The sequence below is a fragment of the Rosa rugosa genome, chromosome 5 (assembly GCF_958449725.1).
Source record: "Rosa rugosa chromosome 5, drRosRugo1.1, whole genome shotgun sequence".
Classification (NCBI taxonomy): Eukaryota; Viridiplantae; Streptophyta; class Magnoliopsida; order Rosales; family Rosaceae; genus Rosa; species Rosa rugosa.
In genome coordinates, this window is record NC_084824.1 from 33,010,328 (window position 1) to 33,082,416 (window position 72,089).

The 72,089-nt window shown below is 39.7% G+C and overlaps 3 protein-coding genes and 1 long non-coding RNA gene across 9 annotated transcripts; 2 read left to right on the forward strand and 2 right to left on the reverse strand.

Annotated features, from left to right (window-relative positions):
- Positions 1–7,647: 7,647 nt before the first annotated feature.
- LOC133709276 (uncharacterized) lies at positions 7,648–15,536 on the forward strand. Of its 3 annotated transcripts, XM_062134955.1 has the most exons (13): positions 7,651–7,795; positions 7,837–7,924; positions 8,027–8,103; positions 8,363–8,438; positions 8,523–8,595; positions 8,723–8,774; positions 9,161–9,222; positions 10,449–10,512; positions 11,365–11,422; positions 11,538–11,624; positions 12,727–12,820; positions 13,787–13,889; positions 15,009–15,536. In XM_062134955.1, the coding sequence occupies exons 2-12, from the start codon at positions 7,848–7,850 to the stop codon at positions 13,877–13,879; spliced, it is 813 nt and encodes a 270-aa protein (XP_061990939.1). In that variant the 5' UTR covers positions 7,651–7,795; positions 7,837–7,847; the 3' UTR covers positions 13,880–13,889; positions 15,009–15,536. The 3 variants fall into 3 exon arrangements, with proteins under 3 accessions (XP_061990940.1, XP_061990938.1, XP_061990939.1); XM_062134956.1 differs by having other exon boundaries at positions 7,648–7,924; positions 14,949–15,536; XM_062134954.1 differs by having other exon boundaries at positions 7,649–7,924.
- Positions 15,537–15,919: 383 nt separating this feature from the next.
- On the reverse strand, positions 15,920–22,016 carry LOC133709275 (ABC transporter C family member 3-like). Its single transcript, XM_062134953.1, has 10 exons — positions 19,521–22,016; positions 19,263–19,349; positions 18,538–19,164; positions 18,229–18,393; positions 17,611–17,905; positions 17,280–17,497; positions 16,878–17,183; positions 16,690–16,753; positions 16,344–16,583; positions 15,920–16,253 (listed from the first exon to the last, which is right to left on the reverse strand). The coding sequence occupies exons 1-10, from the start codon at positions 21,918–21,920 to the stop codon at positions 16,144–16,146; spliced, it is 4,512 nt and encodes a 1,503-aa protein (XP_061990937.1). The 5' UTR covers positions 21,921–22,016; the 3' UTR covers positions 15,920–16,143.
- Positions 22,017–25,109: 3,093 nt separating this feature from the next.
- LOC133710465 (uncharacterized) lies at positions 25,110–28,646 on the reverse strand. 4 transcript variants are annotated; one of them, XR_009846702.1, is made up of 5 exons: positions 27,829–28,640; positions 27,521–27,625; positions 26,270–26,501; positions 25,445–25,489; positions 25,110–25,296 (listed from the first exon to the last, which is right to left on the reverse strand). It is a non-coding gene; the product is annotated as an uncharacterized LOC133710465 (long non-coding RNA). The 4 variants fall into 4 exon arrangements; XR_009846701.1 differs by having other exon boundaries at positions 26,270–27,638; positions 27,829–28,646; XR_009846700.1 differs by having other exon boundaries at positions 25,445–25,484; positions 26,270–27,625; positions 27,829–28,643.
- Positions 28,647–36,506: 7,860 nt separating this feature from the next.
- On the forward strand, positions 36,507–48,235 carry LOC133711555 (uncharacterized). The gene is made up of 5 exons (XM_062137660.1): positions 36,507–36,638; positions 45,909–46,442; positions 46,525–46,629; positions 46,697–47,914; positions 48,062–48,235. The coding sequence occupies exons 1-5, from the start codon at positions 36,507–36,509 to the stop codon at positions 48,233–48,235; spliced, it is 2,163 nt and encodes a 720-aa protein (XP_061993644.1).
- The last annotated feature ends 23,854 nt before the right edge of the window (positions 48,236–72,089 follow it).

Below are 72,089 nucleotides of genomic sequence, written 5' to 3' on the forward strand. Positions count from 1 at the left end.
CAAAGCCATTCCTCAGTACAAAGAGGAAGACCAAAAAGAATTCAGAAAGGATATTGAAGATCTCCTGAACAAGAGATTAATCCAACCTTCCACTAGCCCGCATCATGCTCCAGCATTCTACGTGAGAAATCATGCAGAAACCCTTAGAGGAAAAGCTAGAATGGTTATTGACTACAGAGATGTCAATAAGAAGACTGTCAAAGACGGCTATCAAATTGCTCAAGTACGAGTATTGATCAACCAGCTCAGAGGAGCTAAGGTCTTTTCAAAATTCGATGCAAAGTCGGGTTTTTGGCAGGTCAAGATGCATCCTGAGAGTATACCTCTCACTGCATTTGGAACACCACAAGGACATTACGAATGGTTAGTAATGCCTTTTGGTCTCAAGCAAGCTCCTTCAATCTTCCAAAGAAAGATGGACAACATCTTCAAGCATGTCGCGGAGTTTTGCGTCGTCTACATAGATGACATTCTGGTCTTCTCCAAAAACAGAGAAGAACACATGAGACACCTCCATGAGGTTGTAAAGCTGATAGTTCAGCATGGAATTATCCTAGGTGAAAAGAAAATCTTCTTTATCCTTGATGAAGTTGATTTCCTAGGAATAAATATCAAGAATGGAGTGATAAAACTCCAACCTCATATCCTTGAGAAAATCTGGAAATTCCCAGATAAACTACCTGATGCCAAAAGTCTAGAGAGATTTCTTGGTGTCATAAATTATGGGAGAGATTTCATCCCCAAGATCTCAGGGTTAACAGCAATGTTATCGCCTAAAACGAGTTCCAAAAGAAAATGGAACTTCACAGAAGATGATGAAAAAACTGTGAAGCAGATAAAAAATCTCTGCAAAAACCTCCCTCCTCTTCAACAACCAGAAGAGAATGATGAGATTATCCTCCAAACAGATGCAAGTGATAATTACTGGTCCGGTGTAGTTCTGGCGAAAGCACCTGGAACTAACATTGAGAAGATCTGTAAATTTTGTAGTGGCAAGTTCAGCCCTGCAGAACTAAATTATCCCACAGGGGAAAAGGAAATTTTAGCTGTCAAGAAAACTATTTTAAATTCTCCAGCTTTCCTTGGAAAACCCTTTACTGTCCGCACCGATTGTGCTAGAGTAAAGAATTTCAAAAATTTCAAACTTGATAAAGCTGCTGATAGAGGAAGACTAGCTAACTGGCAATTATTCCTTAACCAATATGATTATGTTGTTGAATTAATTGCAGGAAACAAGAACTATCTTCCAGACGCCTTAACAAGAGAATTAGCCATGTTCAGCAAAAGGAACGATGACAACGACGAAGGTCGCAATCCCAGAAGCAGAAGAGCTGGAAAAGAACATGAAACCAATGAGGATCCCAAAGAAAACATCCTCAAGAGATTCCTGCTAAGTCCAAAAGGCTTAGCCACAACTGATCAATCCCAGGGTAAAGGATTGACTAGCCCGTCTCAAACGGCAGACGGTAAAGGCTCATCAAGACCGTTGACGGCTGTTGCTTTGCCAAAAAGCAAACCTACTCCAACTGGAGTAATAAATGTTTTTAATTATGAACTTAGAACTTTCGATACTCCTGTGTTCAGAACTGGCAGGAGATTAGCTTACCACCAGAAGGCAATTCTGGATAATCTTTTATTTGCCTTCCAGGAAAGAAGCAGTGGTCTAATGTTTCCAGCCCTTTTTGCATTAGCTGAAGAACTATACGAGAATGCTAGACCACAATTCGAAGAGCTACAGCAGAGTGCTGTCAAGAAAGAAAAAATTAACTTCCTTGAAAGTCCAGAAAGTGCTAGGGTCCCTATCATGGCACTCACTGAAGCAGACTGGCATAAATTCCACAACCTAATAGGAAGGCACAATTCAGAAGACCTAGTTCCTCCAACCCTCTTCATCATCGCGGGACCATATGTTGGACGATACCTGGTAAATGTTCAGAGTGAACATCCACAAGAACACAAGCTTTGGCTTGTTGAAAATGGTTTTGTCCATAATCTGTGGACCAAAACTAATGATGATCTAAAAGGTTTGCCACCCATCATCGTCAATACAGTCAAGAATGTTAGAAAAACAGACTGTGAGCTTCGTCTGAAGTTTAGATCCACCCCTCCAGAATGGATCCGGCAAGCAAACGGTGAGGTTGAATATATTGCTCCATATCACTATGTGAGAATTATTCCAAGACAATATCTGCAACCTGCCTGTGTTGGGTATAATGGCCAACCAAACTCTAGCATCCCGTGGATGAAGGCCATGACCTTGGAATACATAAAGAAGATCATCTCTGAAGACCTCAGCAATACCTTCCTGGCAGCAGGAGAGAAGATTATTATCACTGCCTACGATCATCCTGACGTCGTCAGCAGTGACCTATTCCTATCTCTCACCCGAAAAGAGATAGACTCAACAATGGCATGCATGCAGTGGATGGATAAACTTGAAAACGACAACCACTACAAGATGTATGTCGACACGGACGTAGAAGACAATGCTACAACAGTTAGAATGGCCCAAACAGACAATCACTCGTTTGTCTTTGGCCACCACTCAGAGACTGATGACAACATGTAGCAGCTGGTGAAAGAAAAAGGCATCAAAAACAAAATAAAAAAAGCAACTGTTCCCTTTTCAAAAGAAACTTTTGCTTTTCAGAAAAGAAGAAGGTGAAAAACATTTCACCCAGATGCTTTTGCTTTTCCCTGTCCGACCTCCATCATCAGGAGCACTCAGAAAAGCAGAAGATCACGGAGTTTTCCTGTACATTTATGAATTTTGAATTCTAGTTTGAGTTCCGCTCTCTATATAAAGAGCTTTAGTTTCATTTGTAAGGCATTCGAAACTTGAGACAGAGTTATATTCTCTCAAACAAGAAAGCCATAGTAACAGTTTGCTCGTCTTTCCTATCATTGTTTGAAGGGTGCTTTCATTACAAGTAAGTAACTGTAATCATTCTTATGGATAGCTAAACAGCTTCTTAGCTGTTTACCTGAGAATGAGGCTCTGAATTTCTGTATTCATGTTAAATAAATAAGTTCTATATGAAGCCCAATATGTAGTCTGAAAATATATGTTTAAGTTTCTGAATACTGCAATTTTTTCTGTTTATTAGTTTCAAGCTAAGATCGACTATTCATGAAGCCTAGAACAGCAGTGATTCCGCCCTGAAAGTAACCGTTTAGACAGGATGTCGTTAGGTGAAATATGGCATGTTGAAGGCTAGCTCTATTCTTCTGAATTTTACATTAAGGCTTGATAATTATGTGAACAGATAAAAGTAGAAAAAGGTTGAAAAAGAAAGAGGGACACGTGTAGGATACTTAGAGGAGCATCCAAAACCTGGTCAGGAGGTGCTAACCACACCTGGTCAGCCAAGTACTATCCATTTCAGAATTCCACCTCTCGAGCCTCGAGGCAGAACTGAGAGAGAGTACTTGTTTCATAAAAATCTCGTCTAATAATCCTTTCTCAAAATCCCTTCAAATTTAAGTCCCTCCTGTTGTAGAGAAACTGAAATTGAGAGGAATTTGCTGTGTATTCTCATCGATAATAGGGGCCTCTTTATATAGAGGATTACAATGCATAGAATCTCAATCATACAAGGAAAGTAATTCTACATTGATTAGGATTCTAGATCCTTCTAATTAAATCCTATTACCACTAGGTCAAGTAACCTAGAGTTTGGGCTAAACACAAATTAGGTTTTCCTTCAACACCTCCCTATTTTTTTTGCCAAACGAGGGATTTTTAAAACGGAATTTTTAATCCCATCTAAAGGTCATCTCCCTCCTCAAAATACCTCACCCAAACACTGCCTTAAGGGACTGTGAGGGACAAGTGAATCTGACGGCTGAAAATAAATGCACAGTGTTAAGTTGTATGTTATAATTTCTGCTTTTATATTTAATATATGTGGTTTAGATGCATTTGTCACTCACAGTCCCTTAAAACTGCCCCGAGTAAATATGTGATTATCTGTATCCCAAAACAAAGGTTGATTATTCTAAAAAAAAAAAAAAAAAAAGTGATTCTTGTGGTTAGAGTTTGGATCCATCAACTTATGGTAATCGACCTGATTCGCACTCAATCTTAAGAAAAATATACAATTTCACAATGGACCATTCATTTCGCTACATAACACCTAATTGTTTAATGAAAAATAATTAGCCCCTCACTCATCTGTTATCTCTACTTTATGAATGTTGATTCTAGCCTCCTCTCTTCTAGTTCTTTTCCAGTTCTATGCTCGATGGCCTTGCTATTATTTATGCTTCTTTTTTTTTTTAATTACATCAATAACTCATAATTATAACAATTAGTTTTTTGTTAGTTCGACTCACTCACAACCCCTCACTTACGGAAAAAAAAAAATATGGGTTAATTACATATAAGTGCATCTTTAAATTTTTTTTAGCCATAAGGCAACCAACTAGTTTTTTCTCTCATAAGGTCACTAGATTAAAAAGGGTGTTATATTTTGGATATTAAAAACCAATATATTTACATAAATGCCACTAGAGTACAAAATCAACAGTCATTCTCTCTCTCCTCTCCGGCGAGGTCTTCGGTCAACTCCGGCGGGTCTCCGGCCAACTTCTGGTCAACTCCGGCGACCACAAAGCTACTGTAGCTAGCAACAAAAGGTATTCTGATGAGATTTCCGGTAACCTCCGGCGAGGTCACAGAAGTTACTATCACTAGCAACAAAAGCTACTATCACTAGCAACAAAAGCTACTCTGGTGAGATTTTCGGCAACCTCTGGCAAGATAACAAAAGTTATTATCACCAACAACAAAAGCTACTCCTTACCAAAAAAACCTATGCTCCCCAAAACAAAAAGCTACTATCTCCACCAACAAAAGCTACTGTCACCAATACCAAAAGCTACTCTCACCAGCAACAAATGCTACTTTCACCAACATTAGAAAACTACTCTCACCAACAGCAAAAACTGCTTTCACCAACACCAAAAGCTACTCTCACCAACACCAACGAGCTAATCTCACTAACATTAGAGAGTTACTCTTGTATAAAAAACTACTCTCACCATCAACAAAACCTACACTCACCAACGCAAAAAAACTATTATCACCACCACAAAAAACTACTTTCACCACTGACAAAAGCTACTCTCACAAACGTCAAAAACTACTATCATCACCACAAAAAGCTACAATCATCACCACCAAAAGTTACTCTCACCAACAACAAAATATACTCTCATCAACATAAAAAACTCTTCTCACCAACAACAAAACGCTACTTTCACCAAAACCGATAGCTACTCTCGCCAACATTGAAAACCGCTTCACTTGCTCTCTTTCTGAAATGATGCAAGTGTAAGACAAATATTTCCAGAATTCAACCACAAAAACAAAAATACAAACCAGAATAAAACACCATCAGAAACATAGATACCATAACATCAAAATTGAACAATGAGGCATATAAAATTAAGATACAATTTCATTTCCTTCTTAACAGAAACTTCAGCAATTCTCATTCTGTCCTACAATTATGATCTAATCCAATTAGAAAACCACAATGGATCTACAACATTATATAGGCAACAAGCAATAATCATTTGATCGAATAGAGATCAAACTGAAACAATTTTAATCACAGGAACTAATCTGATGATTTGTTAATACGAGATCAAGGATAACAATGCCAGAATTCACCAAATCAAATTACAGAGTAAGAGAACGGAGACCGTAGGTTCCAGGCTTCTGTTCGTCGAACATCATCATCCGGATCCACGACCTCAGCTCACTGAAGCTTCTCGGCTGCGGTGGCACGATGCTTTGGACTCGCTTGTGTTTGACCGCGTTCGTCCACGACTATGAAACCTCAACTTCGTTGTCTCCGACAGCTGCTTTCTTCACCGCCGGAGAGATCTGAGTTGGACTCCAGATCGGAGGCTATGGTCGCCAGAATTGGGGCGAGGGGGGAGGGGTGGTCGTGTCGGTGGTCGCCGGAATTGGAGGCGGAGACCAAAGACATGAAAATCTGTGGTCGAGGAGAGAGAGGAGAGAGAGAGAGATAGATAAAGAGAGAGAGAGAGATGTAAGGCCGTAAGGCTGATGGAATTAATTGGGTTTCTTAAGAGGGTAAAATTGTCAGGAATGAATTAATTAGTGGAAGCAAGTGGTCTTATTTGTACAAGAAAAATTAAGTGGCCTTATCACTAATTAAAGTTTCAAAAGATCACTTGTGTGTAATTTTCTAAAACAATATCACTAAACTATTAAACTACCAGATTTGCTCACCTAAGGGATAGTTTTAAGGGACTGTGAGAGACAAATGCATCTCAACCACATGTATTAAATATAGATGCAGAGATTATAACAACTTAAAACTGTGTTAAACAATCATGTTCTTTATGTATAATGTGCTATGTGCTTAATAATTTGGAATTGCTTCGTTTGCAATTGTTTGACTTTATGTGAATCAATGTGTTTTATGTGTAAAATGGCTCTGCTAGGGTTGTTCTCCAGCCGCCCTTGGCCTCTCCTCCATCACAGATGGACGTCTATTTCGATCTCCTTTTCATCGGACTCATTAAGCGTGATTGCTGCTATCTCCTTCAAAAGGCCAAGGCCAAGGCTAGGCTTTTCACTCACCATGACCTCGTTCTCTCAATCCCAATCTGCTTGTGGAGTCCCGATGCTATGTGTTTCGCTGGGGAATGCAGATCGATCTATGTCGTGTTGGACCAAGACGTCAAGGAAAGGTAGATGTTCTTACCCAAATCGAGCCCGCCTGAAATCGTCGCTGACGACCAAAGATTTGGGCTCGATGGAGACTGTGTAGGTGAGAGGCTCCGCTTGGGCGCTGTCGGCGGTGAAGCAAGAAGAGGCAAGCCTGCGATCTGTAGCTCTGGTGACAAGTGGCTGTGCTTATCGCTAGACGGGTACGGCGGCGATGACGCTATCGGCGCCGGAGTTGCTGGTTTGGTAGATCAGATTCCTTATATCCAACCTTTTTCGTTAATCTGGTTCCTACCAGATTCAACATTCCATGGCGTGGGGTGGGGAGTCCTAATGGTGCAACTAGCCCTGTGGTTGCACTTGAAGCTTTTCGATATGGTGGTCTTCGCAGCGTCCGGTGGCGATGCAGTCCGTGGCATGGGGCTGCTAGGTCATGACTGCACGACGCTAGGATTGGCTGGGCCTTTTGGGCTTGCTTACTTTTTTTGGGGCTGGGATGAGATCTTTGGGCCTTATCTTGGGCCTCATGAGGAGTGGATTCTATGGCCGGGTCTCATTTAAGTTTTTCTGTACTTAGCCTATTTACTTGTCTTTGGTAACATAGTTTATAGGCTTTCTTGAATAAGTGAGCATGGGTACAGTCAACTGATCGGGTCTAATCTATGTATCGTTGTGGTTTACCACAAACTCTTTATCTACCCATAGTCGGTAGAGGGAGGATATGTAATGGTCATTTCTGGCTTGAGTATTATTAATATATCGACATGATATTCTTTACAAAAAAAAAAAAAACGTGCATTTATTTTCAGCCGTCAGATTCACTTGTCCCTCACAGTCCGTTAAAAACTGTCCCCTTAGGTTAGGTGAGCGCCTCACTAAACTACGTGTTGGGCTCTACGCTTCCATTTCGAAATGGTAGAGATGAAGCAAAAAATATTAGAAGATACGAGTTTTTATCGTCGGGAAAAAACAAACGAGGCCTAGGAGATTTTACAAACAAAACGAAAGCTGTTGTCCAACTTCCAAGCACTTGGCGACTCAAACCCGACAGGCGAACCTGAATTCCCTAGAACAGCCATAATTCTTTGTTGGGGATTGCAACTACAAATTCTGTTCAACATAACATATGATGGAATGATCGATGAGAATGTCCATATCCCAATTAAGCCTATACTGTTTGTTTCTGCACGTCTTCATCCTTGGGATCTCGGCTATCAGGTGATCATCATCTTTTCCCTCCTTGTCTTGTGTTTGTTAATGGGTTCGAATCTTGGGCATCCCACATCTTGGACTTGGACGATTCCCTCTTTGAATTTGCAGGAAGGATGTGGGCTTTCTTCAGAAGCAGTTTTGCAGAAATACAGTCCAAGGAAGATACTTACTGTCTGATGATAATGGTCAGCACCCTCCCTCACTAAGCTTCTGCTTCTGTTGTTTCTTTTCCTGCTCTTTGTTTTCCATGTCAGATCTTTTGACACACAATTCCCCTTATTTGGTTTCCCAAACTCGTGACACTAAAACTATTATTTCTTCGTTGTGGTTGCATAATGAGGAATGGAGTACCAATAATTTGATTAATGAGAAGTTCCTCTAGTTGTTACTTCAGTGTCAGTCTTCATTCCCTTGGAAACATAACTTGTACATTTTGCATTGTAGGCCATGTCTGTGACGCGCTGTCAGTAAATCCTCAGTCTCGCTGCTGCCCTGAAAAAGGAGACAAGTTCTCTTGTCAGTGAGTTTTTTAACTTTGTATGCTCAACTTTTTATCTTACAATTTAGAAAACTTATAACATTTGTGCCCCGCTTTTGTTTGCAGTGGTTGCAACGTTGTCTCAGAGTGCTGTAATTCTTATGAGTATTGCGTTTCGTGTTGTCTAGATCCTTCAAGGGTAACTCTTGAACTGTTTGAATTTTTTTTTTCCTTCAATTTTATTTTTAACATTTAATTTGTTTTGTTCTGCTCTCTTTTTTACTCTTCTAATCTGCAAGTTTTTGGGATTTTTTTTTTGTGTGCAGATAGTAAAGGAACAAGTACTGGAAGTGAAGATTGCCAAGCCAGCTTCTGCAGGTAAAGAAATAAATTTTAGTTAACGGTTCTGTATCCCTTACCATAGAGGAGTAGTCTTCTGCATTTACTTCTATATGTGATGTGGGACTGTGGGAGTAGTGCTCAATTCAAAAATTCATAAAATCTAGATTTTAGTTGACCTGGCTCGAAGACTCTGACCACTTGTATGTATTGGTAAGTGGGGGCTCAACTGCTTTTTGGCAAGTAAATTAGAGGTCCTGATTTGACCATTTGTTTCCTTTATGCATTGAATGGAATGAGTTTTGGTGAAACCCTTAGTTCTGCCCTGTATAGAAGCAATTGAGAATTCCATTGAACTCTTAGACTATATATATAGTATATGTATTTTTTTTTCAGATAATGCATTCAAAATGTTCTTTTGTCAGGGAAATATTCCAGTGTTTTTGATTTCTGTGCTGGAAGGTGCCGGCATAATTCTGAGAGTGTGGTAAGTAATACATTAATAATGCAAGCGTATAATCGTTATTTATCGTTTGGATATGGTTTTTGCTTTCGGTTTTCTCAATTCATGGAATAATTGTTTTTTATTTTTTTAATAATTATCCTGATAAAAATTTCACAAATCATTTATTCAAATTTTTTAGGAGTAATCTAGTTATTAGTTAGTTTTGACTTCTGAGTAAACTGCAGTCATTTCTCAAGTACTTAGAGTCATGGCCTTGGATGTTAGTTTAAGTTCTGGTCTTTTAGTTAAATACTTGAAACTTATATGATAAAGATGTTGATATGCACAAAAATAATGAATAAGCTAGGTTATGCATGAAATGTTGATCATAGGGATATTGTCAGAGAAAGTTGCTAAAGATATGATTGTGCTTCTCTGATGCATTAAATAGATGTCAATATCATAGCTGAGCATTTTCTGGTGGTCTGCTGGCTTTATAGAGCTATTTGTACGTCTTTCTTACTAATTTAATTTTTTGGAATTTAGTTGATCAATGGAAAGTCTGATTCTCTTATCCATTTCAGATATATTCTTTCTGAACAGTTATATTTAGTCACAATGCAGGAAATTCAGTGCTTTAATGTAATTTGTGACCAATCACTTCTCTTAAACTTCAGGAGCTTAATGCTTTATTCGTTTATGCTGTCATATTCAGAAAAGATAGGGAGAACCACATCATTATGTGCAAGGTCGTATGGGGAGAGTGTTGCTCATGTTTTCTGCATTGTGAAGTTGGTTAGGGAGGTTGGGTGAATTGGGTAAGATCAACAGGGAGGATTTCTGTGTTAAGCAAAGTTTCTCTAGGGTTGCGGTGTGTCAGCTATATGTTGGAGATCTGGATGGAAAGACGAAGAGGGGGCTTTTGAAGATTATAGTGGTGAGAGTGATGGAAGAGCGTTGGGAGAGAGTTAGGTTTCGGGCATCTTTATGGCCCTTTGTTCCTGTGGAATTCAAAGACTACTCTCTGTCTTTTATTGTTTTAGAGTGAAAGCATTTGTAGTTTAGGGAGTTCTGCATTGATTAGGCTGGTTTGGCGGCAGTTGTCCTTTTTGTTTCTTGTTCTCTCTGCATTTTAGTACAATGAATTTTTCCATATTTGCGTAGTTGAGTTTGAATTGTCTGTGGAAGAAGGGTCACAATCTTATTGCGATATGCCTGATACTATTTCTTATGCTGTGATACTGTTTAAATAAGCTTGAACCTTTCAGGTTCACGAAAATGCTTACCGTAGTGATTTCCATCACTGTTTTTCTCTGCCTTCAAATTCTTCAGGTAAGATCCAGCTTAGAATTAGATAGTATTGGTAATTTGCATCGTAGATACATATGAAACTATAGTTTGATGAGGACCAGCTCATGTTGGAAAGCTTATGGCTTCTTTTCTTTTAGTTTATAATAATCTTTGTATATAATTCTTGTCTCTACCCATTTCTACTATAGCAGGAATTTAATTCTTTTGTTTTCTTTTATCTGCTAGAGATGATAAGCTCATGCTTGAAATTATGATATTGCTTGTACAGTTCCCATCTAAAATTTTTAGATGTTTTGGATATGCTTAATTTTCCTCCTCACTGCAATAGTAGAGAAATTTGTTCTTAATTTGGTGATGGATACGTGTCGGTGTCCAACACCGGACTTATCGCCAATCTGAAGTGTCAGTGCTTCAGAGCTGAGAACTTAGTAGATCTGTTATCACTGGTATCCAATTTGCCCATGGGGTATTGAACAACTTTTTAGTAAAATGCCTCTGTACTACTATATGTCTGTCTTTCCAGCATTAATCTCTAGCTTCTTTTTTTTTATTTTTTTGTGTGTTATGAGAGATCGTATATAATATGGCAGAGTGATTATGCTAATGTTAGTGCCATATGAAATTTTAAGAACAAATACATGTATAGACTGACACTACTTAGGTAGAAGGCCTCTTATTTTAATCTGGACTTGAAGTATTGGACCATCATTGTTGCTATGCATGGTGTTTCTTTTTCACCCCTCTTGCTAAGCTTCTCATTTCAATTTCATTGATGATTTGATTAAATGAATACCTATCTTTCTGACTGGGTGCTGTATACAGACAGCTAGTTTAAATGCTTTAACTTTGTTCTTTCTAAACATATCCCAACAGCTGCGAATTATACGTTTTTAGAAGCCAGACTGAATGGCATTAATGTTCTTGTTGGAAGGTGAGATTCAAAATTATATCTATATTTTTTTATCTCTATTTAAGTATGAACTTATCCATGCAAAAGTTTTCAAACTGTGCTGACTCGCAAGAGTTTCTTATGGTGTATCTGACAGGCAAGGTGAATCCTGCGACTTGGTTTGCAAGTCAAAGGGACAGTCATGTGTTCCAAATAAGCTTTTGGTACTTAATCAGTGTGACATGTAAGTTGAGCATCCATTAGTTTTTCTTTCATATACCTTTTATTCAATATTCTTGTATTTTGCTACTGGCATTGTGGCTTGTCGAGCCTGCCTCGAGATTTGCGGGCCGTGTGCAAAACCAGAAACTCTCTTATGTACAAGAGCATATCATGCCTGTTTCAGAATATGGAAATGCTTTATCTGTATTAAAAATTGGGTACTATGACTCTTGGAGTATGTAAAGACGTTTGTGGGGAAGAGTCCAAACCTTTTTGTCTTTTTGAGTTGGGTTTTGTTAGATACTTCTTCTTAGAGAAAGAAAAAGAAAGAAAAAGGGGGTTTTGTCAGATATTTTAATCATTACATTTATTATTCCTCAGTACTATTTGTTAGTACTTTACTTCATTTTATTGAACTAGGCTGCTATATATATATATTTTTTTAATAGTCAAGCACTCATGAGTTCAAATTTTGCCAAATCTCAATAATTAAATTCCAAGAATTTTGAGTTTCTTTTTTGATGGGAGCAAATCAGCATCAATTACTGTTTCAAAACTCCTGTCAATAGTTCAGTTACATGTGTCCTCTTTGAAGCGCATGTGTAAAGTTTCCCACAATGTACTTTCTACTTGATGCCCTTGGTTTTTACCATGTAGCCCACTTGTGCATTCCTCTTGAGTACTAGTCTGTCAGCCCTACAAGTGATAACACTACTACCTGATTTATGATAACTCAATTCAATAACCAGTTGAGCCCAATCTGTGCTGCTGCAAACTGCAAATTCTGCACCTAGTCATGGCTAGTGTTGTCTGTTGCATCATTTTTGGTTCCATTCCACCGAATTGTTGCATAAATTCAGTTAGAAGCCGCTGAAAATGATGCAAAATTTCAGTGATTTGTTGCAGATCCTTGTTGGAATCAAACCAAACCTGTCCACATTTTTGGTGCTGGCAGTGTTTGTATTTCTGATGTTTATTTCCATGTGACCACGCTTAGACAAATTTGATTTTAGATGGGACACCTTCTTCTGATGAAAATCCATTTTTAAGGAAATGAGTTACTTGTTCAATATATGCAGTTGATAGTATCATTGTTTTGTTCTTTTTGATAATCTTTTGAGCAGTATCCAGAGATATATGAGCTGCAAGGGAACTTGCCTGGCCAGTATTGGATCAGATCAACCTGCCGAAGTTGTCGATGACGCTCCTGAACATTTGGTATGCTTGACTTATGGCATTAAAGTCTATAAAGCGGGATTGTTTTTCATCATATAATTTAAATTAGCATTTTATCCTACTATTAATAATCAAACAAAGACCCTGCCTTTAGACAATTTGCTTTCTTTATGCAAGGGAAGTCACTCACATCATCACTACTGCATCTGCATTTTTGGGCTAATATTTACATGTCAGTTTAGTAGTTTATATAGGCAATGTTACCAAATGCATCTCTTGCACTACAATTATTCTGTACTAGTGTTTGGGCACCCTATGCATAGGATCTTACTCAATACCTGTAGTTTGATGGTGGTATCCTATACGTTCTGAGTTCTTCCTCTCTATACCACTATAATTCAATGGTTATCTAACTCTTCGTTGTTCTTGCATACGTATGCACCTACTTAGCTGCCAAATAGGGTTTGTGCACATCAAAGGCCTAAAGTATTATGAATGCAAGTCAATAACCTATCATTTTAACTGAGAGATGATAGTTTTAACCCTTAATTTAAATATGAAATTGTTGATCACCATATGACATGTCCATTGTATCATGATTTGCTGATGAATAATTTGTGTTCTTTGGACATTTACTGCCATAAAGTATATGACATGCTAGCTGCTCTTGGGCTCCTATGTGTCCCGTACCTACTTGTTAATAGTTCAGTATCTGTCTGACATTGATGGTTTTGTTTATTTAATAACTTTGTGGTGAGGCCATACTTGCCTATTTTGCGAGATCCTAAATATTTAGTATAGTCCCATTCACTGCTGTATGGCTTTGCTAGAGTCTTTTTTCTGATCATTTAACTCGAGATACAATTAGATCTAGGGCCATCATATGATGGAAGTTGGGATTTACTTTTGTTCAGAAAAGCAAGCAATAAGCCAAATTGATCTAGGGCCATTCTTGCTCTCTCTGAATTTATATGACCCTGACAGCATTGTATCTCTTTTGACTTTCAGAATCCTGGAGCATGCTTGTATACCCAAACACAATCCATGCTTTCTTGTTATGGTTCACATCAGCATACAAGGAGGCTTTGCCCTTGTGCATAGATCATTATCAGTAAGTTGGAATTCTATTTATGTATGTATAATCTTAAGTCAGTTGGGCGTTCAAATTACATGAATCCTCATAATTTTCCATACCAGATGTACATAAATTGAGGGAGTTCTGCAGGGTCTAAAGCACCCGCAGATTTCATCGGAGTTATTTAGAATTAATATTTTGTTTTGAAACGACTGCTTTTTCTTTCTTAATTCTTCTAAAGTATTCTTCAAACACTAAAAACTGGCAATCAAAGATTACTTTTTGCAAAAATGGATTTTTTTTGGAGTAATATCTTTGTGTGCCAGCAGCTGCGGTAATACGGAGGGTGCAAAACTACGATCTTTGGCTCTGGAACTGAATCATTTCCTTGTATCCGAAAAAAATTTATTTGCTGAGAAGGAAATAAAGATATAAAATTCCTACCAAAATAACTGGAAGTCTGATAACTATAAAACAAACTTTTTACTGGAGGAGGCACTATTCGAGAACAATTAGCCGATCTATTCTGGACGTTCCTAAAATGGGTACTATCGGGTTGGGTGAATTCAATATTTCAATAAGCATTCAATGCGGGTCAAAGCATATGGTTACCTGGTTGGTTAAATGCTATATGGCATGCTCAATTATCTCTTAACCTAGCTATGTTAGGAGCTTTAACCATTCACCATATGTAGCTGCGCCAATAAATCCGTGAGAAATTATTTGTAAAATGGCCCCATTGAGCCCGCCTGAGTCTTTCTGAATAAATGTGCAAATCAGTTTTGTTTTCTGCTTTTGCCAGTTTATTCAAAGATATCTTTTGAATTTGACAGTTGCCCCCAGTTTGCCTTACATGGAGACTATAAGATATGAAACTCTTTCCATTACCATTTCCTTTTCTTGGTTATATTCTGTCCAAGACCCCACATTGTCTACACATAACTGCAGTGTAGCAGATCATTCTTGTTGTTGGTTACACTAGGATGCTCTTATCTATTTGTATGGTGTTTATCTTTTATTTTCTGTATGGGATCATTGATTAATTTGTTTCCAACTAATTCTCTTAACTTCAATGAAATATATTCTTTGTTTCAGAGAACATACAGGAAAAGCAAAGCAGGTATCCAGCCTTGCTAACTCTTAATATGTTTGCAGGAATTTCCACCGATGTCCCAGGCATGAGCTATGATGATGTATCTTTGTTGCCTCATTTCTCCAAATTGGCATTCCGTTGTGTGGTTTGATGCATTATATGTACTGCAATTGCTAGATTATTGCTCATTGTAAGTTCTGCTGTCATGGCATCAGAGGATGAGGGCATTTCAGCATGTCATTCTGTTCCGACATGGCTTCAAGCTCTCCGTCATGGATCGCATTCGTGCATGTTCTATGGAAATGTTAATTTGTGGCCCTGATAAAAGTTAGTTGAACATTGTGTGGATAAAGCGGTCATTGGGAAACAATTTCACTGCTAGATTGAAATCCACTTTAACCGATTATGAAACTTCTGTTCAGACCATAGTTGAGGCTAGAATGGGTGAATCAGGCGATACTAGGAAGTTAATTATGCATTGCATAATCAAAATGCATAGGCTGCTTAGTTATTTCTCATCAAGTATTAAAGATTTTGTGTGGACACCTATGTTAACAATTACATATATTAAAGAGAAGATTTGAGGGAAATACTCCTAGTCCCCTGCGTCTAATCCCAGCAACAATAAAGCTCTGGTGAAGCACAATCTCAGCCATCATATTTTATGTGTCAGGAGCTTCAGGATTGCATACTGATCTGCAAACAATCGGTTAGATGTGGAGCTCTCACTAAAAACAATTTTTTTACTTTTTGTTTGTTTTGTTTTAGTTTAATCAAACACATAATTTATTCTCAATTTGATGCGCTCGACTTAATCCTCAGTTAAGTGTTGTATATGCATGCCTCTTGTCCTGCTGGTAGCAATCAAATGAGAATAGTTTTTAATCTATTTATGGGAGGAATTTTTCAGCTTAATGAAGTATGCCATAAGCTCTTCCAGTGAACCATAGTAGATAACCTGAATGCCGGTGAGTTGCAACCAGAAATTTAGACTCCATTACTTTAACCATTAAACATTACAACTCTATGATCATCAATTTCTTGAATGTAATAAAGCATCAAACATAGCCCCTAAAATACACTACAACTGTAACTTTTGTGGCTGTGGTACTGTAACTTCTGCAGCCGTGGTTAAGCACGAGCCTGATTAAGATCATAGTCACCACTAATTTTCGTGATCATCAATTGTCAGTCAAACTACTCAAAAGTGGAATTCGATCTCATTGTGTACTCTGCTACGAGTTGGGCAAAAGATGATGACTTGTTTTCTAGCAATCTTGCAGGAGAATCACATTCCTCAATCAGCCCTGAAACAAAATCAAGGATACATTTCACATAAAAAGTGAGTCAATGGTAATACTAGGAAGGTGAAAGGATTGATTATTGGCAATACTAACCATGACTTAGAAGTAGAACCATGTCACTGTCAAGAACAGAAGTTATTCGATGCGCAATAGTAATGACAGTACAGTCTGAAAAGTGATGCCGAAGGGTCTGCTGAATCAAATTATCTGTAGCAGTATCAACCGATGCAGTTGCTTCATCAAGCACCAGGACTTTACTTTTCTTGAGGAGCACACGGCCCAGGCAAACCAGCTGCCTCTGACCCATACTCCAGTTCTCTCCATTTTCACTAACTGCAGCAACCATATGAACATGAATAAAAGCATTTCTATCATATAAGTTTCGGAATTGAATGCATCATATATTGCCTCTATGTTGGACTAGAGCCATAGAACTAACCTGCAGAATCAAGCTTCCCTTGCTTCTTCCTAACTTCATCTCCTAGTTGGCATTTATCCAGGGCCTAAAACAATTAACAAATATTTTACATACTAGTGCAACGAGGTACCAATTTAGAGCTGCAAATCTGACAATGAACAATATTTAAAAAGAAGCTTCCTATCATCCTCAGGGTAAAATGAACTAACCTCCCAAATTTGTTCATCTGTATACTCTTCAAGTGGGTCCAGATTGCTTCTTACAGTTCCTTCAAACATGGTTGGGTCCTGAGGGATAATGCTTAGCCTAGACCGCAGATCATGCAATCCAATAGAAGAGATATCGATGCCATCTATCAAAATCTGGCCAGCAGCAGGATCAACAATTCGGAAAAGAGTTTGTATGAGAGTTGACTTCCCACTGCCAGTTCTCCCCACAATCCCAGTTTTCATTCCTCCAGGGAAGGAACATGTGAGACCCCGCAACACAAGTGGCATGTGTGGAGCATACCGCACCTAGGTACATGAACATGGCATAAGATTCAGACATGAACGACTCTATATTTATTTCAAAAATATGGCCTGAATCTAATAAACAAGAACATTAAGTACCTGAAGATCATGCATATCAACTTTTCCTTGCGATGGCCAGGAATGATCAGGTCTTTTAGAATCTATTACCAGAGGAGGTTCACTTGGTATACTAGTAGTATACTGTAGTATTCTCTCCACAGATATTATCTTGTTCTCCATATTGCAAAGATTCCATATAACCCAAGCTTGTAACATGTTTAGGTTAAGTCCATATGTGACGGCTAAGCCCGCAATGCCTACATGGTAAAAGGACCCAAAACAAATAAGAAGTGGAGGGAGAATGACTAGATGTTTATAGTGTTGTATTTCAAACTGAAAATGGATAAGATTCCAGATGGGTATCACTTGCCTGGATCTATCACTCCTTCTGGAACAGAGATCAAGAAAATTAAACAGAATGCAAATGTAATGGATGACAACACATCCAAGCGAAAGCATAGCCATTCCATTGCACCAGCTGTGTAGAACTTTGGCCGACCATATCCATCCATCAGTTTCATGTTGGTATCTCGGAATCTAGATTCTTGATCGAAGCTCCTAATAGTAGTTGACCCTGAAATTGTTTCTGCAAAATGTTGTATCACAGGAGCTTTGCATACTCCAACCAATCTTGCTAGTTCTCGTGCTGAAGGTATGTAATATTGCTGCAGGAATATAAGTTTGTGAGGGTTTGTTTTCACAAATAATACTATATCTTGCAGGTTGTTGCAGTTAAACTGGATTTCGATGGATGAAAATTGAAAACCCTTTTCAGTCACTTTAGTAGCTCTTATGGACTTAAGGCGGGCCTGAACTGAGAATAAGTGAGCATGTACAAGCCATGAACAATGATAATGCAAACGCATAGCAAAACAGATTGTGACAAGCCAGAATTAGTGACATTATTTGTTTCAAAATAGATTTCATGTGACATATGGATCAGCAAACACATAAAATAACAGAATTCTGACAAAGTCAGAAGGATTACCTGATACCAAACACAGGCTGTAATCACAGGTATAAATATGATGAAAACCTGCCATGCCACCTGAGACATCACTGCAATAATTCCTAAAAGCTGTATCATTGAGAAGGCAAAGGCCCCAATTTGATTTGAAATGTTCATGTCCACTGTATTTTGGTCTGTAGAAGCCTGCAAGAAAATTATAACAGTCAGTATGCTACATCAGAAGGGCATGAAATTGGGGTTCAAAAAAAAAAAAATAGACTACATAAAGTTCATTAGATCCTCTTTTCATCACCCGATCAAGCAATATATTAAATATGTTTTGCTTACTCTGTTTAAGATTCGTCCACTTGGAGTGGCATCGAAGAATGACATGGGAGCACGGAATATGCACAAGTGCATTTTATTGAAGAGTATAGTGGCTGTCTTGTACCCAGCTGTTGCAAGAAGCAGAGATCTGAAAAGGATACAAAAAGAACTTCCAACAGCCAAAGCCACATAGACAATTATAAGCGTAGAGCTTGTAACAGTTGGTTTCATGTCTGCTGACACAGGAGTTGCCCAAGCCATCCAGTAATTGCTTCCAATTTGAAGGAGTTGAAAGAGAATCTGTGCAAGTAATATAAAAGGCACGAGAGCTCCTCCATATGCTGTGGTAATGTATTTCCAGTACACTGAAAACCCAACCTTACCTTTCTCTCTCTCTTCTTCTTGAACAAGCTGCCCTTTTGGCACGCCTAAATCATCTATTTTACTATCTTGAACATCTCTGTTGTCTACTTTTTGGACAGCCCCAGTAGTACTAGCCGAATTGTTTTTTTCAACTGGTCCTACCCCAACAGAATCAAGCGCAGACAAAGCTTCATTGTGTGCTCCCACAAGATCCATAAAATCAGTTCCTGAGTTAAGAATGTCATTGAACTTTCCAGCTTGAGTGATCTTTCCGTCTTTCATGACCTAATAACAAGGAATAAGTTTGAGTAGACAGAAACCAAACAGAGGAAAACACATCTTATCAGTTGAAATCATAAGAAAAACACTACAAAATTTCTCACCAAGACAATATCAGCAGCAGGTAAGAACTCCACTTGATGAGTGACATAGATTACTGTTTTGGAACTCAAGAGGCCCATCAAGCATTCCTGCAATGCAAGTAGGAAGTGAAGTTTTTATTATGAAGTTTCAACTTGTCCAAATTTTGAAAAGAAGCAATTAAATTGAGTTGCATAAGTCAGTAGTTCAATGGAGTGAATAATTTTGAAGGCTCAATTTAGATTGAAATGTAGTGGCACCAGAATAGAGAAATGAAATACCTTGAAAAGGTGAGATCCTGTATGAGCATCAACAGCACTAAAAGGATCATCAAACAGATAGATATCAGCATCTTGGTACAAAGCTCGTGCAATTTGTATTCTTTGCTTCTGACCTCCACTTAAATTGATTCCCCTTTCCCCTATAACCGTCTGATCACCAAATGATAGAATTTCCAGGTCCTTCTTCAACGAACATGCTTCAAGAACCCCCTCGTACCTTTCTCTGTCCATCTCTTTACCAAACAATATGTTTTGTTCTATCTTACCACTTTGTATCCATGGTGACTGAGAAACATAGGCCTTTGTCCCACACAACTTGAGAGTCCCAGATATCTTGGGAACTTCTCCCAGAATACAAGAAAGTAAGCTTGATTTGCCTGAGCCAACAGTACCACAAACAGCAACCTTCATTCCATGGATAACTTTGAGATTTATATCCTTCAATGTAGGGTTAGGCGAAGATAATTCCCAAGAGAAATTTGCATCCAATATTTCAATTGCAGTATCAGAACTACCTCTAGGAAGGTTCTCTATAACATCAGGCTTCAACTCATCAAGAGAAAGGAACGATGCAATTCTATCAAGGGATACCTTTGTCTGTGCTATCATTGAAATTGTGTCTGGAAGACTGTAGATGGGCTCTTGAAGAATTCTGAACGTTGCAAGCGCAGATAAGATCTTCCCAGATTCCAGTGGGATCCCCAAAAGCATGCAAGCAAGAAAAGTGACCACAGACACAAATGTGGGGGCACCCCAGAAGACAAATGTGGTCATGGCCGAAGTATAAACAAACTTTCGTAACCATCCTGTCTCAGTCTTCCTGAGGTCAATAATCTTAGACAGAAACTTCATCTCCCATGCCTGCAGCTTGAGAATCCGCATGTTCCTTAAAATCTCCGATGTTGCCTTCATCCTTCTGTCCTTTGACTCCATCAACTTGTCCTGAAACTTCTCTTGCAATTTCCCCAAAGGAACATTTGCCAGCATAACAACTATTGTTGCAACTAAAGTTGCAATTACAGCAAGGCCAAGATTTTTATACAAAATTAAGAGGGCTAAAGCAACTTGTAGAACGACCATCCATGGGTCATGCATGTACCAAGTGAAGTCACCAACCCTCTCAGCATCAACAGTCATAAAATTGATAATCTCACCACTAGTGTGGCACTGCTTGGACTGGCAAGACAGGGTCAAACCCTTATTATAGATCACGGTAACCAGTACAGCTCTTATTCTTACTCCTATCTGCTGCGCCCTAAAGAACCAGTGCCTCTGAGAGAGGCACTCCACGAGCTTCGCCACCAAAAAGGCAGAAACTAAAGCATAGCCCTCATATTCGAACTCACGTCGCCCATAAAGGTATTGCACAAATGTGTCGATTAGATATGGGCCAACATAAGAAGCCATTGTGTAAAGAAGCACAAAGAAAGCTGTCAAAAGAATCTCTCTCCAGGCCGAGAAGATTAATGCCTTCACCAGATGAAGCGTGGTCACTCTGCTAAGAGCACCACGCTCCGACTCGAGCTTATTTCTAAAAACTGGAAAGGACCCAACTACACTATCACCCTTGTCTAGTTCAGGAACATCTTCAAGGTCTAATGTTTTCTTATTACCCACCGCGATTAAAGGACTCATCCAAGAAAAGGTGAGGATGCTGAAAATCCCAGCATTTGAAAAAGGGGTTTCCACAGTTGCATCCCCTTTGGACTTATTTGAGTCTGCAGTGTTACCTACACTAGAATCTCTACTACCATTCAAAAGGGGTTCCTCAAGAAGGGTATCTCTACCCTCTTTCGACCCAATAAACCCCACAAATATAAAGAACAGAGCAAAGACAAGGAAGGCAGCATCAGAAACTAGAGATTGAACGGGTAAGGCAACGTGTTTTTGGTAAAGAACAATGTCTATGACAAGGCTATAGCAAGATAAAGAAAAGTAAAAACCCCACCAAAGTCTGAGTAAGAATGGAAACTTTGGTTCATCACAACTAGAGAAGTGGGTATGCAAGTAAACAAAAACTGCACCCCAACAAAGTGTTCTAATTGCTAAATCAAAAAGGGTCACTAGCTTTTCTTCAGACCAGACATGTTTATACCAGGAGAAGTAGTTGAATAAACAAAAGCCAACACTAACAGCAGAAACAGCAAGACAACATATTAGAGTGTGCCTGTAGTACAGAGTTGTCCTATTCCTAGACCCCTCCTCTTTTGGGGCCCCTCCCACATCACCCACCTTGAATTTCTTCCACAACCAAGAGACAAGCAACACAAATAACAGAAGGAGATGTAATGATCCAGAAAACCCACGAATGAAAATGGGTTTAAGAAGGAAATCGGTACCTGGAGACATGAAGGACGAGTGGTGTGAGAGTAGGCGCATTGAGGAATGAAAAAGCTCCATGGTTTATGGAGCTTTTTCTCCCAGAATTTCAGAAGGGGGCGTAGGCTGCGTTTTGTATTAGAAAGGAGTGACTGGTGGTGCCTTATTTATAAGTGAAGTGAGAGATGACTCCAAGAGCTGGGTTTTGGCTAATGAAAGGAAAGTCAAAATTGGCCTCTGTTTGCTAGTTTAGTTTTCCTTGGGGGTCGGATAACGTGGTGCGCAAGACTCACATGACGGAGGAAGCTATGACATTACGTATGGCGTCATTCCGGGAAAACTCCTCAAGTCATACAACTTGGTTCTGTGGTTTTTGACCAAAAGAAAAAGAGAGATTTTATCTACCCGTCTCATTTTTCTAAATGCACACCCCACTTTTTTTGTAAAATTTATAATTCCTATTTTCTCCCTCTTTCTAACAAAAAAAAAAAAAAAACTACGTCTCTGCTGCAAGTGAAGATTGATACCTGCAGTTTTAAGTACTAGGCATAATTAGCAATAACGTCCTACGAGTTACACTCAAAATGTTTTAGCTCATTTTCTTTCAGATTGGATTCATCGACTACAATTGATTTGTTGATGACAAAACATGATGATATCTTTCATTTCATCATAATTACCTAAACTAAGGAAGAACTTGATAGTATTACGAAGACTACTAGATATCGTATATTCGATATGTATGAAGAATTAAACAAAACTAAAGAAGATTTGTTTAATTCTTCATACATATCGAATATACGATATCTAGTAGTCTTCGTAATACTATCAAGTTCTTCCTCCCACAATCAGTTTACCAAAGAAAGAGAGAAGAAGAAATTAAGGGGCAATTGTTGTTGTTGCAGATGGGAAGATAAAAGGATTGCAATTCGACTTTGAAAGTTGGAGAGAGAGAAAGAGGAAGAGAGAACCAAGGGTAATTAAGGAAAAAATGGAGAAAAAATTGCAAAAAAAAAAAAATTAAGAGTTGTGTATTAAACAAATAAGAATGTGCAAATAAAATTTCTCAAAGAAAAAAAAAACTAAGTATTCTTTAGCTAGTGTTAAATATGTATTTGTTGAACGAATTCTCTATGTATTTATATTATAGATAACAAATTAAATCAATTTTTTAAATTAATAAAAATAAAATAAAACATCAAAATATTAACGTCGTGGCACTTAAGAGTGTGAAACAATTGTTAAATTGGAGAAAATATTAACGTGCTCTCCAAAATAACTAAAGAATAAAGATAAAAGGTCTCATAAAGATGCTCTTATGAATAATGTTAACAAGAATGCAATTTATCAGAAATTACCAACAATTTTCCTTAAAAAGAAAAAGGAGCTGAAGCAAATGTCTTCACACACACACACACATATATATATATATATATATATATTTTGGTACAATGGGGGTCCAAGACCTAGAACAGGAAAACAAGACTAACACCTAAATAGCCTCAACTGATCTGAACACCCTTGGCCTAGCAAAGCCATCAATGTCATCAAGCATGGCTTGACAAATAAAGGAAAGAGCTGAAGGACACCTGCATAATCCAAGCTCTTGATCAGTACTTCTTTTAGCTAAACCATAAGCTACCATATTTCGAAATGTCTTCACATATTCTTTATTGATATAGAAAGAATAAGTTCTTTCGGCCATAGTTATGGTACCTTCACAAAAAACAAAAATGGGAGGAAGAATGCATATTGTAATATGCTATTCAATTATGGTGGACACTAGACGTATTGATTGCGATGGACGTGATACACTATACTTTGGTGGCTTTGTGTGGTAAGCAAGGCAATTGACCATTTTAATGTTTGCCTTAGTAATATAACCGTTTACCCCACAATTGAAAGCACCAAGTTGATGGAAATTAGAAATCAAAATAGATGTCGATCGAGCTTACAAGATCGAAGTCAAGACTGAAGGAGGATTTTGCTTAATGATATATCTATTTATTTGGAATCGTAGCCTCAATTTTATTAACACAGAGAAGCCTTATAACAATGAAACAAGACCAAAAATCGAACTCTAGAGCAATTGTGAGTCGTCTGTACGTCACCATGAAGAAAAGTCTAGATGGCCCTTAAGCCGCAACCATGCAAACTGGTAATCACGAACACCATGAATATCATAAAAACGGAGAAATTTGTTCAAGAACAAGATTCATCCATTGTGACCTCATCCTGGATAAAGAAACACTAAGGAACCTCCTCAGAATATCCTCCATTACATTTGTTCCCCAAAACTTTTCTACAAATCGCAAAGAACAGTCCCCACTAATTCACTAATTCCAATCACATGTTTTGACTAAGCAGACAAGCCAAGTGCTACTTTCAGTTTTATTGCAAGTTCCAATCATGGTATTTAATTTGGATTTTTGACGCTACTCTAATTTTGTCTGGATATAATCCTTATCTTGATTGCTTTAAGGCAATTACACACCTCTCTTGATTATCACCCAGTGAACAAATATTAGTAGTGAATGCTCGTATCAAAATCCAGTTTTGTCTTGAAGCATGTTCATCATAGTCTCTTCCCCAATGAAAACTCACAATCACTCTGTCACATTTGGACCCTCGTGACTCTGGTTTTGAGTGAGTCCACCGACATTGGAAAGATAGTCCATCTAATTGATTATAATTAACTAACAAGATACTAACAGAGGATGGCGTTAATTCAAAGATTTTCACAATGGTATATATATCCAGTCCCACGTCCCTTTCTCTTTCTTCCCTTTCCTTTCATCCAATAGTCATCAATCAGATCTACTCTCAAGAGCTACGAGTAGGCCTGGCATTTAAACCCGTAACCCGCACTATACCCGCACGCTAAAAACCCGCACAAACCCGCAAATTAACTGGTTTTACGGGCTAATTAAACCCGTTACACTACTACAAAAAAAACATTAAAGGATGTTCAGAAAACGTCTTTAAAAACTTTAGATGACACGCAAAAAAAACGTCATCTATCAAGGAGTCATTGTAAGTCGCTTACAAGGATGTTCGAAAAACGTCCTTAAATACCTATAAGGACGTTGGAAAAGTGTCCTCTAATCTCAAAAAAAGCGTCCTCTAATGTTTTATAGGACACTGAAAAAGTGTCCTTAAATCTAAAAAAAGTGTCATCTTATATATACGAGGACGCTGAAAAAAGGTCCTGAAATCTAAAAAAAACGTCATTGTAACTATTACAGAACACAGAAAAAAGAAGTCTTGGTATGAACAAAAAGTGTCCTTGAAAAGAAAAGAGGACATTTACTGATCTGTTACTCATAACAGTTGAACTAAACTACAATTAAAACAAACTAAATAAATCCTAATTACAGGTTGATATCCTATGTGATCTTAGATGGCAGTAGAGGCACAAAAACTTGGTTTCATCATCTCCAATATCTTCATCTACTACCTGATAGATATAACAAAAAGCCAAGCATTTAACAGAAATCATAGGGCCAAATTAATAACACATCTCAAATCTGCTACAATACAATGAAGAAAAAAATAGAATGCAAAAGCTTTAATTTGTGAAGATATTAGTGGCTCAAGTGGCTCACCTTTGAGACAGTTTCAAGAAACATGATAGGGAACAATTACCTGCACTGAAAGAATTTTCAATAGTCAAAACAATAAGAGATGATGATGGTAAAACTTGAAGTAGATTGCAATTATTCACAAAGAAAAGTTCTTAGTTAGCATATACGGTCCATGTTAGTAAACAAACAAAAACAAGAAAAAAACTCAAATGGACTAAACACAAACAAAAACCTAAACTGAAACTGCAAAAATAATTCACTGCAATAAGCTCCTTAAGTTGTAGTCAATTACTTGGGGAAAAAAATATATGAAAAAGAAAACATGCATTGTAAGTCATTAAGTTTAACGCTTAGCTTACTGAAGAACAAGTTGACAGTGATGAGACCTACATAATGAGATATAATAGATACACATAATGAATCAGATTAAATAAGTTATACACATACTTATGCTCACATTTAACCCACAACTTTGTACTCTAAGATAATTCTAACAGCATTAGCCTAATAGCATTGATATATTGAAGTACTAGCACAGCTTTGAGACATTACAGCTCTAAGAGAAAGTATCAAAATCCACTTATTTGAATTCTCAAGTACATAGGAATGAACTCTCTAGTTTAAGAGAAACCAAACAAAGTTGGATACAAGCACAAACATTAGTAAATGCAAACAATTTATTAACATGGACAAGCACCAAGCTTAAAATCAGTAAATGCAAACAATTGTTTTCGGTAGTAGTGATACAATTATCATATAAGCTTATAAGCATATACACGTAAATACAAAAAGATCAAATACAAAACCCAAATCATTGGACAAAAAGATGGTTGTGACAGTGGTTACCTAGAAGAGTGTTACCATTTCCAGGATTCCTGTCATTTCTGCTCTCATCCTTCATCTTGCCTTTAAGTCATTCATATATGGATCCACATGAAAGACCACTAATGATAAATTCCATGTACATATATATGAACTTCATCACTAACGAGTAGGGATCAAGGACCTGCAATATCACTGAAACTCCATATATATCCAACTTTGTGGTAGAAGTACGATCATTTGGCATATACATAAGCTTGTTCCCCAATTGCACAGACCAACAAATTTTCAATTAGAGTAAAATTCCAGAAGCTTAACAGCCACATATAATAAATAAGAAAAATAATTAAGAAATGGAAGGAACATAGTTCGAGTGAATTGTTATTTAGGAATTTGTCAAAGGTTCGAGTGAATCAATATCCTAATTTTACTCACTAAAAGACATTATGAAGCTGTATCTTCTTCTTCTTCAAATAAGAAACAAACGGTCATAGACCATTAATATCAATCTCAAGTTGTCCCCACAAAGAACTCAAACCTAAACACTAATCTAAACATCAAAGAAGTGAATTTTTGCTTGATCCTATTTCTGTGAATATACACTACCAGCTTAATCATCTAAACTGAATAACTGATCTTGCAAGTTTCAACTTACATCTACAAACTAGTCACTCATCAATGTAAACTTCTACTGTAAGCGAGATAAGTTTACCAGTCAAACGTACATCAACTAATTCTATACATACTTAGAACCAAAGTCAAATCCTACTCCACAAAAGGATCACATATCCTCGAACGCTAATAGAAGCACTGGAATTTGGGGAAAACCACCCTCTTTGCCTTGGTCATCATCGGAACATTATACCACTAGTAAACTAATTCAACACTTTAAACACGGACCAAACTTTATATGGGCAAAGCTATATATCATTGGTTGCATTCCAATCTCTTTAAAGTAAATAACTTTGATCTTCATAGACAAAGTATTGAAATAAATGACGCCCTTTAGCTCTATACAGCTTTGTAATTGGTTACTTATGTTGCCTAATTACCGCCTCAGGAAATTCCTCAAGTAAAACAAGTATAAAAAATAACCAAAAGGAAAACAAAAGAATTCTCGGGCTCAAAGTTTAACACAGACAAATTCAGCTCTATCCAGAAGTTCATGCGAAAGAAGAAATTGCAGAGATAGCATATATATCCATAGGTGTAGCAAAATTAAACAAAGCAAAGTAATTTGAAGAGAATTAGGAAGCTGTTCAAGTAAAAACTTACGTGACTGCCTGAAAAAGCTTCGATCTTCAACGGGAACGATGCTTTGGCTGAGAGCAGGTCAGCGGAACAACCAAACCTACAGCTAGCGTACCAACCCAGATTTTTCTGACAACCAAACCTAGAAATTTAGAGAAATTCCTATATTCGTACATCAACCCAGATTTAATGGAAAAATTTCTATGGTTTCTTTTTCTTTTTTTTCTAAACCCTAGAAAATTTTAAATCCTTGGTTAAATCTAACAAACAAGCGTATGATTGATTGATGAAGCTAACAGTTAAAAAATACAATTGAGATATATGGCATTCACCTGAAGAGCCCAACATGATAATGGTGCCAAGATTTTTGATTATTGGAACATGCAAAGTCATTGATCTTGAGCAATTTTGGTTGGTGGAATTTAATTTGTTGAGATATATAATGCAGGTGGCTGATCCTGATATGCGTTTTGGGAATGGATCGGAGGGCTTGACTCGGTGCCTCAACATGTACTCACTGATGGCCAACGGACGCAAAATACCCAATTCCTCCAACACTTAACCGAAACTCGAAGAGTAAATCAAACCTCTTACCTCGGTCATCGCCGATCGGGATCAAATTCGCTGGAAATTGCAGAAAACCCGCCGGCAGCTCCGAAGCTTCCAAGTTTTAATTCTCTCTCCAAACCCGCCGGCATCTCCCAAGCTTCCAAGTTATAATCTTTCACCTCACCGAGACGCAGCTACCGCCAGCAGTCGTCGTCGAAGTCGGAAAATCTGACTGGAAACCGCCATGCAGTGGAAACTTTCGAGCCTCAGGCCGCCGTCACAGCTCGCTCGTTTGAACCAAAGGGAACAAAGCCCCGCTTCCTTCGCACCTCCGAGACCATTCCAACGTCACCGGTCTTCCGAACAGAGGTCGCCGGAATCGAAAGGAGGAATCGGATCACCGTTATGGGTTTCGGGGTCGAGGAACCGGGTCGACCAGTCTGGCTTCTTCTACATCGTCTCGATATTTATTAATGATACACGGCCCAGATCAATCGGTGACTCAAATCAACGGCTCTGATTGCACCATGTAATCTCCATAGGATTTAAATGAATTCATTTAGTTCCTTTCAAAAAAAACATCATGCATTTTCAAACTTTAAAATTCATAATAAAGAGCTCGCTGAAAAATGTCACGAAATTTACTACAGACTTGGTGCAACGCATACTTGATTATCCGGACATTCTCATTCAATAAAGTTTCGAAAAATATGTTCCGAGTTCAATTATCTTTCTAATTTTTTAAAAATGAATTTCTATAATTCAAAACTTCATACATGTTGTAGAGAAACTGAATTTGAGAGGAATTTTCTGTGTATTCTCATTGATAATAGGGGCCTCTTTATATAGAGGATTACAATGCATAGAATCTCAATCATACAAGGAAAGTAATTCTACATTGATTAGGATTCTAGATCCTTCTAATTAAATCCTATTACCACTAGGTCAAGTAACCTAGAGTTTGGGCTAAACACAAATTAGGTTTTCCTTGAACACTCCCCCTTGTGTTGCCCAAACGCGGTGCTTCTCTCGTTGCCTCATTAAAAACCTTGCCGAGTAACAAAAACCCAGTGGGACAAAAATAACCTCGGTCGAAGGGGGAAAAGAGCATAACACACCCTTCACGTTTCGAGACCATACATGTAGACATCTCCCCCTGATGTCTGCATCTCCCCCTGATGACTACGGTCATGGGAGTTCGGATAACTTCCGTAAACGATGCTACCAACATGTTTCTCGAAAGTGGAATTTAGGCAATGACTTAGTGAGCAAGTCTGCCACACTGTCCTCAAATCGAACCTAGTTCATTTTGATCTTGAGGAGAGTCTGTTGTTGCTGATTAAGCTTGGTGTTGTCGCTTTGATGTAGCCTTGCTTCATTTGTTCAAAACAAGCTGCATTATCCTAAATGCTTGTAGGCTCATCTATGGTAGACTTCAAACCACAATTGTTCGAACATGCGTAATTATGGATCCAATCCATATACATTCACGAATCTCTTCGTGAAGAGCAATAGTCTCTGCATTGTTCGAAGATATAGCGACTAGGGTCTATTATGTAGACCTCCAAGATATCGCAGTCTTTACCCATGGTGAACACTTAACCAATTTGGGAATGACCTTTGTGTGGGTCAGAGAGGTACCCAGCATCAGCAAAACCTTCCAAAACGCTAACTTCGTTTTGGGATGGGGAGAGGGGACGCATGCCGGTGTTGGCGGCGTTCCTGGTGTGTGATGGGTCCGAATCCATCATCTCTCTGTAGGGATAGAACAAGCCCATATCAATCGTACATCTCAAGTATCGAAAGATATCTTTTACACCAATCCAATGGCGTCGCGTTGGCGCAGAGCTATATCTAGCTAACAAGTTCACAATATATGAGATGTCCAGTCTTGTGCATGGAGCTAAGTACAATAATGCGCATATTGTACTTAACTAGGGCATTTCTGCCCCTAGCGCATCTTCGTCATCATCCTTTGAACGAAGAGGATCCTTTTCAAGATCAAGACTACGGACGATCATGGGGGTGCTTGAAGGTTTGACATTGTCAAAATGCCTAAGCATCTATCAACACGATGCTCAAGTTCCAAACCGAGACATAATCGTGTTCTCCCATAATCCTTCATCTCAAAATCGGATTTCAAGTGTTCAGCGGTTTCCCTTAACTCTTTAAGGGCTTCTAATGAAGATCATGTCCAACATGAACCGCGATAGAATCTGAAACTTGTTATGGAAACGCGTGGGCATATCCCTTCCCAATCAAGTAGTCACTTTAGTGAGCGTTTCAACCTCTTTGTAAACGCGCTCCGTGGTCTAGAGCCACTTGACTTGGGTAAATGAATTTCACCATGAACCTTCATGTATATTCCGTATCTAGATCCCCATAGAGATACGTAGTGACCACATTTGTAAGCTGCATGTTCAGTTATTCGGAAACTACCAAACTGACAAGGTAGTGGAGTGCAATGACATCCATTACGAGAGAATATGTCTTATCGTAGCCGATTCCAGGGAGTTTTGTGAGAAGCCTTGTGCCATAAGGCGAGATTGCCATCTCTTTTTCTCATCACGCTTTCTAACGAAGACCCATTAGTCAACAGGTTTTATGTTAGGAGGTGTTGACATCACTAGCTCAAAAACCTTCCTCTTCGTTAGAGAATCCAACTTAACCTGGATCGCATCTTTCCATTTAGGCCAAATCTCTCTACGTTGGCATTCATTCATCAACGGAGCGTGGTTCGATATCATCTAACTCAACAAACTCATGCGCAACGAAATGTGCAACTACATCATCAATTATGATGGAGTTTCTATCCCACGTCTCATGTACACTAGTGTAAGTTTCATAGAGCTCTATATTCTCAGGAATAGGGTTCTAACGTTGAGGCGTCCCCCAACGATAACCATAACCCGGAAGATTCTCATGAGACGGATTATGAGTGTCGATGATCAAAGGATTGGAATGTGCCAAAGTATCCTTCGAATCCACGGGCCTCCCATGCATCCTAGTTGGGGCCATGGCCTGTAACGCCAGAGTGCCACTCTCTATGGCGTTGGCGCCATGCCTATCTCTGTGTAGGGTGGCGCTACGTCCTCTCGTTAGGACGTCCATCATTGCAGGCATGTTTGCAGCATATTTGTGTGATCTCGTCACTTTAGTAGGGATCGAGATGAGACATAGTGGGGACAGGCCACGACAATTAATGTCGTTCCTGCTGAACATCTGTGTTCTTATCTCCCCCTAACGACGGGAAGACTGTCTCATCAAAGTGATATCCGCAAATCTAGCGGTAAGGAGATCGCCATGCAAGGGCATTAAGTGGCGGACGATTGTTGGAGTCTCAAATCCAACTGAGTTGCTCATTCGTCTGTAAGGACCCATTATAAAGCGCTGTGGCGGCGCAATTGGCACATAAATGGCACACTCAAATATGCGTAAGTACGATATTTGTACCCAGTCACTAGTTGTAACGCAGAGGTAGATTGAGTGGCGGTGGGTCGTAGACGAATTAGCATTGCTGCATGCGATATTGCATCACCCCAAGCGGATAAGGAGATTGGGGCGCATTTCCAATGTCCTGACTACCATCGTAGTCGTTTCCGCGAGACCATTTGGGTTTGTACATGAGAATATGATATCCAACATCAGTCCCATGGCAATATCCATCGAAAGTCTTCGATGTAAACTCTCTAGCATCGTCAAGTCCAAGTGACGGAATAGGATGATTCGGGGAGTGAGCCCGTTGTCATATGATATTTGCTAGGAGTGTAGCATAAGTAGCATTACAGGTGGACAATGGCACAACACGGGACCAGCGTGTTTGCATATCAACCAACATCATGAGATATTTAAACGTCCGTAAGTTGGTGGAATCAGTCCACAGAATCCCTACGGATTCTATGTAGGAACATAATGAGTATTTTCATATCCATTGCATAGGACGGTCTCAGCCCTAATTTTCCTAAGGAAATGGCTTTGTAAAATGAGCGAGAGGCCTTCGAAGCAACCAAGGAGAGTTTTGGTTGGGCCTGAGCGTTTGAAACGCACATTGAAGCAAAGTTTGTGACTACATCACCCATCATGGTGTCATGACCATGGGAAGTGGCATCCATGGCGTTATAACCATGGGGATTGACATCCATGGCGTCATGGCCATGGGTAGCGCCATATATGGCGTTGTCACAAGGGACTTGGGCGGCCATATGGCGCCCCAAGACAGCTGCAGCGCCAGATGCTGCAATTGTTGCGGTCTTGCTAAGTCCAGGAATCAATTTTTGATTCTTGCTTCATTTCGCTTGAGGGTGTCCATGTGAAGTCTTTATTAGACGGATCACCATATCATGACCAGGGTGACTTATCCTGTCGAGACAAAGCCAATATGTGTCTAAATCCAAGAGATCTTCTCTCATACTTTATTGGATTTAATGGCTCGAATAGTGACATAGAGTCCACTAGAGAGACACATAAACTTCTCTAAGATGCGCCATCGTTCGCAATCATTAGAGGCATTGCAAAGGAACTCATTTCTGTTCTCTACATGCGTTTTCACGTGGAATCCGTTGGCTATCCATAGGTGCGAGTTGCCCTAGGAGCGTAGAGAGTGTCTGTGACATTAATCAAGGTGCCATTTGGCAAAGAGAACTTGGGCTATTCCATGTCCTTGAATTAATACTGATGGCCCAGCCATCGTAGTCACAAGGTAACATGCTCATAAATCAAAATGGAGTCATAATGAAAAGAACTCAAAATTTTATTCATAAGCCAACGGAGTACATCATTGTCTCTTAACCATTAGGAGAATCTAATCCAAATGCTTAGCTAATGCAAAACAATGGTAGTCGTCTAACATCTTTCGGTAATTCCAACGCAAATGTGACCAGGTGAGTAGGGAGATGTCGGTGGAGCAAAAGCTCGCTTAATTACCACTTATCTCAAAACCTTCCTAGACATCACATTTACATTGAGTACGCCTACTTTGAAGAAAGACTAAACCATAGGCATCTACTACAAAAATAATATGGCAATTGCCTACATCTCTTGGAAAATAAAGACTTAAACAGAATTGGCGATCTATTGATCCCAGCCAGATTCGTAGTCTTCAACCCTTCACTCTAGATCATCTTCTTGATCTTCTTGTTCTACATAGTGAGCTTCTCTTGCTTCACAATATGTTTTGTAGGCGGTGACAGTTTCTTCACGAGCTCTACAAATGTGTGCCCAATGATCAGACACTCCACATTGAGAACATACATCTCTTTGCTCAAACTCCATTGATTGAGGCGCTTTGAAAGCGTCATTTAGATGGCTCTTAGTGTTGGTGGCGCCACCAACATGGCCAGAGGCGTTGCCTCCCTCTCTCTTTCCACGTTCACCTCTTCGGTTCCGTGTTCGCCTATATTGGCGGTTACCTTCCCAAGTAGAGCGATTATATGGACCAGAACGTCCAGAAGTATCCCTAAGGTTAGGGTTTCGCTCTTGGCGCCTCCTCTTAGGGGCGCAACTATAATTGGATTCCGGAATATGCTCTGTTCCCACGGATCTCGAATTATAATTCTTCACAAGGATGTTGTCATACTTTTCAGTGACATTCATAGCTCCAATGAGCTCATGAAACCTTGTGATCCGTCCTGCAGTAACATCAATTCGATAGTTCTTAGCAACCATCAATGCAGAAACGGGGAAGGTAGAGAGAGTCTTCTCAATCAACATCGCATTTGTGATCTCTTTACCACAGAATTCCATTAAGGATTTAATGCAAAGTGCTTCCGAGTTGTAGTCAAGAACTGACTTGAAATCATAGGAGCGGAGGCTATGCCATCTCACTTCTAGGTTAGGAAGCAAGGAAGGAGTCACAGACGTTGCCAAATCTTTCTTTGAGTGAGACCCACAGCCTTCTGGGGTCTTCTTCATTCATACACTCGTACTGGAGCGAATCATCCATATGACGAGTCATTAGGATGATGGCTTTCGCCTTATTTGCCTCTAAGGCTGCTCTATTTTCTTCCAAAGCTTGAGCTTGCTCAACAGTTAGCACGTCCTGGCTAGGCTCGAGAATCGTATCCAGGATTCCATCGGCCTTGAGATGCTGGCGGACATCACGAACCCACCTGTGATATTCAGAGCCAGTTGTTCCCAATGAAGTAAAGTCCAATTTGTTTAGGTTACTCATCCTGAAAGAGAACAAGAAATTAGGGTTAGTTTCGGAGCGTGAAAGGCTACCACGAAAACATATAAAATTCCTGAGCGTAGTCGCTTCCAAGAAATTAGGAATTTCCGAGCGTAGTCGCTTCCAAGAAATTAGGGAATTTCCGAGCGTAGTCGCTTCCAAGAAAATCCGATTCCAAGAGGGGTTTTGGATTAGATCGAAACAATGATGTATGTGGTCGATCGTTTTTCTTCTCAACAAACTCTAAGTTTGGAGGACTCTACAAGCTCCAAGCTTGGAGTGAGCACGAACCCCCACAGTTCGGCTTTTGGTCTCCCCTATGAAGAAGAAAGGGGGGTAGAAGAAGGAAGGTTGAAAGTCCCCGAGAAAAGAAGAGAAATTGAATTTAAAAACTCTAAAAAAAACGGGAACGTTTAGTAAAAAAATACCTCGAAATAAGCCGCCGGAAATTTGGCCGGAAAAAGTCGGCCGGAAAAGTCGTCGGAAAATGGTTGACCGGCGTTGACTGGTCGTTGACCAGAGGGTTGACCGGCGTTGACCTGGGGTGCTGACGTGGCACTCTGACGCTGACGTGGGCTGCTGACTGGACGCTTGCGTGGGCGCTGACGTGGCAGGCTGACGTCAGTGGGCTTTTGGGCCTGTTTCTTTGCTTCTTGGGCTCGGCTGCTCCTTCTGCCTTTGGACCTGGCTTCGTCTGCTGGGCTGGGCGAGGTTGACTGAGGCAGGGGTTGAATGAGGCAGGCGGCGGTTCAGTGGTGCAGTGCCTTGAGGCGGCCGGTTCAGGCAGTAATCGGCCGGTTCCGGTGACGATTTTTTGGCTCTGGCAATCTGGGATTAGGCTGCAGCCTCTGGTGGAGTATGGCAACAGGGGGCAGGAAGGAAGGCTTCGAACCGGGCAGAGAGACTTTCGGTGTTTCCGGGGGCCGGTTTGGGTATTTTCCGACCGGTTCTGGGGGAAGCGCCGCCGGTTCTGAGCTTCTGAAGTTGAGATCTTCAAGGTGGGCTGCGGTGGTCTCTGGGATTTGAAGGCTACGAAATTATGGTTTCAGGGTTAGGGCTCGTGCTGATAACGTGTTGTAGAGAAACTGAATTTGAGAGGAATTTTCTGTGTATTCTCATTGATAATAGGGGCCTCTTTATATAGAGGATTACAATGCATAGAATCTCAATCATACAAGGAAAGTAATTCTACATTGATTAGGATTCTAGATCCTTCTAATTAAATCCTATTAGCACTAGGTCAAGTAACCTAGAGTTTGGGCTAAACACAAATTAGGTTTTCCTTGAACAATACATTAATTATAAATAGGTCAGTCGTCCGAAATTTTTTTGAAAATTTTCACGAACTCATTACATCACGTAATGTAATTTCAAATATTTAAATTTCAAATTTCTCTTATTGTTTCTATTTTGATTCATTTAGTCGACCATTTGTAGACATAAACTTCCCTAAGGGAGCTGTAGCACGAGAAGATAAAAATCTAAATTTTTTTACATAAGTTACTAAACCCCCTACTCACAAAAGTGTGAGAGCTGACAGAATGAAAAAATAAATTACGACATACAAGTTCTGAGTATATTAGTGTTATGTGGTATTTAGGGTTTATGGTTGACCTATTAGATCGAGACCCAAATATGATGGAAAACCACTAAAATAGTTAGAGAGCTACTGATTTGAAAAAAAAAAAACTTATTGACATTAGCTTAAAAATATACTAACATAGACACATAAAGCTACTATCACGATATTGAAATGCTACTAGAACAATTACACGGATCTGCTAACTTGAAATAATGAAAATGAAAATAGAAGCTATTGACATCATGTTGAAAAAATACTAACATAGATATAGAAAGATACTATCACTATGTTGAAAAACCGCTATAACAGTTATAGAGAGTTACTAACTCCAACAAATAACATACAAGAAATGGTTCATTATTCATCAATCAAAATACATCACAGCACCATCTGAAAACAGAATTCAACCACAAAATCATCCCCCCATCACACAAGAGCACAACTCGCTTTCTCTCCCCTGCAAAATTCCACAAGAGATGAATTCAAACAAATCCAAGCCCATTTATTCCAATAAATCACAATCAAATCAAACCAAACTAAACAAATTCTAATCATGTCGTCTAATTAATTTCAACAAAAATACCAGAAGGATTTGGTCTCAACCTCAATAAGTAAACCAAATACAATGACAATAATGAATGGAATTGAAAAGCTTATCACATTTCTTGGCCGGCGGTGTCCCAAATTTGGGCCTTCACAATCTAATCATCGACATGGATGCTCCGGGTGGCAAACTCGACACCGATGGTGGACTTAGACTCGAGGTTGAACTCATTGTGCATGAACCTGGACAACAAATCGGATTTGCCGATACCGGCATGGCCGATCAAGATGACCTTGAAGTGGTAGTCGTTGTCTGACCTGTAAGCCATGTCGAAGAGCTAGAGTGACTTTTCGGTTGGAGATGAAGAGGTCGCGGGCCTTGTCGTCGTCGCCGGAGAATCAGTGCTCATTTAGGTTTCCAATGCAGGTAAGGTGGAGGAAGAGGCGATGGTGGCGGTGGAGGAAGGGTGTTGCTGGAGCCAAGCTAGATGTGAGGAAGGGAGCTGCCGGAGCCGAGGCTCGTGAGGTGTCTCAAGTCGAAATTGGAGATCTGAGTGAATCGGAGATGAGTAGAGAATCGTCTCTAGTGAGAGAATCGGAAAGAATCGGAGATGAGTAGAGAATCAGAGAGATCTGAGTTGGACTCCAGTGAGATAGCTCCGATCAGAGCTTCTTCGTCGACGTCGTCGTCTTCAGGCATCGCGGCGCTGTTTCGAGGTTTTGTAAGCTTGGAATCTCACCAGATCAGAGGTAGTGGTCGTTGGAATCGGGGCGGGGGTGGCTGGGCTTTGGTCGGGTTTGTGTTGTGGTTCAATTGATGGTGACGGTAATGAGAGATGATAGCCGGAATTGATTCTTTCCAGTGATTGCATAGGGAAGAGAAGAAGAAGAGAGATCAGAGAGAGAGAGAGAGAGAGAGAGAGAGAGAGAGAGAGAGAGAGAGAGAGAGAGAGAGAGAGAGAGAGAGAGAGAGAGAGAGAGAGGAGAGGGAATGAATTTCTATTCATTTTGGCCAGATGATTATGGAGTTGGTGGAAGGGTAAACTTGTCAGGTTGAAAATAATTTAAAGCCACAAGTGGCCTTATGTATACAAGAAAACCAATAAATGGCTAATTTAAGTTTCAAATTAACACTTGTATGTAATTTTCTATTATAATTTCTACTTTTATATTTAATACATGTGGTTTAGATGCATTTGAGACAAGTCCCTTAAAACTGTCCCTTAGGTGAGCAAAAAAAATGATTATATGTATCCCAAAACAAAGGTTGATTATTCTAAAAAAAAAAGAAAAAGAAAAAAAAATTGATTCTTGTGGTTAGAGTTTGGATCCATCAACTTATGGTAATCAACTTGATTCACACTGAATCTTAAGAAAAATATACAATTTCACAGCAGACCATTCATTTCGCTACATAACACCTAATTGTTTAATGAAAAATAATTAGCCTCTCACTCATCTGTTATCTCTACTTTATGAATGTTGATTCTAGCCTCCTCTCTTCTAGTTCTTTTCTAGTTTTATGCTCGATGGCCTTGCTATTATTTATGCTTCTATTTTTTTAATTACATCAATAACTCATAATTATAACAATTAATTTTTTGTTAGTTCGACTCACTCACGACCCCCTCACTTACGGGAAAAAAAAATATGGGTTAATTACATATAAGTGCATCTTTGAATGTTTTTTTAGCCATAAGACAACAAACTAGTTTTTTCCCTCATAAGGTCACTAGATTAAGGCTCTGTTTGGGATTGCTTCACTTTTAAAAAACAAAAAAAAAACTTTTATTCAAAATTTTAGATTTTATTATGTTTGGTAAATAAATATAAAAAAACAGCTTTAATTGAAGGATTCTTGACCAAAAGCCCCAAAATGAGCCAAAGTTATCTCACTTACCCCAGCAAGAGATTTTTATTCTCATTTACCTAATTTGCAGTAAAATGACAATTTTGCCCTTAATCAAATCCCCCTTGATCTCTCTCCTCTCTCACGTCCCTCTACGATTTCTTTCAAATCGCTCTCTTTCTCTCTCCGCCCTGCAAAGCGCCATCGCCAACTCCACGACTGGCTCACCTAGGCCGCCGTGGGCCGTAACCTAGACTAATAGGGGCAGGTTGTCACTGCCGTCGACAGCATCTCTCTCTCTCCCCCCCCTCTTGCTGTCGGCGTTATGTGGTCTTAGTTTCAGCAATATGATACGTGCAAAAGCATCGTCAATTTAAACCCTGAAAAATATCATCGTTAGTATAGAGCAAATAGGGTATCGTTCAAAACCGGGGATTGAGGGTGCTAACATGTGAGAAACAATTTAAAGACAAGAATATACAATTTACGAAATTGAAAGATACAACATACAAGTTTTTACGAAAACACTTTACAAATTTACAAGTTATAAACATGCATAAATTTCGAACAACAAAAGAAACAACAAAGAGTTAGAGAGCACACATACTTGTTCACACGAAATTAGAGAGACAAGAATTATGAGAGAACAACAAAAAGATACAAGTATATATATAGGCAATGCCGAAATTAGAGAGAAAACAAGTTAGAAAAGGTTTTGGAAATCCCACTCCTATTTATACACAATTACAAATCCATATCACATAGGGAATCCATATACAACAAGGATACATATTATTGACCAAGTCAAACAAGAAATCTTAAGTCAAAACTAACTCTAACTACTTTTCCTAAAAAACACCAAAGCATCCCTAAAATTTAGGAACACCTAAAAAACACAAAACAAAATCCTAAAAAACACCAAATTAATTCCTAGAAAACACTAACACATATGTACTATTCACGGAGACACTATTCACGAATTTTAAAAACATTTTATTTTTTTATTTTATTATCTACATGAACATGCTACCTAAAAACTCTAAGTTACTTTTAATTATTTACAAATGTACAAAAACACATAACATAAAAATGGGGGGTTTTTGAAGATTGAAAACAGAAATTTTAGAAAACATTAAAAAGATTAAAATCGTTTCTATACAAAGGTGGGAAAAGAAGAATTTTTGGAAAACAATTTATCAAGAACAATTCAAGAACAACATATTCATGCATCCCTTAATCTTGTTTATTACCAAGAACGCCATCAACCAAGACACAAAGATCAAAGCAACCAATGTCCCTTTTAACTTTCTTTCTTATGTTAAATCGAAAAAACAAAGCACCAAATCAATTTTATTTTGAAAAGTCGATATCACACATACGTTGAAAATCCGTTTTCAAATCATTAAGTTCAAGAAAGAATTGATAAACATGCAAATCCAAGCACGTCACAACTATTCATCACATGCATAATCTGATTTCGACTCAAAGCAAGCCTTTACTACTTTTTGAATTAGAGTTTACAAAGCATAAACCTAATTACTAGCAAATTACATGCAAGTCTTCCTATGTTTCGAACCACAAGAACGTTCCATGTAATGAAGCACAAAATCAAATTATCATTCCATATATTCGGCAATTAACAAAGATCAAGAACACATAAACACATCAAACATGAAAAGAACCATCTAAATTGAATCCAAAAATCAGTTTTGTCACATCATAGTTTTGGTTTAAACAACAGAAATTCCAAAGCAGAAATTCTAACTACAAGAAAGCCACAACCGTGAAAGTACATGAGAAGATTATGGTGTGGTCAACCCTTGATCACGTCCCAAGGTCCAAAGCAGATCCAAGATGATGCACAAGTGTTGAACACGGCTAGGAAGGTGGATGGTCACGGCTATGCTCCTTGAAGATTGCGAAACCTGAAAAACTAGAGAGAACAAGTGAGAATACGAAATTGTGGAGAAAATTCTTACCCTTGAAACGTCAAATACACTAGGTATATATAGGAGAACGTCTCAAGGCACTCCCAATTCGTTTCTACTTGGTTTCTCCAAAGTTGTGTTGATCTAGGACTTGTTTGGCACAAAACAGATTTCCGGCAGGATTGACCTCAGAGCACTAAAACGGCCATAACTTCCTCTAGAAAATAGATATCGCTGAGCTGTAAAAAGCTCTGGAAACTAGACATCTGTAGCTTTCCAACCATATAAAGATCATAATTTTCTGAGCTCTGAGAAATTTTCTATGCTCCGTTGAAGTTGACTGATCTGTACAGGCAGTAATCCGAATCTGTAATGGATTTGACTTTTAAAGCACAACTTAAGTCCAACTCGATTTTCCTTCACATCACATGCCTCTCACATGTCTTCCACGCCTTGTTGAAGAATGAAACGTCAAGACCTCTCTAGAACCTTCAAGAATCTCACGGCAATTCCAATATGTTAATGTCTAAATGTTCGGCGGTAGCTGAACCTTTGTTAACGCTGATCCGGTGGGCGGATCGATACTTGTGATGCTCTCGAAACCTCCGCTACCTGTCAAGTAAAATACAAAGGGCGTCAGAGGGAGACCGCGTTGGGCGGTCTTCAACTCTCCGATGCCTAAGTCAGTCAATGTATTTATGTTGACAAAGTAACAGTAGGTAAGTATTGAATGCGTAATTAATGAGGAGAGAGGAGAGGACCTTTTATAGGTGAGGAAGAGATTGATCTTCTCTTTGTTTTCGATGTGGGACTGATATGCCTCAGTTGCCAGTTTCAGAAGCTTCTTATGCCATCTTGGCGCGGCGCGTGGCGGCGAGTCAGCGGCGATCTGGAGGTGGTCCGACGTTGGGGCTGTAGCCCGCCTGGCGGTGTGTCTGCATGTCATTCCTTTGGTTGGAATTAGTACCTTTGGTGGTAGAATGAGCGTAGCCCATTAGAGCTAATTATGCTTGCAAATGTACATGTATGTACACAATCCATACTCAACTAGAAATCCAAACTCCACATTGCTTTGAAATCCGAATTCCTTGTTGCTTTCTCTTCCATGTGCATGGCATATGATCTTCTTGAGACTTCTAGATACTTCATGAACGTTCCAAGGCTCTCCTAGTATGAGTAGAACTCCATATGCAAGTAGGTTTCCTAGTTGAATACTACTTTCTTTTCCGAGATGCTTCTACACTCTTCCAGAACCTTCTTGAGTAATCCTTATCCAACAGGGACTCCTTGTCACACTAGTATTCCTGATCTGAGTAGAATTGGGTTTCCTTGTCCAAGTAGAACTCCTAGTCCAAGTCATCTTCAGACTCCTACTTCAACTGGGATTCCTTTTCCTAGTCAAACTGGGAGAACTTCCATTTCTTCATTTTTCTTCATTTCTGCGCCACTTGTGCCTTCCTTAGCCATTTTTGGACTTTGAGACTCCATTTTACCTGTAAAAACACTAACTAAGTTAAATTGATCAAGATAAAGGAAATAACTTAGCAAAATATAGGGTTTAAACATTATAAACGTCGCATTTTATGCTCCTATCACAATAGCATCCTCGGGTTTTCCAGAAACAGTTATGGATCTTCTTCTGCCTTCTACTTATTCTTCGTGCTTGCTACTTCTACCTAGTTCCCTGGTGTCGCTTTACAGAGAGAAAGCTTCGAATTACAGTTAGCCACGGGAAATTGGCGAGTCCATTGATGCCCAAATCTAGTCAAAATTGCAGGTTTACGGTGCCAAAGTGGAGCGTAAATTCCAAAAGAAACTTGCAGCGAGCAGTGAAAATTTTGGGGCTAATGTGAAGCGCCTTGGAGTGGAAATTGAGGAAAAGATCAATTACCTCTCGGTAGAGGGTTCAAGATATAGGTGGTGATGTCCAGATGCTTCTGAAGCATGTGACGATAGTGAGAAATTAATTCCATAGATGGTACAATTGTAATTTTAGAACTCCCTCAAGTATTGTATTCTTTTGCTTGCACTGGTCCTTAGACTTGTGGAGTTAATATCCATCCTCCCATCCTCTTATTCACTATTTGATATATGGTGGCGTATTTTGTTGAGCAATTGCTTTAATTATGTATTCTGTCCAAAAAGAATAATGTTGCAGAGATTGTTCCCGTTCAGTTGAACTTTGTACCACTTTCATCATTTTTTCCCCCAATGACAGAGAGAAAATGGAGCTAGAAAGAAGAAAAAAGGAAAAAAAAAAAAAAGTGTCTATTGGAGGGCAATAGACATCTATTGAGGGCAATACATAGCTGATAAACGTCTATTGGGGGGCAATAGACCAAAGTTCTATTAGGGGGTAATACATGGTTGATTACTCTTCTATTGGAGGACAATAGATGTCTATTGGGGTAATAAACATTTCCGGTAAAAAGTCCGGTGGGCGGGGGCAGGTGATCGGAATCCGGTCACCGGATTTCGACGAACTCAACATATTTATATAAATGCCACTAGAGTACAAAATCAACAGTCATTCTCTCTCTCCTCTCCAGCGAGGTCTCTAGTCAACTCCGACGGGTCTCCGACTAACCTCAGGCGAACTCCCGCGGGTCTCCGGCCGACCTCTGGCGAACTTCCGGTCAACTCCGGTGACCACAAAAGCTACTGTCACTAACACCAAAAGTTACTGTAGCTAGCAACAAAAGGTACTCTGATGAGATTTCCGGTAACCTCTGGCGAGGTCACAGAAGCTACTATCACTAGCAACAAAAGCTACTATGGTGAGATTTTCGGCAACCTCCGACGAGATAACAAAAGTTACTATCACCAATAACAAAAAACCTATGCTCCCTAAAACAAAAAAACTACTATCTCCACCAACAAAAGCTACTGTCACCAATACCAAAAGCTACTCTCACAAGCAACAAATGTTACTTTCACCAACACTAGAAAACTACTCTCACTAACACCAAAAGCTCCTCTCGCCAACAACAAAAGTTACTGTCACCAACACCAAAAGCTACTCTCACCAGCAACAAATGTTACTTTCACCAACACTAGAAAACTACTCTCACAAAAAATAAAAGCTGCTTTCACCAACACCAAAAGCTACTCTCACCAGCAACAAATGTTACTTTCACCAACACTAGAGAATTACTCTCACCAACAGTAAAAGCTGCTTTCACCAACACCAAAAGCTACTCTCGCCAACAACAAAAGTTACTGTCACCAACACCAACGAGCTAATCTCACTAACAATAGAGAGTTACTCTTGTATCAAAAACCACTCTCACCATCAACAAAAGCTACTCTCACCAAAGCAAAAAACTACTATCACCACCGCAAAATCCTACTTTCACCTCCGACAAAAGCTATTCTCACCAATGTCAAAAACTACTATCATCACCACAAAAAGCTACAATCATCACCACCAAAAGTTACTCTCACCAACAACAAAATATACTCTCATCAACATCAAAAACTCTTCTCGCCAACAACAAAACGCTACTTTCACCAAAACCGATAGCTACTCCCACCAACATTGAAAACCGCTTCACTTGCTCTCTTTCTGAAATGATGCAAGTGCAAAACAAATATTGCCAGAATTCAACTACAAAAATAAAAATACAAACCAGAATAAAACACCATCAGAAACATAGATACCATAACATCAAAATTGAACAATGAGGCATAAAATTAAGATCCAATTTCATTTCCTTCTTAACAGAAACTTAAACAATTCTCATAATGTCCTACAATTATGATTTAATCCAATTAGAAAACCATAATGGATCCAGGGGCGGAACTACTGTTCGGCCCAAAGGGGTCCGGACCCCCCTTAACTTTTCAGCTGACACATATAATTATATATATATTATTAGTTTTTTTTTTTTTTTTTGAAAGGAAGACGACAAACTATATTAAGTGAAAATTGAGAATTACATGGAGTGATGCATAAAACATCAAAAGAAAGCAATAAAACATAACGAGATGCACAAACGCATCTGTAGTGAAGAAAAAACAATAAAGCATAATTAGATGCACAATCGCATCAAGAACAAAAGGGAACCAGGTAACCATGTGACTGGATGCCGTAAGGCATTGCTGCACTACATATGTCACTGAAGCAGTGTAAATAGGAGAGTAACCGTAACTGTAACCGATGATATGACCACCTATGAGAGGCGATTCGCTCACCAAGAGATCAAAAGCGACCAAGGGTGTCAGAACCTCGGATTTAGGCAGACGAACTCTTAAGAACCAGAACCAATACCAGAACAATATGAGCAGCTGTTTCGGATCCAAGATCCGAAATAGAATACGACCTGGGTCCCAAATGCGGATCCAAATCCGGCCTAAAACCAAGATCAAGTCTGACGGGTCAAACTTGACAAAGGCCAAGGCCCAACATAATCTGATCTGGGCACCCAAGGATCTGATCTGGGCACCCAAGCTGGCTTCAGCCCGACATCCGGCGACCCTTCCAGATCTGCAACGCCGGAAAGCTCTCGTCTCGATGTCAACCACACGACTCCAAGCGCCACCACCCATGGACTGCTGCACCGCCGTCGATCTCTGGTCGCGAACTCCCTCTGGTCCGACTTGGAAACCAGAACCCAGAAAGAAATTCCAACACCCGCAGTCGTTCCAACCTAGCACACCATTCCGATTCCCATCGCCGAAGTCCACGAGACCAGACAAACCTATCAAGCCGGATCTGATCCAGCCTCCAGCCAACGATGAAAGCCTTCTGACGCCATTCCTCGCCCAGCCACCTCGTCGCCATCCCTAAACCCGATTTAAGTCGAGCCCGGCTTGGTCGGAATCTCGACGCCGTCCCAAACCAGAACGGGAACGCAGCCTCTTCCCTACTCTGACGAAAAGCACTACAGGCAGACCGGATCTGGGACAACACTACATCCATGGCTTCTTCCCATTGACGCGACACACGATCAGAACGAATCTGATCAGAAGAACTTACCACCGGCCGAGCTGCGAACCACGACCCGATACAGGACACAGCGGGAACCTTGCGCACAACAACCGACGCCGAGGACGACATCGGAACAGTACTCCATCGATGATGGAGAAAGGTACAGAGAGGCCGGAGGCGGCGCTCTCCCAACCCTAGGAGAGCGCTAGGTATTTTCATTCTTTACCAAGACTTTGTTTTCGTTGGGGCAAATATATATTATTAGTTAAAGTATGATGTAAACAATACAAGCTACTGGACCCCCAAAATCAAATGTATCAATTATATATAATATAATCCTGACCCCCCCCACTATCCAGACCAAAACCGTCAGTCTCTACTTAAAAGAATAATAAAATAATAATATTTATTGTATAAAGATTAAAGAAGGAATAAGATAAGAAATAGAAGTCAAAATAATATTAAATAATTATTTCTATTGACCTAGCTTTGATCAAGGCAAACTTTTATGTCTATATATTTTGCAATCGTGCTTTCTATTCCATTCTGGTAACTTGGGTTTTTTTTTTAACTCTCTTAATCTGCGCCATTGCACCAAGCCACCAAGCCTGCAAAAGGAATTAAGGTATTCTGCGATGCCTTTTTTTTTTTTTTTTTTACTGTATCATCTTTTTGTTACTTTCTTATATAAATTTACTATTTCATCAATCAAACCCTCGACTAGATTCTTGTACCATTCTTATTTTTTTTTTTCCATTCTTTTTTATGCTTTGTTCTACTGATTTTGGTTTTTTAGCTTATTTTTTTTTCAATTGAATTTTTTTGAATACTCATTGTTTATATGCGATTTTTTATTTATTTGTAGATGTCCACGCAAAAGACACTTGATAAGTGGTTTACAAAAAGAAAAACTCTTGAAAACTCCGAATCTAGTGCTGCCTTACCACAGTCTGATGTTGAGACTCAAGAGCCTGAAAATCGTGCTAAATTTTCAAGAACTGAAATCAACGAAATTGATATTGATTCACTAGAACGTGATCCGGGAAAATATCCGCAAATATGGGAATATCATCCTAATTTGCAAGATGAAGTCCGACGTGCTTATATTAAACTTGGTCCATATCAGCCTTTACTTTCAACATATCCTCAAAAAGGAAAGCGAAATCGTAGCTTTCAATCTTCGTGGTATCCGCTATTTTCTTCATGGTTAGAATATTCTCCGAATGAAGATAAAGCTTTTTGTCTACCATGTTTTCTTTTTAATAAGCCCACTGGCCATCCTGGCCACAAAGCTTTCACTATTGAGGGATTTCAAAGTTGGAAAAAAGTAAGAGACGGTAAGGGTTGTGCTTTTCTGAGTAATATGGGTAAAGATTCTAACTCTTTTCACAAGAATGCTGTAAGAGCCTGTGACGACTTGATGAAGCAACCTCAGCATATATAAAAAGTTGTTGCCAATTATACTTCAAAACAAATTGCAGACAACCGTCTATGAGTCAAAACTTCAATTGAACCAGTTCGATGGCTTGCATTTCAAGGTTGTGCTTTTAGAGGTCATGATGAAAGCCATGATTCAATCAATCCTGGTAATTTCGTGAAACTCTTAGAATTGTTGGCTTCATATAATGAAAAGTTGCTGAAGTTATATTGCAGAATGCTCCAAGAAATGCTTCTTACACATCCCCAAAGATTCAAAAACAAATGTTGCAAGCATTTTCAGTACGAATAAAAAAGGTCATTCGGGAAGAAATTAATTATTCAAAATTTTGCATAATTGTTGATGAAGCTCGTGATGAGTCAAAGAAGGAGCAAATGGCTGTAGTATTGAGATTTGTTGACAAAGATGGTTTTATTCGGGAGCGCTTCTTTGGGCTTGTTCATGTCTCAGACACAAAGGCACTGACATTGCAAAAGGGAATATATTCAGTGTTATCTAATCATAATTTAGATATCCAAAATATCCGAGGCCAAGGATACGATGGTGCAAGTAATATGCGAGGTGAGTGGAATAGGCTACAAGCTTTGGTTTTGAAGGATTGTCCGTATGCTTACCATGTTCATTGTTTAGCACATAGATTGCAATTGGCTTTAGTAGCAGCATCGAGAGAAGTTATTCCTATTCAAAAGTTTTTTACTAAATTGACTTTTATTGTCAATATTCTTGGTGCTTCATGCAAGCGTAATGATGAATTTCAAAGTGCTCAAGCAGAAGAGATTGCATATTTGACTTCAATTGATGAACTCGAGACTGGAAGAGGACTTAACCAAATTGGAACCTTGCAGCGTGCTGGAGATACTCGTTGGAGTTCGTACTTCAGATCTATTTCTAGTTTGAGACAAAGGTTTAGCCCAACTTGTCAGGTTCTTATGAACATAATTAAGGAAGGGAAGAGTCCTCAAGCAGGAGATGCAGATTCTGCTTATGAATCAATGACATCGTATCAATTTGTCTTCATCTTACATCTCATGGTAATTATGGAGAATACTAATGAACTTTGTCTAGCTCTGCAAAGTCAATCTCAAGACATTTTGAATGCCATGAATCTTGTTTCCTCTACTAAAGCATTCATTCAAAAGTTGAGAGATGATGGATGGGATACTTTATTTGCCAAGGTAATTTCTTTTTGTGAGGCACGTAACATAGATATCCTAGATATGAATGCTTGTTATGTTGGAAGAAGAGGTCGAGCTCGTCACCAACAAAATGACTGGACAGTTCAGCATTATTACAAGGTAGATATATTTTATGCTGCCATAGATTCTCAATTGCAAGAATTGAATAATCGGTTTAATGAGCATGCTGTAGAGCTACTTATTCTTAGTTCAACTTTCGATCCTAGAGAAATCAATAAGTGTTTCAAGATTGATGATGTATGTTAGTTGGTAGAAAAATTCTATCCACATGACTTTGCAAATCATGAGAAACTACAACTCAAGAAACAACTTGAATTTTTTGAGAATGATGTAGTTCAAGATCAAGAGTTCAAAAGTATTTCAACTATGTCTGATTTATCTCAGTGGTTAGTAAGAACTAGAAGATCAACAAGGTATCCACTTGTTTATAGAGTGATTGTGCTTGTGCTTACTCTTCCAGTGTCTACAGCAACTACAGAGCGATCATTTTCTGCTATGCGTATTGTCAAAACAAGGCTTCGTAACCGAATGGAGAATGACTTTCTTACAGACTCGTGATGCGGCTGAAATAGCCTCACAATTTAACCCTGCAAAATGTAGTTGTCAGTATAGGATAAGCAGGGATCGTTCAGTCCGGGGATTGTAGGGTACACCTACACAAAAAGGTCAATTAACAAATAAAAGAATAAAATGGGGGTTTTGAGATTTGGTTCCTAATCTACTTAAAATAAAAACAAAACAAATAAAACTATATACAATGATCGACTTCCTTAACCTAGACCAATACCACTCAGAAATTACTAAGTGTAAAAACAGAAAATCCATTTCAACATGCTACAAAAATGTGCCCATCTTAAACGCTTAGATAAGAGCCCAAATGAAAAGCCTCAGCGGATCAATCCATTTATCTGATTCGTTCTAATGTAGGCTTGGATCGGAAAAGTCCTTACCAAGCCTAATACTACTAATTTTCGAAAACACTCAGCGTAATTCTCTTAACTAGTAGTATTATCTAACCCTCGAATCAACTCACACGTGCAAATTAACCATTACACATAGAATTTAGGGAAAATTTCGCAAACAGTACACCAAGTAAAGGCCACTAATAATTCTTATACACAAAGTTTCAAACCAAACATTTCGGTACACGAAATCTGAAACTCGACCCACTATCAGTACACGACGTCAATTTTTGACACCAAAATGTCCATTATGCCCTCAGTTCTTTTTTTTTTTATTAAATTTTTTTTGTATTAATTATACAAAATAAGCTTGAGGGCTAAAATGGTCATTTTATGACCGAATAATTATACAAAATGAGCTTTGAAAGAGGTGAGGTTCGAACCCCCAACCTCTTTCACATCAGCCAAATTCCCCACCGCTGGAGCAGGAGCTATACTCAATACATTATGTACAAACTTCATATTTATACTCTTTTTAGGCAAGGCCGAATAATTATACAAAATATATAAACCTTGACAGACATGAGGTTCGAACCCCCAATCTCTATCATAAAAGCTCAACTCCCCACCACTGGAGCACGAGCTGCCAATTAAATATTTGCTACAAATATAATATTTATACTCTCTTTAGGCGAGGCCGAATAATTATACAAAATATATAAATCTTGGAAGACATGAGGTTCGAACCCCCAACCTCTTTCATAAGAGCTCAACTCCTTACCACTGGAGCACGAGCTGCCTGTTACACAACTCCTACAAACTTTATATTTATACTCTTCTTAGGTGAGTATATAAATATTAAGATATATATATATATACATACATATATTAATATCTTAGTCTTAATTTCCAAGCCTTATTTTATATATAGCAAAGAAATTAAGATATATATATATATATCACCTAAGATAATATTTAAATCTATCACCTAAGAAGAGTATAAATACAATGAACATGTTGGGTATCAAAAAAGGTTGATATCATAAAAGATTAGAGAAAAGACAAAAAAAAAAAAAGATGACGAATGACAAACTTTTTCGTGCGTAGAGAGAAGAAGTTTGATAGACTTTTTTTTTTCTTTGAAGAGGAAACTTGATAGACTTTTTGAAATCTTTGGTGTGGAGGCTGTAAAATGATTGGAGTTTGGTATATAGTTAACACTACAAAATCCATGATTTTCTAATTCCATAAGCATGAATGATATTTTGAATACCTCTGTAAGACCTTGGAAATTTGTTATTAATTCCAAAATGTTTCCTGGGATTAATAAAGTAATCGTTTGTACGATTTCGTGGTTTGAGGGTGGAGTGCAATTATTTTCGGACGAATAATTATTCGAAGTGCGTTTTAGGGGGTTCACAAAGGTTGACTTTTTATACGTTTAGATTTTGTGAGAATTTCTTTCATGAAAGTTGTAGAGCGCGTTGATATGAGTTCGTGGACATGAAGAACGCGAAAATCGGAGTTTGTATGATGAAGTTATGGCCGTCGGAAAAAAGTTTCCATTTTGGTATATTTGGGATTTTTCCGGAAATTATTTCAGAAATTCCAACTTTCCATTTTGGGAAAGTGGGACTCTCTCTCTCCTCCCGACGCCGGAAATCGCCCTCTCTCTTCTTCAGGCCATTTCTTCCTCCTCCGGCCACCTTTGGACGTGAAATTCTAGGGGTAGCCTTATCTCGACCTTGCGCACCTCCCCGTGGCCACCTTGCAACCTATCTCGGCCTGTAGCTGCCGCATCAATGAAAACCCGATCCGACCTCAGTTTTGGGTCAATGTGGTTTTCTCTCTTTTCCGGCCACCATGGCTCAAGTTGTTGGACACCCTGGGATCGCCTGAGGACGCTGATAATACTCCTAGAAGGACTTAGGCTGTAGTGGAGCGTGGAAGCAGATCGGAGCTCCGCCGGAAAACTGGGAAAATTCCGAGTTCACCGATTTTCTGTCACGTCCCTGATTTTTACGCAAATAAAAATCGATATATATAACCCCATAATTATATATGGGTGAACGTTCAGTCATCAATACAAATACCTGGAACATCTTTCCCTTAAAACAAGTACATACTGATGCCCTGAACCAATCCAAGTTAATATACACTCGCTTAACATGAGTTATATATTACATAAGTTTACGAATTAAATTGCCATCACAAAATAAAACGTAAATACTCCTCAGAGTTCACTACAAAGCGGAAGTCATAACAATGGCAAAGCCAATCAAATTTGCTTCCTACCAGTTCAGCTGCCAACAAGCTACCTTAGCTTCAGCCATGATTTCCCTGACCTGCAAGATTAACCCCTACACCGTTTGAATAGTGCACCGGGTTGTCACACAACAAACCCGGTAAGCTTTTGCAAGCCCGTATGAGTAACCCAAAACAACTCACACCAAATTACGGGATAAAAGCCCGCACCACTCATGCCAACACGAGGAACATCTTTCGACTCGCGAATAAGGAAAACATACCATGCTTCCCAAAACAATACTTTTTTCCAAAAAGGAAATCACGAAAGTCACACCATGACAAAATCATATAAATCGTTAACCTAACAATTCATATATGATTAATCGATCCAATCTGGATAAAACACATAAGCACATCAATCATACCTATCGTTAACCTAACAAATAGCATATGATTCTTAGTCCAACCTGGACAAAATACGTACCCAGGAGTCATAAGTAATCTACTTAGATCCATGTGGTACCATGGCAGACATACTAGCGCTCTAGCTTATCGTAACCACTCGCCCGGCTAACTGCGCGATTCCTTATCTCTTGCCTTGGTCACCATCAGCGACCTGTCACCATCTGTGACATATGATCTTCAAACCCCATCAAATCTCGGAATCAACCATTGGTCACCATCTGCGACCTGTCACCATCTGTGACATATAGAATATGATTCACAAGTCCTCCCAGGACATTTAAAAGAAAGAATCCCCAAAACTCTCTTTTAAAAACACGTACTCATGAGCATCAGATAGCTCCCCACTAACCCCATGATGTATCAACAACCAATCAGTCTAACCTAGACACATAACACAGATAATCATTGGTCACCATCTGCAACCTATCACCGTCTGTGACTTTTGGTTTTCATACCCCATCTGGTCTTAGAATCAACCGTTGGTCACTATCTGCGACCCATGCTTTTCAGACCCCATCTGGTCTCAAGTCAACGTTAAGTAAGTCACACCTGACCTAAAAACGTTACGACCATCTAGTTCCGGCTTTCCCCATCCCTGCTCACCATCTGTGACTCTTGGTACAAGGACCAATACATTTAAAAAGAGTCACGCTTGACTCCAAAATGTAACATCAAACTCAATACTTTTCAAACAATAGAAAACATCTTTTTCCACAATATTGTTTCAATGAAAAGTCGCATTCAACAATAATATGAACCCATCATGCATATTATTCATCACACATCATCCACAAGAATATATATATTTCACGTAAATATATATATACGTAGTCATTCGCTCAGGAATGCCTACTAATACCAACTATAGTTTGCAGTTAAATAATTAACGCCAAAACAATAATGGTAATTCCGTTCATAATGAACCTTGTGAGATTACTCACCTCAAATTCCCGCTGCGTCTTCAACAAGGAACAAAGCGGCCAATCCGCCAAATAACCGTCCAAATACTTCGTCAAGTACCTAATCACAAACGGTTTCCACTTGGTAACAATTCACATTTGATTTAAGTCCGAAACCCCTGTTTTGAACTAAAATCCCCAAAGTGGCGCCAATCAAGGCGAAACCACATCCGAGACCTCCCAAAGTCTCCGGAATACTTCTACGATCGATATGCCAAAACCACAAGTCGATCGGAAGCTCGAATCCTCACGGATCGAAACATCGAACGGTCCGAAACCGTAAAAATCACAACATGCTCATACGATCTCCAAAAATTACAAACAATATATCGAAATGCTCGTATCGACGAGTAGATCGAACTCAGGAACAGAAACTATCCCTGAGGTGGCCGGAAACCGCCGGAAAACACCACCACAGTGGCGGCACCGCCGCCAAACCAAACTCGGAATTTGACAAAACTCCCAACACCAAAGTTCTTCATCTCAACCCCAATTTCAACTTTCATAACTACAACAACGTCCAAATATGAACCAATCGATCGAATTTTACCTTAGAAGCCGACGGATCCGATGAACCCTAGTTTTGAATTCGCTCCAATTCGATCTCCACAAATGAAATCGATGCAAGCCACCTTGGGGGAAATGATCTACGTCCCTTGAAGTGCAGAATCCCTTTTGGAACCACCGCCAAAGGTGGCCGGAGCTGGGAGAACGAAGATCGGCGAATAGAGGCGATTCCGACCTCTACTCGGGTTTTTCTCGACGTTGTAGCACGAGCTGCAGCTCGACCCACCCTCGATTGCTTCCACAGACGTGTAGAGGGCAGCAAGGCGAACACAACCCGCCTTGGATCGAGTCCTATGGTGGCCGGAGGAGGAAGAACGAAGCCGGCGAAGTGGAGGGTGCGACGCAGGCTCGGGAGAGAAGTGACCGAGCTCGGGTTTCCATTTTGGGAAATCTGGGCTCTTTTGCAATTTCCGGATTTTTTTGTCCTTTTATACCAAAATGGAAAGTTTTTCCGAAGCCCATAACTTCTTCATACAAACTCCGATTCTCGCGTTCCGCATGTCCACGAACTCGTATCGACGTGCTCTACAACTTTCGTGAAGGAAGTTTTCGGAGAATCTCAACGTATCAAAAGTCAACCTTGAAACCCCCCTAATTCCACACTTTACGAATAAAATTCGTCCGAAACACTTCCGCTCCTTCCACGAGCCACGAAACCGTCCGATACCCACAATTTAAATTCCGGAAAATCCTCGGAAAGTAAATACGAAATTCCGGGGCATCACATTCCACCCCCCTTAAATTTAAACGTACCACACCCACAAGTACGAATAAACTCATCCCCAAAGATCCAATTCTCATTCCTCAGCAACATGTTCTTGCCTCATTGTTCAACATACCTAGATCAACAATAGATACAGGTACCCTACCTAGTATCACAATTCTAGTAATCTTTACCACACCGCTCGGTGGTAACCCAATCATTTCATAGATCTCATCCTCGTACACTATCCAATAAAGACTCTGTGACTGTAGCACTACGCACAGATCACACAAGAGTCCAGAATCCTGTTATCACAACAGTATCTGCATCATATCATCAATAATGCAAACCTTGCATTACAAGAATTGAAAATGAAACCTTCATTTCAACTCTAATCGAGCCTACATATCACAACTTAATAAGTGTCTACCCAACCTGGGGACACAAAATCAAGCTAAGGTCTAGCCCCGCCTGACCCACACATAAATCATCACCTGTCATTGTAATCACAATCAAAGTGGTATAGACCCCTTACTACCACAACAATGAAGGATGCATCACACCACAAGCCACACTCAAAGTCTAACTCTAGACAACAGGGAAAACCCAACACAAGGAAAGAAGTACACAACTATCACACATCATTCTAGCAACCCAAGTAGAAATAGATAAGGTACCTTCTAACCCTCCATATCCTTTCCACCGAAAGGACAACATAAGTCACCGCTGTGACAATGTTCTATTTGCTAACTTAACCATCAAGTAGCAAGTCAAGCCTCATCTAGACAATTAAAGAAGAATACCATCGGAACTCTCCTTTAAAACTACATACCTATGAGTCTCCAGCAACCTCGACCGTTACTCCCATAAGCTATCATGACAGACAGACTAGAACTCTGACTGACATTGTAACCACTCGTCCGGCCAAGGACGTGATTACCGATAACATGCCTTTGTCACCATTTGTGACCATCTGTGATTCAATCTCGATCACCATCTGAGATCAGTCACCGTCTATGACTCAATACATCACCATCTGTGATCAGTCACCGTCTATGACTCAATATATCACTATCTGTGATCAGTCACTATATGTGACTCAATATATCACCATCTGTGATCAGTCACCATCTGTGACTCAATATATCACAATCTGTGATCAGTCACTATATGTGACTCAATATATCACCATCTGTGACTCAATATATCACCATCTGTGATCAGTCACCATATGTGACTCAATATATCACCATCTGTGATCAGTCACCATATGTGACTCAATATCGATCATCATCTGTGATCAGTCACCTTCTGTGACTCAATATCGATCACCATCTGTGATCAGTCACCATATGTGACTCAATATATCACCATCTGTGATCAGTCACCATATGTGACTCAATATATCACCAATTGTGATCAGTCACCATCTGTGACTCAATATATCACCATCTGTGATCAGTCACCATATGTGACTCAATATCGATCATCATCTGTGATCAGTCACCTTCTGTGACTCAATATCGATCACCATCTGTGATCAGTCACCATATGTGACTCAATATATCACCATCTGTGATCAGTCACCTCAACCTAGACACGATATACATATAGCTCACACCTACGGCCATCAATTCCATAATCTTCCACATCGTGCCTACATAAGTCGACTGGTGACTACAGCCTCATGCTTAGATTCTCAACTAGCGTTCCATTACACAATTTAAATCAAACAAGACTTCCTCAAGCAATGTTTGATGCAATTCTAACGCCCTACGGAGAATCCCAAACCACACTCATTTTCTCCCCACTAAGAGCTTTTGTCATCAACATGACATCAAAGGTGAAAACAATAAATCACCTTCCTATCCTCACACAGAGTACAATCGTCATCACTATAACCTTAAAGATCAATCAAAACGAAAATCATAGTAACCCCTGCGTGCAATTTAGTTCAGGAAGTCACAGCAAAACAAGCAAAACAATTCATAGTACGATCGATATGCCAAAACTACAAGTCGATCGGAAGCTCGAATCCTCACGGATCGAAACATCGAACGGTCCGAAACCGTAAAAATCACAACATGCTCATACGATCTCCAAAAATTACAAACAATATATCGAAATGCTCGTATCGACGAGTAGATCGAACTCAGGAACAGAAACTATCCCTGAGGTGGCCGGAAACCACCGGAAAACACCACCACAGTGGCGGCACCGCCGCCAAACCAAACTCGGAATTTGACAAAACTCCCAACACCAAAGTTCTTCATCTCAACCCCAATTTCAACTTTCATAACTACAACAACGTCCAAATATGAACCAATCGATCGAATTTTACCTTAGAAGCCGACGGATCCGATGAACGCTAGTTTTGAATTCGCTCCAATTCGATCTCCACAAATGAAATCGATGCAAGCCACCTTGGGGGAAATGATCTACGTCCCTTGAAGTGCAGAATCCCTTTTGGAACCACCGCCAAAGGTGGCCGGAGCTGGGAGAACGAAGATCGGCGAATAGAGGCGATTCCGACCTCTACTCGGGTTTTTCTCGACGTTGTAGCACGAGCTGCAGCTCGACCCACCCTCGATTGCTTCCACAGACGTGTAGAGGGCAGCAAGGCGAACACAACCCGCCTTGGATCGAGTCCTATGGTGGCCGGAGGAGGAAGAACGAAGCCGGCGAAGTGGAGGGTGCGACGCAGGCTCGGGAGAGAAGTGACCGAGCTCGGGTTTCCATTTTGGGAAATCTGGGCTCTTTTGCAATTTCCGGATTTTTTTGTCCTTTTATACCAAAATGGAAAGTTTTTCCGAAGCCCATAACTTCTTCATACGAACTCCGATTCTCGCGTTCCGCATGTCCACGAACTCGTATCGACGTGCTCTACAACTTTCGGGAAGGAAGTTTTCGGAGAATCTCAACGTATCAAAAGTCAACCTTGAAACCCCCCTAATTCCACACTTTACGAATAAAATTCGTCCGAAACACTTCCGCTCCTTCCACGAGCCACGAAACCGTCCGATACCCACAATTTAAATTCCGGAAAATCCTCGGAAAGTAAATACGAAATTCCGGGGCATCACATTTTCGGGGTAGGTTTTCGACCCCTTTTACTTCGATTCAAGCTTTGTGATAGTTATGAAAGTTGTTGGGCTTGATGAGACGAAGAGGAGCAGCTTGTCCCCGACACCATTGGCGGTGGTCGGCGGCGGCTCTGCCTCTAACTCCGGCGGCCTTTTCCTGCCACCTCCGGGGACCTCTAGGGCAGTTTCTGCCCATTTTTATATTCTACTCGTTGATACGAGCATTTCGATATATAGTTTGTAATTTTTGGAAATCGTATGAGCATGTTATGAATTTTCCAAGTTTTAGGGTTTTCGGTTCGATCGGTTTTCTATCCGTGAGGATTCGGCTGTTCGATCAACTTGTAGTTTTGATATAGTGATCGTAGAAGTGTTCCGAAGACGTTGGATGGTCTCAGATGAGGATCCGACTGTTGGATCGTCATATAATTGTGTGTTTTGTGTGGTATTGAGTGTGACCTTGATGTGATTAGGTGATTGATGGAATTGCGTGAGCGGAGTTTGGATGATTTTGTGCTCGTCTTGGTATTTGTGTGAAGACGCAGCTGGAGTTAGAGGTGAGTAAATCTCACGTGGTTCATTTACGAACGAATTTATTCATTACTCGGAATTACTTGTTTAGTTGTTAAATCATTTTTGAAACAAATTATTTGTTTTAAAATATATGAACTTGATCGACAACGGTTCATGGGTAAGTTAAAACAATATTTTGATATAAAATGATTTTCGAGTAGTATATTTTATAAAACTATAGTTGGTATTAGTAGTCATTTTTGCGTGAATGACTACGTATATATATATTTGCGTGGAATATATATATGGATGGTGTAGCATTGTGTGAAGTATCATAATTGTGATTTTATTCGGATTATTATATTGGAGCATTTACTCTTGTCGGAAATGTGAATTGTTGATTTATATTGTTGAAAGAGTGATTTGGAGTTGTGGTGTGACAATTGTGAGTTGGAAGGTTTCAGTGGTAAACCTGGGTTTGTTCTTAGGGCCGAAAGGTCCGAAGTCCGAAGGTTACAGTGGTAAACCTGGGTATTGTTCTGAGGGCCAGGTGGTCCGAAGTCCGAAGGTTACAGTGGTAAACCTGGGTTTGTTCTTAGGGCCGAAAGGTCTGAAGTCCGAAGGTTACAGTGGTAAACCTGGGTGTAAAGATATCGTAAGATTGAACCTCGGCCGAGGTGACAGGTTATGATTTAGTTAGAGCTCTAGTCTATCTGCAGTGGTACTTCTTGGGGATAACTTTGTGTTATAGCACTCAAGGGTACATGTTTTTAAAAGAGAGTTTCGAGTGGGAGTTGAGATAATATGATTTTATTGGGAGTTGATGGGTGATCATCGTCTTTAGTTTGGAGTTGATGGGTGATCGTTGACTTTAGTGTGAGTCGTTTGACTTCTTGTTTGATTTTCCTTTTCTTTCTAATTGTTGAATTTTAAGTAATCTCCTTAACTAAGTTATATGCAGGGATTACTGCCTTTTGAATTGTTTGTTTTAATGTAATCTCCTGAACTAAGTTATATGCAGGGATTACTGCTTTTGTATTGTTTGTTTTATTGTAAATTCTTGAACTAAACTCCATGCAGGGATTTATATGATTTCTTTTGTTTGTTTTCATGTGATCTCCTGAACTAAGTTTCTATGCAGGGATTATTGATTTTGCTAAATTCTTATTGTGGGTACAATTGTTGGTTGTGATCTGTAGTGATTGATAAATGAGTTGGGATGGCATGATTTTGGCAACCGCATTATGTTGAGGGAAATGAGTATGACTTCCTTGTTGTGCCTTTGAGGCAAATGAATAGTGATCTAATAGATTGTGGGGACGTAAAATGAATTGAGAGACAGTGCATGTGGGTTTTGAGTTGGGTTAAAATTGTTGAGCATGTTATTGATTAATTTGAACTTGACGTTTTGTTGTGATAATTGCATATTGTTTTTGTTAAGCTAAGATGGTGAAAACATGTATTTTGCGGAATTAAATGCTGTTGCTTTAATTATCTCACGAGCTGAGAAATTATAAGCATGAGTGACGTGAGTCACTTTAATTGAGTTTACTCATACGGGCTGAAAAGCTTACCGGGTTTGTTTTGTTCATTCCCGGTGCACTATTCTATGGTGTAGGGGTTTTTGTGCAGGTTTGATTATCGAGTGATCATTATCAAAGCTGAGGTGTACGTTTGATGGCGTGGACGTGGAAGGGTGCTCTTAGTTTTAAGTCTTCCGCTGGGTAGTGAGTTGTGATGGGTGTGTTTACTTATTGAATTGTCATTCAGTTTGATTTGTAAACTATCTGTAATGTAATATGTGACTCTAAAGAATGAGTCGGTATTGTTTGGACCCAAAATGAGCATTTTGGCCTGACAAGGCACGTCTTGGAGAAATTGAGCCAATATCAGTGGCTCAAGCTATATATTGTCGACAAGCTCGAAAAATATAATTAGAGGCTAAATAAAGCCTACTATGGAAGCATGAAAGCATGAAAAGTTAACTTTAGCACATTTTCCTACTTCGGCTAGGAGAAACCGAGCTAAACAAGGAAGGATGGGCGGCAGACTAACCAAATGAAATCTAAATGAGCTAAACCTTTCCAGATTAATTCTAGAAAGCCCAAGGATCATTTCTTATGAAGAGTGCCAGAGCTAGATTTGAGTGGAAGGTCTTCAAACAATCAGTCCAATTTTCTACAGAAGCAAAACTGGAAAACTGGACCTGTAAGAGGTCCAGCAGCATTTCCAGCCCAACCGCATGGAATAAAGCTCTGAAAATTTGTCAGGATGATCTACACTCATAGTGGAACATTTTTTATGAAGAAGTCGAAGGCTCATTCTGAAGGCTTGTTGGAGAAATAATTGAAGGAATAAAGGGGCAGAAACTGACCTAAAACCAGCTCAATATTCACATGTTCATGTTTCCTACCCACATGAAGAAAGCTAGATGCTTTTCTTTTTTTCCTTGGATATATTTTTCTGCTACAATCTCTTTAATAGATCATCATCACTTCCATGTTTTTGCACCTTCATGCCTTGCTTTCATTTCATCATTTCTCTATCTTTTCCATATTTTACAAATCACTTTCATACTCCACTTTCATTATTTTTCTTCCACTCATCATTTCACTCTTCTTTTTCTTCCCTATATAAACACATTCTCCTCTCATTCCAAAACACAAACACAAACACATTCACAAAATCAAAACATCTCTAAGATGATCTAAGTTCTCTCTAGAGCAAACCTCTCTAAGAGCAACTCCTCTCCTTCTCTTTCTCTTAGCGGTGATCACACTCCTAGTCCTAGTCTTCTCAGAAGCCGACTTTCAGTGCCACCAAACCCTCTGTCAACGTACTTCGGTCCTAGTCTCCTCGGGAGCCGACGGTAGTGCCGCGACCACAACGGTTACAGAACCAGCCAAGCAAGGGTAACGCCCTAGCAACCCAGCCAAGCTAAAGTCACGCTTTAGCAAGTTCTCCTCACTTCCCAGTGGTTCTCGCTCTGCTCGATCTACAACATCGAGTATCGATTGTGATTTTCAAGAAGCTCAGCAAAAGTCCTCGCCACGAGGCACAAAGAATCCCACGACGAGGTTGGTGCTCTCCTCGTCCACAATTGCTTGAAAGAAGTCAGGTCAAGGGACACCCCCGACGACCGCACTCGAACGGTGCTGGCACGCCCGCGCAAGAAAAGAGACTGTTGACCAGCTGCAGCAAAATTGGAGCCAAACATTTTGGCACGCCCAGTGGGACAACATCAGAGTCTTTTCTCTTGAAGCACATTCAACCACCAGGCTTCAAAACAAACATTTTGGCACGCCCAGTGGGACTACACTAGAGTCTTTTTGCATTTGTTCGCCATCATTGGGATGCCAGAGGAAAATCTTTACCAAAAGAAATTCCTAAAGTGAATAGATGGTCAATGTTGCCACCACTGGCGATACTGCCATTAATGATGAGTTTATGCCTATTCCCATCCCAGAGGGGGCAAGCATTGAGGAACAGCTGGCGATCATCATGGCCAACGTCGAGAGGCATAAAGAAAAGCGAGCCAGGGACATGGCCAGTTTGATCGCAAAAACAAAGCAGAGGTTTCGCGATTGGGACCAAGAAATTGAGCAGAACGCTCGAGAAGCTAGAGAACAATTCCATAAGCCTTTCTTGAGCAGCGACAAACAGACCACTCAACATGCCGCGAACATCACATCTGAGTTCACAACCTTACGCAAGGAAGGTTCCAGCTTGGCTAATTCGCAGCAAGGCGAATTGGGACGTCAAAAACCTGCTCGCGAAGAGGTCATTTCTGAGACTAACTTGCCTATAGGTGGCAATCAACCTAAGGATCTCACTGGTAAGTCACAGCCTTACACAGAGGCTGTGCATGGAAAAGGTCATCAACAAGATTGTTCTTCTGACAAGAAAATTGTCTCTGAACAAATATGTGATTTCTCCACTGATCAAGCCAAATACGTGGCCACTGATCAGATGCATGGGGGGCAAGATATGGCCCATGATCATCCCTTTGATCAAAAGAAGCAAGTTCATGATCATTTTAATTGTGACTCTGCTACTGGACGTCTTGGTGAAGGTGATCAAAATCAGAGCCAACTTAATTATCAATTAAGTTGTGGTCTACAGAAGCCAATTTGTGGCTTTATTAATCAGTTCAACTTGAAGTTCTTCATATATTCTTCAAGGCCAAGCGGTGGCTTTGATATATGTGGAGGGCACATCTACAACCCACGTTGCATGAATGGCCAGAACAATTATTCTAGTGGCCAAGTTGTCCTTCGCAACTGTAAATTTGAGTATCATCAATACAAGTTAACTCTTGTTTACAATTATCCAGTAAGTGAAGCTCTTGATGTGGAGAATTCAGACCAGCAAGTGGTCGTCTATAATGGCCAATCTGTGGCTAATCCTGAAGACACCATGTTCTATGACATGGTAGTTGGCGACAAAGCCGATCTTGGAACATCTTCATCTCCAAAAGTGCAATTGAAGATCATGTTTCGCCAACCAACAAAGATACTTGGGGGGCAAGATTACTCCTCCTACGAGCCAAAATTTTCCCAAGTTTTCAATGCGAAGTATCTTTGTTCCTTTCCTACAAGCTCTCACAAGAGGGGTTTTCATACTATAACATTTGACACATCGGAGCTTGGAGAAAAGCATAGATGGCCACCCCCGTGGTCTTCTAGAGGTTAGCCAAACGTGGTGCTGCTAGCTTCTTTCTTTCTTTGCTTTTAATTTTTTGTTTTTTGTTTTTTTTTCGTTTCTAGTTTTCTTTTCATTAAAAAATCAGTTATAAAAAAAAAAAAAAAAAAAAAAAAAGAGTTGAATTTGGTAAGGAGTTGTGAATCATAACGGAATAGGTGAAGTCTCTTTTGTTAATATTGGCCTAAACTCCTTATTGGTGCCTAGTTCAGGTCCCTTAAGGTTAAGGGCGGCTTTTATTAACACTTGTTGAACTGTCTTCACACTTATGACATTTCTCATCTTAGTAAGTATAGCCTATGTGAAATGGTGTCTAGAAAGGGGACAACGTTCATGACAGGTTCTTGAATCCAGAAGTGCGTGCAAATGGGCCTAAACCACTATGTGGGAGTAGCTCATGCCAAAATGGATTCTGCCTCTCTTGTTCGCCCTCCCCCACCTGGCCATTTCAGTAAGGTTGCCCAAAGGATTTGACAAAAAATTTGTGTCTAGGCGACTATACTTGGGCCGCATGTCTAAACCTTGATTCACATTGTCTTATTGAATTCAGCTACTTATTAAAAAAAATAATAATAATAATAATAAATAAAAAATAAAAAATTAGTGCGATCCAAAAATTATTGAGGAGTCAAAACACTGAGGGATTAATTTATTAGCCAGTCTCTTCGCATAAGCCTTCGTGGGAAATTCTAGTGTTCCTACACTCGCGAAGCCCATTCATGAAGGCCTGTTTTTGAGGCCCATAATCATTTCTTCGCTATGCCTAGCAACACTAGGGGGCAACACTATACAATACTAAGCCCATTTAGCCTAACAAAAAAAAAAAAAAAAAAAAAATCATTAATACAACTCTTAAGGGGCAATTCTAAATGTTCCTACACTCGCAAAGCTACTAAGCCGAGTCAGCGGCTCCAGAAACTTTTTCCAGCTTTGCCCTCGCAGGAAAGGCTGAGCTCAAGGGAAATGTGAGAGCCACCACCGTGACCGCCACCTCCATCGGAAGTAGTCTTCATGTTACCAAAGATGTCCTCACCATGCATGGGGAACAGAGGAAGGGTTTCAATCTCCATGTTCATAGATCCATAACCACCATAGTTCCCCATCTGCCCGTTAAAAGCAATCACACCAGCTGAAGAAGCAGAAGCAGATGCAGAAGATTCTAAGTTAATATACTGATCCTCAGGTTTCCAATTGGTACCATTGTCATCACCAACAAGCCCCGATCTTTGCATGGGCACATGAACATCCGAAGTGGCGGACCTCTTCTTCCGCTTCTCCCGAGCCCTTTGGTTCACGAACCAAAAATAGACGTTCTTGAACTCAATCTTGCCGTACCATTTCAGCTGGAGACAGATCCTCTGAATCTGCTCTATAGTTGGGGACCTAACTCCCTTATTGTAGAAAAGCTCCTTGAGGATTCTTATCTGATCTGTAGTGGGATTCCACCTGTTCCGCCTACAAAGCATGTTAGCACTACTCCCGGCTGCTTTGTTACTTCCTCCATCCTCGGTTGGTTGCTGGGTTTGTGGTTCCATTGGTGAAGGATTGAGAGAATGCGAGAATTGAAGAATGGTGGTGACAAGTAATTAAGAAAGATTGATGTTAGAAATATTGGAGTTGATGAAATGGTTTTGGGATTGGAGATTGTGGAGGAAGATATAGGCATGCAAATATCCACCCTTGGATGGACGGTCGAAGAGAAGAGTCAAACTAAGTGTCAGTAAAGCGTGATTAAAGTTACCTTAAATCTCGGAAAAGAATGGATTAATAGCATGTGGTGAAACCGAACGGTTTTCGAGGAGGTAACTGTTCTTTTCACGAGATTATTTTTCACGACTGTTGTTTTTCAACGAGTGATTAGTGCATTAAATCTCGGAAAAGAAGGAATTATTGGCGCTAAGAGTTTTGAGTTGGGAGCCAGCAAGTGGATCCAAAAGATACATATTTTCTCAAAACCCTCGCCGCGAGGCTCTTTTTGATGCGGAGCATATTTTAAAAAGTTCATATTATCTTCAATATACAACTATGGGGGCCTATATTTGGGGCCTTGCGAGACACAATTATTGGTTTCTCACGGATATTTGGATATCAGGATAAGAAAATATTATTATATTCATAAAGTGGCTTTACGGCCAAAAGCAGTACATTCATTACAAAGCCAAAAGTGGCTAGAATACAAAACATGAATCTTCGGATATCTTCTGAATCTTTTCTCAAGTGGAAACAGCTATGGAATCCAACGTCGGGTTGAGCCGCGCCATTATCTCAAAGAGGGGCAGACTTCAGGGAAGGAAAAAGAGGAGTAACGGAGCCCCCGCACCTCCTTTACATGGAAGCGGTAGAGGAATACAACATAGGATTGGCCAACGCCATTATCCATGAGAAGGGGAGACTCCAGTGAAAGAAAATGGAGCCTCCAAGCCCCCTCAATTAGAAGCAGCTATGGAATCCAACGCCGGGTTGAGCTGTGCCATTATCTCCTGGAGGGGCAGAGAGTGAAGGAACCGAATATCAGCTTGAGTCTCTGCACCCCCTCTAGCCTTGGTAACCACCATTAGCTGAACGTGAAGTACAGGAACAACCATTCTGTAGCTTGAACCCATTCCTTCAAAGAGTCCATCCCTTCTCATCCCTCCAAGATTCTATCAAGAAGAGAAAGGGGGAGAAGGAGGTGAGAACCAAAGCCCCTTCCATCTGGAGGGCACAACACAGGCCGGGTCCAGAAGGAAGGAAACAGAGGAGGAAAGACGAACCTCAATTTGGCTTCCCTCCCTTCCCCGATTTGCTCCAAGTGGGGGATCCTAATAAAGATGATCTCGCATGATCGTGGATCTCACACTCGGAGTCCCCTCGTGTTTCTAAACCAATCTGAAGCCTGGCATTGTTGTTGCAGACTCCCAGAAGGACGAAACAAGGGTTTGCCTAAGATTACGCCATAAAGCCTAAAATTTAGAGGCTAAAGGTCATTTCATGAGGGGAAGATTTGTGAAGAAGGAGAAAGAGAAGCAAGGACTGCAAGGCCATTTCTTGAATGTTTCAGAAAAGTTGTTGTGAGTATTCCCTTCCTGAAATACAACTATTTATAGGGACTTCAGGCAAATCCCCACCCTTGGATGAAGCTCTATTTCAAAACCGATGTCAATAAATCGAGATTAGTGATTCCAAATCTCGGGAAAAAAGGGATTAGCAGCATGTGAGGAGCAGTTTTTGAGGAATTAGCTATTATTAGAGGATTATTGGCACGAGGGAACCGAACGGTTTTCGAGGAGGTAACTGTTTTTTTCACAAGATTATTTTTTCACGACTGCTGTTTTTCAACGAGTGATTAATGCCTTAAATCTCGGAAAAGAAGGGATTAACAGTATGTGAGGAGACCGAACGGTTTTCGAGGGGGCCTACAGAGATTGGCCCGCAAAGCTCAATTTCAAGCAAAGTTCCTCCACGCGGAGGTTCGCCGCAATAGCACTTGCTTCGGCCTGAGTGGCCCGTTCTCTGAGATGGGCCAGGTTGCGGCCCATTTCTTCAGAAGCAGCCAAAGGTACATCGAGTTGGGCTTCTTTTTCAGCAGTTGCATTCTCAACAGAGAGCTAGCAAACAAGGCAGATATTTGCTGCTATACACATGGCGAAGCTACCACCAAGGAAGAGAAGGATCCTCATTCGCGATCAAAAGTAGTCTCCTTCGCATGGGGGGCACGCTAAAGTTCTGATCTCCTACAACCTACCCAAGTTTCGCCAGATCCATGGGGGGCAATAAAGTTGGCAAAGGAAGCGTCAGTTCATGACAAAGGCAATTCAGTAGTGGCATTCAAGCTTTATGGCCTATTTAGAGGCCTATATGAAAACAGTCAAGCCAATACAAGTGGCTTTGGAACAACGACTTTGAAGCAACAACATTATAAGAGTAGTGTTGATTCAAGACCTCTTTAGTCAAGACGAGGACCTTTGACTTCGAGGTCTGGGGGGCAATGTTTGGACCCAAAATGAGCATTTTGGCCTGACAAGGCACGTCTTGGAGAAATTGAGCCAATGTCAGTGACTCAAGCTATATATTGTCGACAAGCTCGAAAAATATAATTAGAGGCTAAATAAAGCCTACTATGGAAGCATGGAAGCATGAAAAGTTAACTTTAGCACATTTTCCTACTTCGGCTAGGAGAAACTGAGCTAAACAAGGAAGGAGGGGCGGCAGACTAACCAAATGAAATCTAAATGAGCTAAAACTTTCCAGATTAATTCTAGAAAGCCCAAGGATCATTTCTTATGAAGAGTGCCAGAGCTAGATTTAAGTGGAAGGTCTTCAAACAATCAGTCCAATTTTCTACAGAAGCAAAACTGGAAAACTGGACCTGTAAGAGGTCCAGCAGCATTTCCAGCCCAACCGCATGGAATAAAGCTCTGAAAATTTGTCAGGATGATCTACACTCATAGTGGAACATTTTTTATGAAGAAGTCGAAGGTTCATTCTGAAGGCTTGTTGGAGAAATAATTGAAGGAATAAAGGGGCAGAAACTGACCTAAAACCAGCTCAATATTCACATGTTCATGTTTCCTACCCACATGAAGAAAGCTAGATGCTTTTCTTTTTTTCCTTGGATATATTTTTCTGCTACAATCTCTTTAATAGATCATCATCACTTCCATGTTTTTGCACCTTCATGCCTTGCTTTCATTTCATCATTTCTCTATCTTTTCCATATTTTACAAATCACTTTCATACTCCACTTTCATTATTTTTCTTCCACTCATCATTTCACTCTTCTTTTTCTTCCCTATATAAACACATTCTCCTCTCATTCCAAAACACAAACACATTCACAACATCAAAACATCTCTAAGATGATCTAAGTTCTCTCTAGAGCAAACCTCTCTAAGAGCAACTCCTCTCCTTCTCTTTCTCTTACCGGTGATCACACTCCTAGTCCTATTCTTCTCAGAAACCGACTTTCAGTGCCACCAAAGCCTCTGTCAACGTACTTTGGTCCTAGTCTCCTCGGGAGCCGACGGTAGTGCCGCGACCACAACGGTTACAGAACCAGCCAAGCAAGGGTAACGCCCTAGCAACCCAGCCAAGCTAAAGTCACGCTTTAGCAAGTTCTCCTCACTTCCCAGTGGTTCTCGCTCTGCTCGATCTACAACATCGAGTATCGATTGTGATTTTCAAGAAGCTCAGCAAAAGTCCTCGCCACGAGGCACAAAGAATCCCACGACGAGGTTGGTGCTCTCCTCGTCCACAATTGCTTGAAAGAAGTCAGGTCAAGGGTGTCACACCCCGAATTCTGAATTTAAGTAATTCATATTCGAAGCATGAACCTCAAATACCCTGTTTATAATCTCAGAATTTTTTTCTCAAAATCAACTGCACATTACACCTCTCAATAATTACATAAACCAAATCCTCAAGCTACTTATTACAGTACACTCTCACCAAAACAAATTATAAAGCTCAAGAGAGCACAATTCTCCTCACAAAACAAATGCTATAAATCTAATACTAATACTCTAAACCGCACGATCACTGCCCTGATTCTCCTGACCTGTAAGACTACCCGCTACACAATTTGAATAGTGTACCGGGAATTGCAACAACACAAAACCCGGTAAGCTTTTGACAGCCCGTATGAGTAAACAAGAAAGAACTGTTGATTTATTCAATTATATTTATTATAACTCAAGTAAACAATCAACACAGTCACACGGTAACTCCAAAAATCACATAAACATAAAAGCAAGTATATTCTCGATACTCTCTTTTAAAACTCAACATTTAACTGATCACAACCAACAACTATTGCAACATTAATATGTGAAATAACATTAAAGCAAAGCATGCTTGATTCTCTTTTCACTAACACCTTCACATATTAACAATATATCACAGATAGATATTTGATCAAAATAATATAAGTACACTTTTCTTTTTAGTGAATTTTCGGATTAACTGGTAACAAATCATAAATCCACGTGTTAGGGTCCATAATACCAAAACACGGGAAAGCCAGGTTGATTGGTAACAATTCATAAATCCACGTGCTAGGGTCCATAATACCAAAGCACGGGAAACCACATGCTAGGGTCCATAATACCAAAGCATGGGTAAGCCGCAGCATACCAGGGTCCAACGTACTATACCCAAGTATGTATACTCAAAGTAAGCAACCTTCCTAAGAGTATAATAGTGCACTATCTGTAGGGACTAGGGCCCAAGGCTAACTTCCACATAACACCAAAACACATTTACCAGTAATTCACTTAAGCACGGGGTAGTAGATAACACCCGGCTTCACAATTGTACTTCTCAGACATAATCAAAATCACAAAATACAATCTTTATGATTTATAGATCGTATATATGTATATGTACACCCACATAAAGAGACATATTATTTCAAGACAAATCTTTATTTCTTAAAATAATTTCCACATATTCACAATTGGGCATATAAAATAGCTTTCACACCACATGATCAACATTTCATTATTCAACAATTAAATGCGAGATTAATAGCTTGAATAATATCCAATTCATTCTCAATTATTTCATCACACCAATCACACGTCAACCAATATATATATTCCACGTAAATATATATATACGTAATCATCCGCTCAGGGATGACTACTAATACCAACTATAGTTCAAACATAAAAAAAACCGTGAAATTCATTTGTATAATAAAATCATTTTACTTACCTATGGACCGTAGTTGATCAAGTCCATATGATTTAAAACAAATATTTATTCCATAAATATTTTCACACAATTACGACAAAAATAAAGTAATTAAATTTATTCAGTTCGTAATATGAACCACGTGAGGTTTACTCACCTCTAATTCAGCTGCGTCTTCTTAACAGCTAAAACAACAATTTTCCCGAATTGTCCGCCAAATCAATCCGTCGATAACCTAATCCAATAATGATCTTAACTTAGCCAACAACTCATAAATGTAATTAAACGACGATCCAACGCTCAGATTCAAATTAAACGATGATCCAACGGTCGGATCTGAATTTAATGACGATCCAACGGTCGGATCCTCACGGATCGCCTTTAGGATCATCCTCCAAAATTATCACGAAGATCCAACGGTCAGATCTTCCTGAATCGCCCTTACTAACATCTCCACAAAATTATATGAAAATCCGACGGTCGGATTCTCACGAATCGCCTTCCGAATCACTATTTCTCAATTATACGAAGATCCAACGGTCAGATCTTCGCCCGTGACCTCACAAAGTCACCGGGACAGTCATACGATCAACATATTAAAATTTGAAGTAAAACCGATGGTCTGATCTTCGCAGATCGTAAACCGAAGATAAAACGTAAAAACCGTAAATAGTAACGTAAAAACGTAAATCCACTATTTATCAACTTTTTCTAACATGACCAAGTTATATATCAAAACGCTCGTATGGATGCATAGATCATCGCCTAGATAATGAAAACTCGAAATATGGTCTGATACGCCGCCACAAGCGGTGGTCAGTGGGCGGTCAACGCGGCGGTCAACGCCGGTCAACCACCTCCGATGGCAAAGTGACCAACTACAAACTGGTTCAAAATGAAAGGGTGATCGACTTCCATACCTGGAGCTAAGTCTGGTTTGGCCTAGATCGTCCTAGATCAAGCTTTGAAGTTTGGATTAATCTGGTGCGTCTGATTTGATCAGATTGAATCTGGGACGTTGAAAAAGTCAAACCATGATCTAGCGTTCTATACACAAAATCGTGATGAAAGGCTTACATGGGGATGATCAGCATGAGGAGGAGATCACGAAAATGGGAAGGATCGGCCGAGGGGATGCCGGAAAATTGGTTTTCCGGTCGGGTCACCGATCGGAACTGTGGCTCCTTCGATCCAGCTTTCGGGGCAGCGGCGGAGCAAAGCGACACCAGAAGGAGGCTCGTCGTGTGCCGGCGATCTCAGGGGAGCCCGGGTCCGGGGACGGAGGAGGCCGGAGGCGCCGTTTTCGGCCGGGTCGGGTCGACTAAGACCCGTCGGGTCTGAGGGTCGAAGGAAGAGAGAGAACGGAGAGAGCTGGGGGACTGTTCAGCAAAAATGAAAATGTTTCGTCCTTAAATGAAATTTCTGATTTTTTTTCGATATTTATAGAAAATTCCCAAATTTCAAAAATTCATAACTTATTCATACGAACTCCGAATATTGCGTTCCACATGTCCACGAACTCGTATCGACGAGCTCTACAACTTTCATGAAGGAAGTTTTCCTAAATTTTGAACGTATAAAAAGTCAACTTTGTTGACCCCCTAAAAACGTTCGTTTTTGAAAATAAAATCGTTCGAACTAATTCCACAACTTCTCCAAGCTTCGTACTCGCTCCTACTATCGTGAAATCATTTCTAAAAATCCATGGAATTTAATTTGGATTTTCGGGGTATTACAAAGGGACACCCCCGACGACCGCACTCGAACGGTGCTGGCACGCCCGCGCAAGAAAAGAGACTGTTGACCAGCTGCAGCAAAATTGGAGCCAAACAGGTATTGACATTGTGAGTTCAGTTTGTTTGTTGCTTAGTTTATTTGAAAATTTTCTATATGTGTTTTCTTGTGTTTGTTCTTGCGTTTCAGATTTGAATTTTCTTTTTTCAAAATTCGGGGCGTGACAACCTCTGTACTTTATTCATTTTTAAAAGTTCTAATTGAATACCCCTGGATTTTGGTGGAATTCATGAAGTCTTTAAAATCCTAATTGAATACCTCAAGACTTTTATGGACCTTTAAAAGTCTGGGTGTATTCAATATAGACTTTTAAATGTCCATAAAAGTCTTGAGGTATTCAATTAGGATTTTAAAGACTTCATGAATTCCACCAAAATCCAGGGGTATTCAATTAGAACTTTTAAAAATGAATAAAGTACAGAGGTTGTCACGCCCCGAATTTTAAAAGTCTATATTGAATACACCCAGACTTTTAAATTCCATAGATTTCTTTAAAAGTTCTACTAATTCTATATACAATACACCTCCTAAATATAGATGCAGAGATTATAAAATTGTGCATTTATTTTTAGAGGTCAGATTCATTTGTCTCTTACAATCCCTTAAAAACAGTCACTTAAGTTAGGCAAGCACATGGTGTTGGGCTCTACGCTTCCATTTGTAATGGTAGAGATGAAGGCAAAAACATTAGACGATACGAGTTTTTATCGTCGGGAAAAAACAAACGAGGCCCAGGAGAAAATCTGTTATTTACAAACAAAACGAAAGCTCTTGTCCAACTTCCAAGCACGCGACTCAAACCCGACAGGCGAACCTCAATTCCCTAGAACAGCCAGAATTAATTAATTGTCTTTGTTGGGGATTGCAACTACAGATTCTGTTCAACGTAACATATGATGGAATGATCGATGAGAATGTCCATATCCCGATTAGGCCTATACTGTTTGTTTCTGCACGTCTTCATCCTTGGGATCTCGGCTATCAGGTGATCATCATCTTTTCCCTCCTTATCTTGTGTTTAATGGGTTTGAATCTTGGGCACCCCACATTTTCCCTTGTCTTGGACTTGGACGATTCCCTCTTTGAATTTGCAGGAAGGATGTGGGCTTTCTTCAGAAGCACATATATATAAACACATTAGCTTAAGGCATGCCAGAACAAGTTTGAAAGACAGAAGACATACTTGAAGCTGAGAATGAATTGAGTGCCATGATGAACTGGTCCGGTCTTCTGCAACTGCTCTAGATTCAAGTCTTCTCTTTATGGGGCTGAGATCTTAATACTTGTGTGTAGAGAGTGCAGGGACCTGAACCTATATATAGAGGATGATATCAGGAACTTCCCATAACAGTTTTCCTAAATCAATTAGGTCCTCTACATATAAATCCTGTATCAATATACATTACTTGATTACAAGCACATTAAGTTTCCCAATACAATATGGATTTCAGATACAAATTCCTTATTGTTCCAGGGATAGAATCATCTATGCAATCCCGGTTATTTCATTCAACAGTAATCATATACAATTGTTAAAGTCATAATGTGATTAATGTAAGTCCAACTCTTACATTCTCCCACTTGGACTACATTACTCACTCAATTGTACACAATTAGAACAATGTAATAACCACTGAAGTGTGCACATGAAATTGCATAAAATTCTCAAACTTAATCACAAACTTGGTCAAGTTATGGAATCTGGCAGAGCTAAGGAAAAATAATGCTTTCAAAAGCACACCACTCCAAAACTACAAAACCATAGCCATAACCCACATAAGTTCAATTGATACAACCAAAGATAAA

Excerpts from the sequence above, each read along its gene's own strand:
- LOC133711555 (XM_062137660.1), top strand. The coding sequence starts at position 36,507 with ATGGATGCTCCGGGTGGCAAACTCGACACCGATGGTGGACTTAGACTC. Across the intron at positions 46,443-46,524 it reads ACTCTTTTCACAAGAATGCT|ACAACCGTCTATGAGTCAAA; the intron begins GTAAGAGCCTGT and ends AACAAATTGCAG. Across the intron at positions 47,915-48,061 it reads AGTGTTTCAAGATTGATGAT|TGGTTAGTAAGAACTAGAAG; the intron begins GTATGTTAGTTG and ends GATTTATCTCAG.
- LOC133709276 (XM_062134956.1), top strand. The coding sequence starts at position 7,848 with ATGAGAATGTCCATATCCCAATTAAGCCTATACTGTTTGTTTCTGCAC. Across the intron at positions 8,775-9,160 it reads TGCCAAGCCAGCTTCTGCAG|GGAAATATTCCAGTGTTTTT; the intron begins GTAAAGAAATAA and ends TTCTTTTGTCAG. Across the intron at positions 11,625-12,726 it reads GTACTTAATCAGTGTGACAT|TATCCAGAGATATATGAGCT; the intron begins GTAAGTTGAGCA and ends TCTTTTGAGCAG.
- LOC133709275 (XM_062134953.1), bottom strand. The coding sequence starts at position 21,920 with ATGGAGCTTTTTCATTCCTCAATGCGCCTACTCTCACACCACTCGTCC. Across the intron at positions 18,394-18,537 it reads GTGGACGAATCTTAAACAGA|GCTTCTACAGACCAAAATAC; the intron begins GTAAGCAAAACA and ends ATTTTCTTGCAG. Across the intron at positions 17,498-17,610 it reads AGAAGGAGTGATAGATCCAG|GCATTGCGGGCTTAGCCGTC; the intron begins GCAAGTGATACC and ends TTTACCATGTAG.